A 71,613-nucleotide genomic window follows, 5' to 3' on the forward strand; every position below is an offset into this window, starting at 1 on the left:
TACTTTAAATTTTACAGAACCATTTTCAGGAAATGTAGTCAAAGTGACATAAGTTAAACCAGTAATTAGGAGATCAATAAGTATTTTTTTAATGATTTTTAAACAACGGTAAAATGATTATCAAGCAAAAACCATAAATTTAAAGTGAAACATTTTCATTTTTAAAAATATTTTGTTTCTGCAGTGAAACAGTTTTTATTTGCAGATTTGGACGAAACTATTACAATCAAGCACCTTCAACAGAGTGTCAAAATATGCTCAAGATTATTAAATAACACTCTTATTTTGAAAGACAAAGTACACACCTATGTTGATTCTAAAACACTTTGAATGTTGAATTTATTCAGATCAAAATTTACAATATCAAGAAATTATTCATGAATAATTATGCAAAGCCCTTCAGGAGGAAAAATCCTCGTATCCTTGTATCCTGATTCCAGTGACAATAAAGGCTTTCTATTCAATTCTAGTCTAAAAATTAAAAATGTAAAAAACAAAATGGCCATGAAAGCATCGTGACCTCCAGCAGCGGGGCAGCATACCTGAAAGATTCAACCTCCAGAGCAACACATCTTTGCAGTTTTAAAAAAATATGTTGTTTTAAAGTCTTTGCACCAAGTTGGATGGTAAGAAAAAGGGGTTTAATGTCATGTTTTATAAATTTTGTGATTAAATTAACTTATAAATTCATATTAAGAAAGCAGGAAAATATTGAATACTGTAAAATATCTACAAATTTACAGACTTTTATACAATTTAAGACAACAGAAAGCTAATTGTTGGGGGTTGCTCTGTTCTTTTTGGTAGTTCAGTTTACAAAAATCCATGATTTTTCATATATTGGAGATTTTTTTTTTTTAATCCTGACCTGAAACATTTCTCTTCCCCTCATATGTAAATAAAAGCCATCACCACCATCACTGTCTGCCAGATGCTCCTCATACCTTTCATTTTGAGTAAACAAATCATTTGCATCTCATTTGCTGCTGTGGTCAAATTATCATTTGTACGATCTGAAAAGTAAGCTGTGGCAGTGAAATAAACATGCCATGGTAAAAACTCTGGATGGAGAGAAGCAGATGTTTAAAGTAGTATAAAAAAAGAAGTCCTCAGGCAAGTTCCTCACGGCTCAACTCAAGTACAGTACTTTAGTAAGTGTAGTTGAGCTGCTAGTTTATAGGAGATGCTTAAGAAATTCACAGGATTTATGTTCATTCATATGTCCAGGTCAGTTTGCATCACAGTGTTTGTCAGGCAGATTTATCACATTGTTTTTATGCTATTTCAGCCTTCCACTCAAGTGTTGTTGTCCTATGAATGCAGCTTCTTGTGATGTTCAAGGACGTGCGTAAGCATGTTGACACGTCTTCAACATAACATGCATATTTACATTTCAGTTATATTCAAGGGCTTTCTGCTTTGATTTAATGTAATTCCTCTGTTAAAGCACAGCTCAGACATGAAATGAGCCCATGCTTGCGAATGCTGTATCCTGTTTTTATAGATGTAGCGACCTTCATTCCACCAAGGAAGTGCCATTGAATGTAAATTCGACTAATCCATTTACCAAGAACAATTTAATGATAGAGGAATGAGCAAAGCAGATCTCCCTTACAGTTGAATCCTTCATTATACAGTATTGTGTCTGCGTGAGGAATGGTTTGTGATTTATTCTCCTCCTCATTGTTTATCTGAGTTAATTTTATCTTAAGCTGGATGGAGGTCATTTGGTGCTGTCAACAAGTTACGTAATCAAATTTCTTTTTTTTTTTTGCTATTCTTTTACGTATGACTAATTAGCTGCGGACATCCTCGGATATGTAACGTCTGGAAAATCATCTTCCTCCACAGCACTTTCGTCTCGATAGGCACAATTAAAGCACAGTGGCAAACACTGTGACTTATGTCAGCCCGAAGGCAACTGAAATGATTTGCTGAAGCTGCAGTCGGAGGAAAAGGTTAAGAGCTTTGATTTCAAGTGAACGGAGGAGGGAGTAAAATCAGTTACCCTTCCAACCAGAGGTTAGTTGCTACTGGAGTTTACTCTGAACTCCTGCCCTGCTAAAATTTGTTCCAAAACCGATTTACACTCACATTTAAGGCTTTAATATTTGATGAATGCTGGTTCAACCATCGCAGCAGGCGACATGAGCTACTGATGCTCTCTGCAGGCTGAAATATCCGTAGATGTTGAATTCAGTCGGCGAACACACGGAAAATATGATGCAGCATTTTCTACAAGGAATTTAGAAGCAGTTGTGTTTTCAAACAATTTATTGTTCAGCAGTTGCAATATGAAGTTTAATCTTACCTTTATATTGGCAATAATACACATATCCCCTGATGTCAGCATCCCTGCATTCCCAGATATTTGTTTTACATTTTAGTAACATCAGTTCGTGATGAAACAACATCCGTCGTCCAAAACTGATCTGTGATTGCATTTGCTGTCCCATGCACGACGGGCCGATGCAAACACTGCACCGAGAGGTAAAAAGAGTTAAAATCTGACAGTAGTAAACATACAACTCAGATGAGCATTCAAATAAACAAATATTCAGTACAAATGATAAATAAATATAGTGTATCAACCTGAATAGGATTTTGTAATTTTACTTTTTTTTTTGTTTTGTTTTTACAATTCAGGTTGATTGACCGTGCACTAAACCCCACCCCCCTGAGTTACTGTTGCTAGTCCTGTCAAGCTTCCATTTTGGTACGTTCTACGTGCAGTTGATAGTGACAGTGGTGGCAGCTTTACAGCCCAAAATTCTGGCTAATTTTCAAATAATGGGTCCTTGATTTCACAGACAGAGGTAGACTAAAGCTGGTTTCTCATTTCTAGGTGCATCGTTAGCCATATAATTAGGCTAATGTTAGTGAGTTAGCTTAAAACTGATTCTGTGGCAGACTTTTTAATACTTCCAGCTTTTTCTAATGATCTCAAAAGAGGTTTTAAATATGTGCATGGCGGCTACATATAGGATACTACATGTATGGGATGGAAATGCTTTTCGTATCTGAGTGTCCACAAGAGTCTGGTGTAAATTTCAATAATCTGCCTAAGACTGCACACATGTTCGACTGTACACGTGCCAAGAAAACGAATGATGCTCAAAACAAATGCTTATTTCAAGGAGAGACTGTACGTGGGCGTCATCCACACCTTTATATCTCATCGTTAAAGGAGTTGTAATCAAAGCAGTCGTGCTGGAATTGGGATGTGCTTTGATTTGTAGCCACATGCTTTCCATTGACAGTGCCCAAACACAGTGGGAAGTTCCAGATCCTCCATAAACCCAGCGCTATGTCCGCCCACTGGGTTTGGCACACCTCAGGAATAATCACCGATACAATCCTGCAGCTCAGTCCGTACGTAGCTGCTGTATCCTGTAGAAAGTGTGAAGTAATGGGCTTCATCACATTGGGTTTATCTGCTGGTATACAGTGTACTATAATCACAATGCTTGCTGCCATTTCTTTCCATTACGGTCCAAGTTTTTCTAAGTAAAATTACTTAGAATTTTCCTCTTTTTCCAGCTCATGGTAGATAATCTAGTAAATACAGTTTTCTCAAGTATTATTATTTTGTTCTTCCTTTTTTTTCCCACACTTTTTTGACTTTTTAGTTATGCTTTTGCTTATGATTCATACAGAAACATCCACAGGCACCCTGTTTGTTTTTCTGTTCTGCAGGACAATGTGACATGTACCCATTGTAGTAGAACTAGAACCACATGCGCCTCCACTGCTTGATTATAAAGTCAGCACAGAGATGTGGAGACCATGAACTGTGTTTTTCTTGTATGGCAGAGCAGAGCTAGAGAGTGTGCGAAAGAAAAACATTAGATGATTCTATTACTTTGTTCTATACCCTGTCTGTATTTTTTTTTATCTAGTATGTTAGTCCTGGAGAAAGACTGTAGATAATTATAGCATTTGTTAGATTTTATATACTCAAGCATAAACGTGCACATAATGCCAGAATAGTGTTGTATGGATCCATAGAGGCCACTCTATTTGTTTCCCATTTACTGAGCCAGTGCTTTCAATGCATTTGATTATTTTCAGTGCACACAGAAGGGACAGGCAGCATATTGTGAAGAATGTTTTGCTGAATTTGTCCAGACCTGTGGTGGATTAGAACCTCATACTCCATCTTTACCGTTATAAGAAGAATTACTTTTTGGATGCCTACTGGCCTTTTTTCTGCTAACACTATCTCAGGTAACAGTGGCGGATGAGTAGATAGAACTGTGGATTGTACAGAAACAGTACGTGTTAGTCCTGAATGGGGCTGTAAAACTAGTTCGTGATGTTGTCCTTTGTATCAGCCTATGGAACATGAAGCTCTTGCTGTTGGTATTTAGTTTGTTAGCTGCACTTGCTACCAATTGTGACTTACATTCAAGCAGCTGAACAAACTTCTCCATCTTTTTCTTACACTTTTCATAATGTTTTTTCCTTTTGGAAAGCTAAAGAAAGTCACCACCCTGAACACTCTTTACTGCACTTTAGTGTGTGGACAAGTCCAAAGCTAGACAGGCTTTCCATGCATGGTTATCTTTGCTAAAGCAGGGACTGGACAATAACTGTTCTCGGAGAGAGAGAGAGAGAGAGAGAGAGAGAGAGAGGTGAGGTTTAGCAGACGGTCAGTGCAGGTCAGTCTTGTTTATAACTGCCACTTTGGTGCTTGATCAACTGAGAAACTTGTACAATAGTTTGAGACAATTAGAAAGTCTTTGATGTGACTCTGAACAGAAATGAAAGAAACAAGCACAAGGACAGAAGTGTTAGAAGTCAGTGGGGGGGCACAGATGGTGATCTATCAAAACTGACTCACAGTATGAGCGGATGGATGGCTTATTGGTAGTTGTCCTTCTATTTGTGGCAATGGACAACAAAGTAGAGAGCCCATAAGTAAAAGTAAAATACTGGACAAAACCTGCAGGGAAAAAAAAGCTTATATCACAGTTGTCTTTATTTATATGCAATGCCCATCAAGCCTGATTCAGTTTTCAAAGTGTTTTCTGTCTTAAATGTGGCTTCGACTGCAGAAATCAGCGGTCAGCATTCATTCTGCGCAGCTTGGGAGGCAGGTTGTCCTCTGGCCGACTCCCCACCGAGGGGATCTGAAATGTTGGAGCAGCAATGGTGCTAATGGCTGCTGGCTGTCTATGTTTTTCCAGCTCGCTCTCCTCTGCTTCTCCATCCAGGGACAACAGCTGGACCTGCTCCTCTGGCTGTCCATGCCTCACAGCTGGGATGGAGCTGGACCTCAGCCTCTGAATACTAAGGGGCAGGTCCCCCGTGCTGGAGGCTTTCCCTCCAGGCAACGCTGGCCCTGTCTTCAGCCCCTTCCAGAGCAGCTCCTCCTTGGTGGAGCTCATGCGCTGGAGTTTGCTGGGCAGCCTGGAGGCTTGGTCCTCCACGTGGTCTGCATAGTCAGCTGACAGGAGTCTTTCCCTGCGGCCTCCTCGGCCACCGTTGCCAAGCAAAGGCGAGGAAGGAGTGGGTGCAACAGGTAGAGGGTTGGGCGATGTCAATGAGGACTTCTCCTCTTGCTCTTTGACGCTATGGGGAGGAGTAGGGACCTCAAAGGTGTTGTGGAACTGGGAGTAGTCGACTCTGAAGAAGCCCTCTTCCAGTGACATGACGGGGAGGAAGCGATGACCCCACAAGACTTCATCCTCAGTGTAAGATGTCCTTGCCTGGCATGTCATACCTACGATGGCCAGAAGAGATAGAGTATCGTTATATTTCAAATGCAATCAAGAAAAAGATTAAAAAAACTAAAATCACTGTAATGTTCCAAAGAAAAGTGTGGAAAGTGGATTATAAAATAAAGATGGGCATAGAGTCAGACAGGAGGAAGGAATGAAAATTGCTTCAGGGAAAAGGAAGACAGCGACATGAAAAAATACAACAGAGATGGATACAGGCGTACGCTATTGAATAATTAAAGACCATGAAATTAAACATTCTGTTAAATATTTTATTTCATATTACCGAGAAACGCTCTACGCCACAGGCTATATGATGATGAAACAAATGATTTGGGACAGGAACCCTTATCCAAATTATTCATAAAATCAATAAATAAATTCAGAAACAAGAGTTTGCTCAAACCTGTGGTCTCCACGATGCCCTCCAGAATAACAACAATCTCAAACTGCTCGTTCATGAGCGAGCGCTGCGACAGATCGAAGAACGGGCTGTTGGTGTTGATCTCGTGGCAGATGGTTAGAGGCGACACCAAGAAGAGCTGGTCCGCCCCCGTCCCAAAGCCTACGTCCAGCTCACACTGGTCCAGGGGCAGGAACTCTCCCTCTGGAGTCTGCCGGGACTGGAAGCAAAAATAATCAGAACATATTTACACATTTATCTATTTACATAGAAAAAGCAATTACTCTAGATAATCTTTTAACTGTTTCTTCCACAACAGGGTCAGTGCACAGGGTTGTGGAAGAAAGCAAGAATTATTTGAGTTTACTTCATCATGAAATGTACCCAGTATTTGACTTTGTAAACCTTTTTGATAAACGTATGCAAAAGCTTATGTCAAAATTCTTAACTTGTATTTAAAGCCCTGCAATTGGGGGAAAAAAAGTTGTTTTTAGGGTTCACAAATTCAGATTGAAAATCAAAGTGATCAGAATTTAACTGCCCCTAAGAATTTTTTTTTAATTAAATTTTTACGTCAAACTGTCAGTTTATTATAGTTCTTACAGCAAACATACACACACAGATATAGAGAAAAAAATATAAAAAACTGCACCACTTAATAGGCAAATGAGATGAAAATGTAACCCTGCAATTTGAGATATCTGGGTAGACATGTATTTATATTTACCCAACTAACTGGCCACCAGCCAGGTGGCTTATAGCAACAAGACTGGAAACTTTCTTTGTTCAAAGGCAACAGAATCTCTAAAGCCCAGTAATTACATGCTAATTCTTCTTGGTTTAAACCAAACAAAAACCAAAGTGTAAAAAAAATGCTGCCAATTCACAGTTTTAAGACGATTTGTGATTGGACTATTTCTTGGATGGGACCAGTTGCCAGGCAACCAACAGAGACTCTAGGAAGTTTCTGGTCTCAGCTATGGCAACCGTCTCCTGGCTCCGGCTTCGTATTTACCAGGATGAGAGCAATACCCGTCTTCTAATCTAACTGGCTAAGAAAGCAAATAAAGGCATTTCCCACAAATGTCGAACTTTTCCTTTAAGAGCACAGTCAGTGTAGCTGGACAAGCAGGGTCAACAAAACAGATGTTTGAGATGGACAAGAGAGTGGAAGTAACCCCTCCAGAATTCAAGGCACTCCCTCACTCTTGTTCAAAAAATGTAAATGCCTTTATCCACATAGTTATGGGGTTTGAAGACCCTTTGGGTGGCTGGTGATTAGTAAAAGAGGTTCTTTGCCAGGCAGCCAGACTTTATGTTGTCCCTGCTGGACAGTACGTATCTCTTTGGTGGACGATTTTTATCCAATATATCTTATAACTACTGTATGCGTGCATGGTATTCTATGAAATGGGATGACTGGGAGGAAGTTGAGGTGTTGAGGGAGTTGTTTAAGTGTTAAAAAGCAGGTAGGCCAAAGCCTATAAGGTAACAGTGATTGTAGCTTGGAGGTAATGCTTCCATCATCCCTATTTTTAGAGGAAGGGGATGATGATAAAGAAAATTATCTCTGATCTCAGGCTCAATCATACTGATGCTGCTGTGAAATGATGGCACTTGAATATGCACCTCTGACAGCTGCTAATGCTAGTTTGCGTGACAGACTTACATATTTTGTAAGGTGGGAAGGAGTAGCTGAATCCTCCTGATTGTCTACGTTGACAGTTTGTTGGCTGGAATATTTGTTTCAGAGTTGGAAGAGAAATGCATTGTTTTTTTGACATGTAAATAGACAAAAAAGAATAGTCTGACATTGATACACCCACAAGAGGCAATACCACTACAAAATGTTGATGGTTGAGTTGAATATAAAGGTGTTCTACCACTTTTCCCACATCTGTCAGACAGCATTGGTAATATTTGTTTAAGACACCTTGCACACATGTCCTCATTGCCAGCACATTAGAGTGCAACTCTCTGCAGCGCCCTGGCCTTGAAGACAAGTGAAATTAGATTACGCAGAAGAAACTAGTGCTGCTTACTCTTAATAAAGCAAAGTACTCTTTTAGGTGTTAAATTTAAAAAAAAAGAGGAAGCTGAAGGAACTGGAGGAAAAGAAACTGATGCACAAAAGAAAACTTAATCCAGAAAGCCAAAGATGAAAACTGATAAAAACACAGCATGAATAAAAACAAAAACCCCTCTAAATAAACCCTTTATGACCTAAACTAAATTATATTCCAGTTCAAGAAGTTCTCCTTGTTGTCTAATGCTAACTTGCATGCAGAATCGTCTCCCTGGGCCTTTGAGTGAGGAGCCGCTTGGTCCACAGATGGCAAACAGACTGTCATTTGTATTCACAGTGATGTTGAGGACAGAGGGGTGTGACATTTCACAGGAAGATGTCTGTGCCCACAGATCCCTGGCTCGCCTTCGTGAGGGGAAAGTGTCACCCATCATGCTGCATCAGTGATGGGTGCTCCCGCAATACGCAGACAGGCAGCCTATGTTCCATGTCCACTGAATTTAAATCAAAAAAGCAAGGAAGACGGATGTTTTACATAACACTGTTTTGGACGCCCAAACAGAAAAAAAAATGAAAAAAAGAAAAGCTGTTAAAAAGCTGTCGGTTCCTTTTATCTGTCAGTCCACAGGGTATGTTCTTGGAATCAGTAAAATGCTATAGCTTCTCTTTGGTGTTTCAAAAAGGACAAGATGTAAAACTGCAACAGTCACAGTCTGGGTTACCAACCAACAAAGGTGACTCCGGTAAAACATCTCGGGCTAAAGTTAGCTGCAACACAAAGTCGTTTACCACGATGCTGAGCTGTTCAATCAAATACAAGCACATATTCCGAGAAGTGTCCTGTTTTCCTTTCGTGATGCTTTCCAGAGTCAGTATCTGTGTGTCAAACCAATGTGAATTGTTTTGGCTACTGATAAGCTTTAAATGCATTAATCTGTTTACTCTACTGGACTTCCTGGATCATATTTCTTTGACCACAAACAACAAACCGCCATTCTGTCTGAATCCCAGCTTATAGGATTGCATTGTTTGACACTTTGGAAAACAGTATTCACTTTCTTGATGAGATTTAAATGTAATATCGCTTTAAGTATAAAGTTACATTCATGTCGTCAGCCATTGGTTTGTGGACTACTAGTTTTTAAATAGAAATGTATGACACATAAGTGTTTAATGCATTACTGATGTAACAGAGAACCCAGAGTGAAAACATATGAGTAATAATAAAATTAAATAAAGGACGTCATGAAAAAGCAAACAAAATAATGTAAAATACTAGCTTTACACATATGATAGACTTCATTCTGTGGCCACTTGCATCAGATAATATCAGACATATTACACATTTCAGCTATACTCAAGTTCAGACACAGTCATCTCAAAATGTCACATCCAGTTTGCAGTTCTTGATGTGTGAGATGAGTAGCTGCCAGAATTTATCGGTATAGATCCCATCAGAGGGGATCTGACTTGCTCTAGTTGTAAAAACTGCATTGGATCTCTAATCCGATGAGTATAGGTGGGTGGTGTTTCATCTCTCTACTTTGCAATCAGAGATGTATAAGCAACATATTTAATGTATACTCTGAAATGTTAGCTTTCCCAGAAACCTCCCCAAATACAGCCATCAGTGGCGACTGAATGATTGAAAGGGATGTCAAATACCTTTTAGAGAGTTTAGAGTACATTTCGACAGTACTTATAAAGTCAGTCCTAAAGTGTGGGGAGGAGTTCCACATGGAGTTCACATCAGCTTCAATCAAATTTTTCTTCAGTATAGTGTAGGGTAGGGACAGACTGTAGGAATCTGTGTCATGCACATGTAAATGAGGAATGGACCCTGTTCAGAACTGAATCGAATGTTTTCTTATCCAGCTGCAAATTTATATCCTTTTCCTGCAAGTCCTTCATTATTGATAAAGAGGGGCAATTCAGATGAAAAATGTCCTCGTGTAACTGAGTACCTACACCCTTTCCAAGTGGATTTTTAGCCTGAATGTTATCTGACATGGTTTTATTTGGTGGAACATCTTGGTTTTTGCAAATCAGACATGACAAATGAGGGGTGGATTTGACACTAGGGCTGGAGGACCCAATGCACTGTCACACGGTAGCAACCTGTCAATTACAAGGCAGCCTTAAAACCTACACAGCATTATTGTCTATTTTTATCATCAACTTCATGCTGTATTCAAAAAGTCTTTAAAATAGCAATTGAGACTTTAAACTCACTAAATGTTTAGTTAAGTGACAAATTAAGACATCCAAAAACATTTCTCTATCTTCAGACAGAGCCAGGATAGCTGCTTCCAGACTTTTTGCTAGGCTAAGTTAACAGGCGGCTAGTTTTAGTCTTATATTAACGAACAGTTAATTAATCTTCTGATCTAATGTTAAACAAATAAGAATATTTCCTGAACTCTTTCCAAACTCTTCCTTTAAATGTGTAATAAAGTCACTATTTTATTGTGTCTCATGTGCATACGGGATTAGCATAGATTAGCATATTGATGTTCCTTCAGGCACTTTAAATTTGTATTTGATATTTACCAGTGCATTGTCTCTACTTAAATCGTAATTTTGAGCTTCTTGTCCCCATCCTTCAGCAGCTTCTCTTAGACCTGAAGGTGTCAAAAAACAGGCAACGCTTGTGATTTTAATACATTTAAATACAGGTGTGTAATACAATGATGGTGGTAATGCAATTAATTTTCCCATTGAAAATAAGAAATCTGATCTCTTCTCTCCTGGAAATGCTTCCTCCGGTAAAGAGAAGGAGCATATCAAATCACTTTAGAAAAGCCTGTCATATTTACAAGATGTATTCATTTATTTTTGTTCCCTCCAATCATTGAAAAATAAATTGTAGGCTAAGTAAATTGTCTCTGACATAGTGCAGCCAGGTGTGCCAATTGTCAGCAAAGCTCACACAAGTCAATAAGATTGGAAACCAATTTCCTGAGAAGTCACACATCAGAGACGTTCTAGTTATGAAAGTGAAGCTGCTGATTTTAAGATACTGTTCACTGCTCCATTGACTAGCACCGAAGTGTAGCAAGAAAATTATACCTCCAGCAAGGAAACGGGAAACCTGCCTGACACTGAAAGGTTTTAACAAGGTGAAAGCCTTGTGTGTTCCCTGAGTTCAGCTAAACAGTCAGTGCCACAAGGGAAAAATTAATGGCCCTTAGAAGAGGACCTAATATAGCAAGAGTGCTTAATTTACCACCTGAGATCCAGGTTGAGTGAAAGCAGACCCTTTCCCCGGTGACTCACTTCCTTCCTTCTCAGAGAGAGAGTGTGTGTGTGTGTGTGTATGAGAAACCCAAACAGTGATAATAAAGAAGAATGTGTGCATGCATTTCTCTTTGTGTGTTTATGTCAGTGTGCGCATATGTCCAACTTGAACCTTTGAGCTTTGGCATCAAACGTAACGCACACATGTCACATCGGAGCTGCCATTTCCAATCTCCCAACAGTAGCATTATAGCCAATTCAGCTGTCTCTCTTTCAGTCTCTTCTTTCCCCTGCTTTTTCTCCCCTTCCGCCAGAGTCGAGCAGTGGGAGATATGGCGAGTCATGTTGACATCTGTGCCCGTCTATCTGCTGCGAGCTCTTATCGTTTATCTCCTGCTATAGACCGACCTACTGAGACGAGCTTCTGTTGACACTGACGAGCACCGCCCAGCTGTCACTCTCTTCCCTCTGTGTATTTTTTGTTTGCCACGCTGCTTCTGTGTCTGAGCAATTTATTTTTTTCATGCATGGATGAGCACGTTGCCTCCATGCATAGTTGGCTAACCAGATGCAAACATATTTCTCTTTTTTTTTTTTTTTTTAAACCATATTTCACTGATGCTGCAGGGGTCAGTGCACCTCTGCATTTTATAGATTTATTAACGGATGCTGCATTAATATTTATGGAAATTCAAGGACTTTTATGTTTTTAAGTTAATATGCATTATGGATATAGTGTGTCATCCTGCCGGGGAACAGTTTTTCTGCTGATGATAAAATTTGCTGTGTGTGGGCGCAAGATGAGGATCTCATTACACGAAAAATAGCATCTAATGGAAAAAAAAAACAACTGTCAAATGACACAATCGTCCTTGTTCATTGGACTGCGGCTATATCGAAATCAATTTTTTGCCAAGTGCCTTTAAATATTTCTCAATTCTTCCCAGCAGTTACTTGAGACATTTTCCAATCCGGTGACTTATAGCGCTGCAAAGTGGGAGCCGCTATTTTGGGCGTCCCCGATTCTGGAGGTTCATTTTCCCATAAATAATCTGTAGTACAACTCCCAGCATGTGTTTTGTGAAACACTGAGTAACAAATGTTAACGATAAAGGTCAAAGCTTTGCAATGTGTGACATCGAACATGATGGAAATCCAAAAATAAAGCTGCTGAATTCAGCTGAGTTTTGCATTATTAAAGTTTTTTTTTTTGTCTTCAGATTTGCCACCAAAAATCTGAAATGACTAAAACTAGTGGCCATACCATAAAGTTAAATGGCTGGTACATCATTGAGACAAGCAGAAATCTGAAAAAGGATGAAAAATTCAACAAAATAACACTAGAAATTGAAAATGCCACCTTTTATAATCTTCTCTCACCACATGAATGCTGTTGCTGTTGTTGCCCAGTGCTCAGATAAGTTTTATTGCCGTTGAATCAGGCTTTCCTCCATTTAAAGGGACATACTTGTGCGTCTGCATTTTAAAAAAAAACAAAACCTGATTGACATCTGAAGTCATGCACTAGAGTTTCTAAAGCCTAGAAACAGCACTAGTTTCCTCTCAGAACACTTGAATTGCAATATCCTGAAAGATCATAATGAAGTTTTTTCCTAATGATGCCCCCCAAAAATATTGCTTACCCCAGCTTTAAGCCACACTGAGAATATATCATGAAAGGACACATTTAAAGATTTGCAAACACTTTGTGCTTCCTGTCACTTCACAGCTCTTCTGTGTTATTTCAGTCCTCAAACCTTTAACTGATAAAAATAATGTGGGCAAACATTTTTGTCTATGCATACACACATATATATCACAGGAAAATCCCACTAATTGGAGGCCAGCAGCAGCACCTAAACAGATGCTAGAAGGTGATAAATGGATTACAAAGAGTCAGCCGGTGTGCTGAGCGCATAGTTTCATACTAAACATTTCAGAAAACGTTATTCTGGGGAACTCGAGCAGATCAAGGCCGACTCTAGCATTAATAGCCAGAAGACACATGCAGGCAGTAAAAATGTCCTATCCCTGTTTCCTGCATTGTTATGTAAAATTTTGAGCAAAATAAAGTTGAAGAGTTTAAATCCTGCACCAAAATATGCGTCACCCTAACGTGCTTATGCGAGGTTCTTACTACACAGATACCAACTTCACTTTTTACTGCAATCCCGAGTATCCAGGTCCCATCAGAATTTACAGCCCAGACCAATCCTCGACTCTCCCAGTAATTGACTGCTGCTGCCGTGTCACAGTGCGTTTACACAGCTCCATCATTTACTGCAGCATGCCTCATTTCTCCAGTTAGCGTTGTGAGCAACCCGTCTGACAGTGACCTTGAGCTGAATGTTACCTGAACACAAGCCAGGACATTGTTTCCACAGTGCAGGTGTAGTACTACGGGGTGATGTAAAACCAATTTACTCCAAAGTACGCCTCTGTGCAGTCTGACACCACACTGACATAGCTTTATGGGCTCTAAACAACAGTGCAGCAGCCCTGAACACGGTTTTAACAGCAGAGTTAATCCGGAATCCAAAGAAAACAGAAGCTTGATCTTAAAATGTTACAACTTCCTGCATCTGTTTTGAGATATTGTCCTCGAAGCTGCATAAAAGATAAAAGCAAACTCAGAAAACACACTGTGGTTGTTAGCTGCCTGTCCTCTGGGCATAACTAACGCTTTTTAGCTGATGATTAAGATGTCCTGGATGTCTGACCTTCCACCGACATATGAATAGTTGTGTCTTGAACTGACAATTTAGTGATCATTTAAAAAAATCATTATACACTGGCAGAATTCCCAGATCAGAATCATCACATAAATGTTAACTGATTTCTGGCAGAAAGCCTAAAACTACAGGAAAACAGATGAGTCAGAGCACCTCACACGACAAATGTTCGTAGTTTGTTTCGCAATCATCATGTTGCACAACTTCATTCCTTAAACCTGAGAGGTAAAGGCAGCGCTGGGTTAGCTTTCTGTGCTGTGAAAACACCGGATCTCAACCTGCAACGGCTGTTCTTGCAGCGTTTTCTGCTTTGAATGCTACAAATCAGAGCTGATTATGTGAGACATTTCAGCTCAAACTGCTCCTACTCTGCATTATAGTATCCTAAACACACCATATTTTAAATCATTACAACAATTCCTCCTTAATAATAATAATCCTATAGAGGCTCCGTGTGCCATTAAAGGAGGCACTTCTAACACTGCGTTGTGTATAATATCGGCATCCTGCTTGTGGAGAAAAATCTGACAGAGGTCAAACCATTACAGTCCAGGGGGGTTATTACTGCTTTCATTCTGTTCTTTCAAACAGAGCCGAATGCATTAGAGACAACTACTACAGAGCTGTCTGAGTTTAACTGTTGTCCTCTGTGGAAGGAGAAAAGTTGATGATAGTGCCTTTTTTTTACGACTATTCCTCTGTGATGCTTTGTTGATGAAGTGCAATCAAGACGCCATATTTCTCTTTGCCTCACTCGGCTGTTAATTAAGGGACAAAAGATAACGTAATGAAATATAAAATCATCCTGAAGAGAGCAGCCGTAATAAGTCATTTAATCGTGGCTTTTAATGTGTTGAGTGACTTTTATTTCTCTAATGGACAACATTTCAGTTTTTTCTTTCAACTGCGGTTTGAACATAAAACATTACTTTAAATGATATCATTTGCAAATTAAGGCATTAAGTGTAGCCACGTTGACGCGCTAAGGGTGATGGCAACATACTGGCGGCTCTGCCTCGAGGTCCAGAAAGTAAACTGTTACTTGAGAGCATCACGCTACTCCACACAGATGACAAAACCACGGCTGACTCTGCCTGTCACAACAAAGCAGCACTGCCCTTTAGACATCTAGGGTTTGACCTGACTGGTGAACAGTCCTATATTGAACTAATGCAGGGCTCAAACAAACAATGTCATGAATCGTGGAAATAAGAAACTCATAAATCCTGCAGAGAACAAAGAAAATAATATTCAGGGGACTTGCATGACAAACATATTCTCCTGACAAGGTGCAACTTGGAAAACGCTGTTTGACACTGCAGTTTTAGTTCATTTGCAAAGTTGCACGACACGGTTTCTCGTTTATCATAGCCGCCAGCAGCTGCCTCGGCTCTGCTTTCATCCTCGGGATGTTTTCAGCTCTGAAACCAGCATGTGCCCCATAAAAAGCAGCATCACTGTCAGCTCTTGGTGCTTCAGATTAGTAGCATCTTTATCTTTAGGAAAGAGTGGCCTTGGGAATTCAACACATTGTGGCTCACTAACTGTAGGAATTGACTCAATTGATCTTTTAATCAATAGGCATAGTTTCCCACTTAAACTGTCCCCCTGGGGACATTTATTTCATCCGTGGACGGTTGAAGCAGAGGAAGAACTTGGATATACAGCCCATTGACAGCCATTCTGCTGACTGAGGGAGCGCAGTTTGTGATGACCCTGAGTGTATCAGGACTCAGCAGCTGAGAAGTAAAGAAGGGAGGGCAGCACAAACACACACAAGGTGAATCCAGCACTAAAAGTAGATGCTGCAGGGGGTAAAGTCATTAAAATACACATTATGATGGAGTTGCTGAAAACCTCAGGGAATGCAGTCAATTCTGGAGATGAATGGAAACTGAATGCATGACTTGAAACGCACTCAGAACACATAATGAGCAATTTCAGAGCAAATTAAGTGGCTCACAATTAGCCCTGATAATGACATTCCAAGAGTTGAAATGGCGCAGCGGTTCTTTTGGATAGCTTTTTTTTTTTTGCGCTCAGCAGCTGGATCTGGTCCAACCTGTAGCCTACCTTGATGAGTTTGCACCTGATCTGCGCGGACACCATGTGGCTGTTGCGCAGGTTCCCCACTCGGAACATGAGGCACAACTTTCCGTCCCGCTGCGAGATGACCGCGTCCTGGCTGAACATGAGCGTCTCGGCGCGCTTCTTGGGCTGCGACATCTTGATGAACATGCAGCCGATGAGGAAGGCGTCCACGATGGAGCCCAGCAGCGACTGGAAGAGGAACAGGATGATGCCCTCGGGACACTTCTCCGTGATGTAGCGGGTTCCGTAGCCGATGGTCGCCTCTGTCTCGATGAAAAACAGGAACGCGGAGGGAAAGTTGTACACGTTGGCGACGCACGGGGTGTAGGACGAGTCGTGGCCGCCGTGGCTCAGGTCGCCGCGGATGTAGGCGATCACCCACCACATGGAAGCCATGACCAGCCACGCGACTGTGTAAGTGAGGATGAAGATGAGCAGGTTCCATCGCCACTTGAGGTCCACCAGCGTGGTGAACAGATCGGAGATGTACCTGCTCGTCTCCCCGCCAAGGTTACCGTGCTGGACGTTGCAGCGGCCGTTCTTCTCCACAAACCGCTGCCTCTTCCTCTTCACCGGCGCAGAAAAAGTCATGCTCCGGTTGGTGTTCACCACCTGGTAGTCCTCGCCAAATTTCCTCCGTAGTGCTGCCATGGTGTCAAATCACTGACTCTCCACAGACGATCAATACTTGTGCAGAATCAGGCTCTTTGCGCAAGTTCGGTGCCCTAAAACCACGCGACAACATTCAGCGCCCCACTCGCATCCTGTGAGATGGAGATGCTCCTCTCTCCTGTAAATTAAGTGAGCAGAGATTCTGCGCAATGCATGATTCAGACCCGGTCCCTTTACGCACGGAGTCTCCGGCAAGTGCCAACTTTTTTTGCAGGTCTCAATCATGCAGGGGGAAAATATCCACAAAAAATAGCATTTCGAGCTGAATCTGTATTTGAAAAGCTGTATTCAAAGCCTGTGTCGATCCGCTGCTGTGTTCGATAAAGCTGAGAGTGAAGAGCAGGACGCAGGGCGCACTGCTACCTGAGGGAACACGCTGCTGTAGGAGTGACCATGACTTCAGAGGAAAGACTGTAGAGAACTGCAGCACAGGGGGGCAAATTTCACTTCCAGGGGAGGGGTGGAGGAGCTGATGTGTGGGGAGGAGGGGTGGGAAGGAATATTTCAGGGCTTTTACCCAATCAGGTGAATGCATCTGCCAAAGAGCACAGCAAAATGCCTTTAAGTTTCTCTTTTTTTCCCCTACAAATTTCTCTTTATTTTCTCATTACCAAATAATCAATCAGCCTATCTAGAGGGAAACATTTCACAATGAAACTAGGTTATTATTTGTACTTTGGCTGGATGTTGAAGGCTATTTAGTTCCCCCTAGTGTCACAGCAGTGGAAGTAAACCTGAGGTAGTGCAAATAACTGCGTGTTAGGAGTTTTAACCCTGGTGTTGTCCTGTGGGTCAAAATTGACCCGTTTTAAAGTTTGAAAATGTTGAAGAAAAATATATATATATATATATATATATTCACAGTGAAAACTTCTGATGTCCACATTTTCAACATTTTTTGGAAATCTTAGCACATTTTTGGTGGGGAAAAAAAGAAATGTTAAAAATGTTTCTTCAGAACATTCACAAATAATAAAAAAAGAAATATTTTTTACTGATGTATATGTAATCACTTTAGATATTTTTAGTATTTTTTTATTTTTTACTCATTTTTTGAAAATATTTACAAAAATTTTCTTGCCAAATTTGTTATTTGGCCATCTCTCAATTGTACAGAGTCCTTCAAAAAAAATCCTGGATCCAGACAGTGATCCGGATCACCTCCAAAATCTAATCGATTGTTACTTTTGCTCTTCCGGACATTCTGTAAAAATTTGGTGAAAGTTCGTCCATGACTTTTTGAGTTATGCTGTTAACAGACAGACAGACAGACAAACAGATGGCCTGGCGGAGGTCTGCGCTCTCTGAGTGCTTTTCTTGTTACATTATGAAATCAGTGCTGTGGAGAGGATATGTGTTGAGATTTTTCAGTAGATCAGATGTTAGATTGCACGTCTGTAAAAGCTGATAATAGCACTTTAGTTTCATGAGGAATATCAAGTGGGAATTCTTCATTCTTGTTCATTTATCATCTTTCACTCCTCAAACAGCTAGCTTACCTCGCTGTTCTAATTAGCACACAATAAAGCAGTGTGAGGCTGAGAGAGAAATAAAGCCATCAGGAGATGAAGCACTTCATCTTAAAACTGGCATCTTAAACAGTTTACCTGGTTAATTTGGACATATTAAAAAAGATTATTGCATGAAGACACTATCACCTTATTACAAAAATTGCCCCTCTTCATTCTTGCTCTGTAATTCACACATCTCTGCGAATCCACTTTCAGACATCACTGTCAGTCTTGACCCCAGTTCTTCCATGTCCACAAAGAGCAAGAAAAGCCAGTGTCCACACAAAAAAGATGAAATTAATTCCAAGGCCAATTTTATTTTATTGCATTAGACACAAGTATGGACTCAGTGTATATTCAATAAAGAGTAAAACAGCAAATGACTCTTCAGGTGCTGACTTCTTTAACCTTTGCACAGTTAAGGGTGAATAAATTGGCTCTTCATTTCCATGAGAAAACCCTGTGATTTGTTTAATTCAGGGTCGCTCGGACATCTCACGCTCCCCCGGTCTCACACACACACACACACACACACACACGCTGCTCTCTCTCCCTCTCTCATACTGGAGCCACACACTCTCATAACACTTATCTCCTGTATAAGAGCATTGCATTTTTTTCATGACGGTATTGGAACTGATACCGCTGCTATTTTTAAACACCGGCGGTATACGGTATTACCGTAATACCGCCCAAGCCTAATCTACAGTGTTCTTCCCAGTCAAAAGAGCCTGAACCAGTGGCTAAGAGATGACCCCTTCACCAAACACCACCCTCGCCTAAGGGCGCCACACCTGGAAGCACAACCAGTTCCTCAAGCGTCTGGCAGTTGTGCTGGAACAAAGAAGGACTAGCGATCAAAGGTGCTTCTCTTTCAGCTCCTAGTTTCACAAAAACCATGGTCTTTGTTCCAGCCCAAAAGCTACCAAAGAGGCCAAATGTAACAAAAGCATCAAGCTTCCTGGACGCAGCCCTGGACTGGAAAATTAAGGTTGAGCGAGGCCCAAAGCTCACCTTTGCACAGGAGATCATTCCACCTATTCTCTGGTCCAGATCTGATCCTGTGCTCAGCCCCTCACAAGGCTCCCCATCACAGAGCTGGTGGTGCTGTGGAACAATTTAGCTTGTGAAGTCTGTGAACACAAAAATTTGATCCAGCAGCTAAAACAGAACAAATTGGCTGGAGAACAGACGTTTTCTTTGTGCATGTTGGTTGCAGTAGTTCTATGGCTTGTCAACCACCAGGCTGCTGAAAGGGATAGAAGTTCTGAACTGACCGTTGCTGAAACGAAAAGATATGAACTGGACAACAGGATGATCATCAGCTAGCAATAGCGGAAAAAGTAGCAGGGGGTTCACCTTTGGACACCGCTGAGACCTCTGGAGAACTTGTGGGCCAATCGGCAAATAAAAGAAAGGTAATGCTCACCAATGCGCTAAAAACCAACTGTAGTCAGGTAGCATTTGTCGTTGCTTGTTTTTTTATTGCTTAATTTTTTTCTCTCCACAATCCCCTCACTCTGACTGGTCTGCCCTCCCTTAGCCTAGTTCTGCTGGAGGTTTCTTCCTGTTAAAAGGAAGCTTTTCTTTGGGCAAAAGGAATCATTTTTCAGTCTCTCTATAATATTGTGAGGTCATAATTTTAACATTCAAAGGGAGTAACAGAAGTAAAAATGACTTTTTCTTTTATTCGTGTAAATGTATAATGTTAATCTCTTATCTCAAACAGAGAACTCTTTGTTCCAACTTGTGCTGCTTTAAATGTGCTATATAAACAAAAGATAAGGTTAAGATGATGTCTTCACCTCCAACTCCACAAATGATTGCTGATTACAATACGGGATTATAAAAGCAAGTCCTACGAGCTCAACAATACTGTCAGATATTAAATGTCAAATGAAAAATACATCAGTGATAAAAGAAAAGCTCTCAAGACTCATTGTGCAAGAAATCAAAATATCCAGTTCTAACCAACCACAAATGTAGTGCTTCATAGAGGACTCTCATCACAGTGAATCCATCAGGCATCAGCGCATTTTTTTGGTTTAGTATCAGGAACATGATTTCAACATTCTACCAAGAGATGCTCACAGCCGCCTTCTGCTGCAATAAAAACTGAACAGGTTATAAAAGAGTAAGGGTCACAGTCTGTACTTCATGACTGGATTGCCTCTGGCTTAAGCACCATCTTTTACTTGGGAATGTGCACAATGAGGTGACAAGATACCTAAAATATTGAAGTGCAGCCTTAAGTTCATATTACTGTCTTACTTCTTCTAGCAAATACAACAATCAAACCAATCACACAATTTCCATTCAAACACAACAAGAAGGACATTTAAAACTACACGTCATCCATAAATATTCCACCATTCCATCAGTTATGTCCAAGAAACATCAGTCACGGACATTCATTAATAAATTCAAACTCGAGAACAAAAAAAATCTAACCTTATGCTATTTGACAGATATTTAGGTGGCCTGATGTTGCCTAATTTGGTAACATTTTATTTGAAGAGCTTCTGGTCTGTGGAAGAGCCCCATAAAATGACACACAGTGTGACTCGCACACTACAAACAATATAATATCCAACCTTACAGTGTACAACAGAAGTGAGTGTCCTCACTTCTGTTCACAATATCATTTACATGTGAAGTGATTCAGCATTGTAAGACCTTACAGTAACTGCATTACTTCTGAGCTGCTCATCTGAGCTGTCACAGAAACTCTAGTTTTTATTGATAACCACTGTGCCGATTCTGAGACACTTGCTCATGTGTTTTTTTTGGGGCTGGACTGCTGGAACTGTGCACAGATTGTTGCATCATTTTGCAACCAAAGCTACTGTAGCGCAGATTAGTAGTACTACCGTTCTCCTGATCAGTGTTACAACTGTGTCTCAGCTAATTTTAGTGTGCCATTAAACTGTCTCTGCAGTTCTTTTCCGTGTGGAGCCATGATGCAGACATGCAGATAGCACAAATCTGTAAAACTTGGTCACAGGTTTTCTAATTTGTGTGTGGAAAAAAAACAGACAATTGCATTGTCTTATGACTTGGGGCATCCATTTTCAAAGTAGTTTTTCTAAAGTATTTGCTATTGATAGTTCATGAGAGAGAAACATGATCCCATAATACCAGTATTAGTCTCTCCAGTGGCTTGTTGTTCGTTTCAATATTGATTTCAACATTTTTTGTTTGTTTTTAAGGTTTTAAATGGATTAGTTTGATCTTGTTTAGCATAACTCTTGCATCACCATAGCCCACTTTTCTCTTGTTTTTTTATTCGATTATATGTTTTAGTCATTGGGTTTTACTATGTGTTGTGGGCTACTATTTTAATTTATAGCATGCACTTTAAATGTGGCTTATTCCATCTCAAATCAAATTTATAATGCAGTTTCTGCATAGCCACCTCTGGTTTGTCTGACAGTTTTTAAGCATAAACGATGGATATTTAAAACAGTATGTGTAAAAAAAAAATTTAGATCAATATATCGTGCGTTTCAAGAATTTAAAAAATTGCCCGTCTACCCACTTTCAGCATATTTTGCACATTGAAATTTGAGGCTATGTTTGAAAGACAACAACTTGGGATGTTTTAAAGAAAAAAACTCATAATGACATTGATTCAGAATCTACAATATTTGACAAGCAGATCAAATGGATCAAATAGTCTCTGATTATGAGTGAATTGAAATATGAAAGTTATCATAGAAAGTCCCATCTTTGAGCACACATTAACAAAAACTGATACTGCAGAGGTCAACTAGGGACATTTTCTGAATCTTGTGTAGTTACATGCCACAATAATGAAAACCAAAACAAACAAAATACTTTTTACATGAAATATTTGGTGGCAAAATGAAAAAAGTTCTATTCTTTTAACTTTCATAACTGATATGGTATGATAAGCTGAATCACAAATACAAAAATATTGTTAGACAAACAGAGTAGAATTAAATGGAAGTCAACTAGTGACATTTTCTTCACCATTTTGAAACAACATACATTTATTCTATGTGAATCAGGCTGTCTGTCAATGTTTTTGAGATTTTGATACAACTTGTCATACCTGCTGTTAAATAAAAATAACTTTCTTTTTACTTCATAATCAAGTATTTAATATTAAAATCCATTTTGCATGTTTTGGTTTGTATTGTTGCGACATGTGGTTCTGAAAATACCACAAATTGACTTCTGCATTATCAGTTATTTAATAACGTGTGCTCAACGATGTGACTTTAAATGACAGAATTTTTGTTCCTTGTTCAACTCCCAAATATTCAGAGGCTATTTGACCTACTTGTCCATTTTTGCAGATTTTAAATTAATGGCATAATGAGAAATTAAAAGTTTTTATCTGTAATAGTTCCTGAGATATGCCATCAAAACATAGCCTTAACATTCAATGTGCAAAAAAATGACTAACTTGAAAAAAATTTTACAAATCAATTTCATCACTCTAAAATTTCATAGATACCACTGTAAATATCCATAGGCTATAAGCATATAAGCTTTGCTTCATCCATCCCCTTTTCAAATCACTTATGTAAATAGTCTGATTTTGGTGATGTCAGAAGCTGGTTTGAAATAAATGATCAATCAATCAATCAATCAATCAATAGTGTTTGGTATCAAAGAAGTTAGTGATGGTCAAGCAAAGGCCCCTATAATTTGAGATGGAATTATAAATAAATGTAACCTGAGTTTAGAAACTTTTTACATTTAAGTGAAATTGTTGTTGTTTTGTAGAAAATGCAGCCAATTAAACAGCAGTGTTAAGAATTTTTAAATACCAGTCTTAAAAGAAATAGTAAAGATGAAAACTTTGTGGTCAGCCCCTGTAGTGCTGACATAGGCATGTTCATCTGACTGTCTCCTTAAAGTGTATTTACATTTCTGTGATTGTGCAGTCCACTGAGGACCTCTCACACCTCTGCAGCCTTCGTCTGTCTCCTCTCACGACCCGTCCGCTACACCCACAATTCCCCGCGCCAGGACAAGATGGAAGAAAGCAGCGACCGCCGGAGAACAATGTTTTGGCAATAAAACCCCAAAGCGGCGAATACAGAGAGAATATAGGCACATTTGAAACCAACTGCGGTCATGTGTAGGTGAGTGGAAAACTAAACTGACTTTTATTCGTGTCGAGTGCTCGGCCTTTGTCGAGATTTACGCGAACGATTGTGTGGCTTCGGCGCAGACGGGAGATGCATTGAGAGGCAGCATCATTGTTTCTGTTGCACGGGCCGTAATGCGGGTTTTCAGTCGGGGCAGCTAGCAGCTAACTAGCTAGCTCGTGGCAGCCCGATTGTTATAAACACAGCTGCTTCAAAGCGTGTAGTTTTATTTAGCTCGGTCATTAGATAGGAAGTGTGTGTGTGCTGCACTCGCCGAGGAATGTTTTGCTAGCTACATGTCCCGGTAAGCGTTATACGGTTGTAATTACAGCTAAAGTTAGCTATCAATAAATAGAGCGCCAGCGTCGCTCGCAGCCAGACAGATTTGATTTCACGAGCGTCATCAAAGCTTGGGAACTGGAGAATGAGCAGTTCGTGCTGCTGACCTCCCTTCAAAGCAAATGTGCTGTTTAATTTCACCATTTCGATTGCACTTGTATTTTTCCTCTGGCTAATTCTTGCTATTTGACTATAAAATGCCTCCATAGAGAGTTGTGCTGTAAACGGTAAATATATGCTATGTAGTCATGGGTCCTGTTTTAGCGTTAGCTAGCTTGATAGCATCTCAAGGTAACATGCGATTGCTTATTAAGAATAATTGGCAATAATTTGCTACAAATATGGTCATTTCAGATTTCTTAGCGTAAGGTGTTGCTGTGACTGTGTCTGTGTGCCTAATTGCGGTTTGTATGGGCTCGTAGACGATTGTTTTGATTGAGGACGCAAAGATGCGTTGATTGTGTCTCATTGTGGCTAGCCTGTTAGCTAACAATGCTAACTAGCTGGCTAACTATTATGCATCACAAAAGCTCATCCGCTTTCTGTTGAACGCAGTGTCGCGTAGCCAAATGGTCAGCTGGTCTAGACTAAACAATAAATTCTCACTCCGGTCGTCCTTGTATGGTGTTTAAACACACGTCCCATTTAGTCACCCGACTGCGCCTGCTTAAAATCATTCAAATGTCTGGCTGGATTTGACCTAAATATCGTTTGTTTAGACTAGTGAACTCAACCGACTAATTTGCCAATAGTGCAACCAATGCTCCCAGCCTTTGCTTTCACGCTGGGTTATTAGTCAAAGATGGCAAGTGGTGTGATCCAGCATGTATCAAAGTGAGAAAACAATGGGGATGTGTGTCTAAAAAGCTATCCAGCGACTACACAGATTTTTATTTTGGCTACAGTCCAAGTCACATGTGGTGCTAAATGTAGAACAATGCGTGAGATGGATTAAATATTTCAGATGAAATGTTAGATGTTTTGTTTCTTCTTATGTTGAACAAAATTCATTGAGACCTTTCATTGCTAAAACTTGTACTTTGTTAGAGTGCACAGATTCACAATTTTTACTTTAAAGCCATTTCATTAAACCCCCATACAGCATTGGTCCTTGACATTGTTCACCTTTGATTTATGTTTTCTGGTGACTTTAACCAGATTTACAATAGGTACACACAAAATAACTGCATTAAGTTATGTTCTGCAGAGCATAATTTTTATATTTGATGCATGTTGGATACGTTTGTATGGAAGCTCAGATGCATGTCTTAGTTTTGTTTATTTTAGTTTTGATGTGGGCTTCACTCATAATTATGAGGCCTTTTATTAGTATTTAAATCAAAAGTCACTGGTTATATAGCTATAATAACGACCTAAAATGACCTGCACCCAATTTTGTATTTTGTTCTTCTGTACTGTTAAAGTTAATATGCCAAAATACAATATATTATTAGCTAGGCTAATTAACTACGTAATCCATTGTGCTGATGTTAAGTTCACCCAAAAAGATGATTTCTTAGTGTGAATAAAATGTATTTCGTGCAAAGTACTCATTAATTCATATATATATATATATATATAAAAAGTTGGTATGGCTAATTCAGAGATCATCATAGTGCACAGAGTGAGGGCTACGTAGTCGAAATCTGGGTGTGTGTTTTTTTTTATCCTTTGTGATGCTATACTAAAATTGATTTGGATTGTGGGTTACAGTGTTTTTCTACACCTTTTTCTAATTTTATAGACCAAATATCTTGTCAGTTAATGTATAATAAAAATGAGTGTTAGGAGCCCGAATTGAGAGCTGTCGGAATTTACTTAACTGGGAACACTGATCATTGATGAGACGTTGCAATGAAGACTCACAACAAAATATGGAAGTTTGATTTGTATGCTTTTCTGTCAGTAATCATCAATGCATAACAAAGCTTTTTATCTGTCCTCTCTTTTAGGATATTCTCCTCCTGCATTCCTCTGTAGATTACTGACCCTCCTTCTCCCCTGCACAAAGCAAAGCAACCACCATGAGTATTATCCAAGACAAGTTAGGCAATGAATTTTTGCGTAACGGAGGCATGGACCCTAATTTTGCACCAGGTATGCTTATGTTCAGCCACCTGCCCCCAGTCACCAGCTTTACACGACTGGCCTCCCAGTCTGTTATGGGCGAGCTTCCCCAGGAGATGATCCTAAAGAAAGAACGCGACTCGCCCCCAGAACACCAGGGCACTGCTGCTGCAAACACAGGGGGCTTCCTTCACAGCATGGGCATTAAGCAAGAGCGACTAAGTGAGCTGGATTACCGTATGCCCCTCTATGGCGGGAGTGGAGGAGTCGGGGTGAACTGTGCTGGAGGGGGCGCGGGGAAGAGTGGTACTGACATGCAAGATATGTCTTTCGGCAACCACCACCAAAATCACCAGAACATGCTCCTGCATGACCTCAGCCTAAGCAATGTCCGTACCCTTGGAGAACCGGTGAGAAGGGACAGTGGTCCAAAATCTTCCTTAAATGGTTGCTTACTTTAGCTTGACATTCATTTGCCAGTATACGTTTTCCTGATTAATTTATTCATAGGTTCATACCTGTAGACCCTTTTTTACACTTGAATTTGCTGTTGTTGTCCCATATATTCATCGTGGTATACTTATTTTTGCGATTAGATGCCTGGAAGACCAGGTAAAGAGCCAAAAGAGTCCTCGGGTAGAAGAGGGCGGAGGAGCAACGGGGACGGACAGGGAGGCAAAGCTCGAAGGAAACGCAATGATGCTTCAAAGGTAAATCAGTTACTTCATCTCCTTTACTACACCAGGAATCAGTGTGTTGTTCACGTCCAGAATGGTTAAATCTTGTACTCATGGTTGTTCCTTTGTAGGCCATGATGTTGGATGCAGATGGGGCTTGCCTGTCCCCCAACTCGAAACCACATATCTGTGAGCACTGTAATGCTGCCTTTCGCAGTTCCTACCACCTGCGTAGACATGTGCTCATACACACAGGTGAGAGGCTTTCACTGCTGTTTTTCACTCATAACAATTTTCTCATATATTACATTTATTGTATGCCTCACAGTGCCTCCCCACCCTGATGAGATCTTAAATGCTAGGTGATAAAAATCGGGCCACATGAGATGAGGACTTGTTTAATCAGCACAGGGAAATCTAAATCAGGCAGTGTCTGCTTCTCTTTGCTTTGTAACATAATGTTGTGCTGACAAGTTTGGATGAAGTATGTCGACCCAGATCTATTTCCAGAGAATCTAATATGCAGATGGGGATAAAACTATGTTATCAAAGTTTGACAAAGCAATAGTAAAATTAGGTTTTTGTTGAAGAACATGGCATTCTTCCCTTCATCGAGTTCCTGGGATCTTATTTAAAACCAGACAATCACTGAAGCCAGGAGTGACTCAATGGTTACTCATGTATTTCTGGATGTCTTAGTCATTCCCTTTGCTGGGAATTCCTCATTGGGCACTTTGAACCTAAACTCATAAATGACTTAAAGGAAAATTCAGCTTTTTATATAACCTCCTTTGTTTTAAAATCATTTCCCTTGTTTTGCTCTCATTTTGTTGTCTTTATTAGGGCAATTTATTAACACAGAACAGTTTCTCCAATATACCTTTGAATACATTGTTACTGTTTAACTGGTTAGCATGCCAGTTTATTGGGTATTATTGTGATGCACATTCAGATTCATTGTCACCATATTATAACCATATGTGGCCATCGTTAAGCGATAGGCTGGGCTTTTATTAATGTGGTGAGCGGATGGTTGTACTCTTGATTGCACAGGTGAGAGGCCTTTCCGGTGCAGTCAGTGTAACATGAGCTTCATTCAGAAGTACCTGCTACAGCGGCATGAAAAGATCCACAGCGGTGAGTTTCTGCACTTGGATGTATAACATGGAGAAATAATTTTCTGTCAACACTTGTGAGGAAAGCCCTAACGCAATCTCTGCTGTGTTTTGCAGGAGAGAAGCCTTTCAGCTGTGACCAGTGTAACATGCGCTTTATCCAGAAGTACCATATGGAGCGGCACAAAAGGACACACAGTGGCGAGAAGCCATATCGCTGTGACACCTGCCAACAAGTAAGCACTTTGTAGTCTGTTTACCAAGTTGTTTGCATCTGTTTCTTTTCATGTAATTTGGTCTTTGCTTTGTGTATATTTTAGTTAATCCCTTATTGAATGGTCTGCATAAATAACATGCGTTTTTATCATTAGCACATGGGCATTTCTAAATTTTGTCTGTACTTTCTGCGCTTAAGCCCCTTAAACTGCTCTGTCTAAATGGGATTAGTTGTGTCAGAAGAGGACAGGGAATATAACATTGTCTTGTGAAATTCAGTAGCTGTATAGAGTGAGTACTTAAATTTGCAGTGTGTCTTGTATTTAAAAATTGAAGTGTCATTTTAAAACTGCTTCTGTCCATCCAGTGGAAACTGAGCCCATTTTGTTCTCTTTTAGTTTTTCTCAAGAACAGACCGGTTACTGAAGCACAAACGGACTTGTGGAGAAGCCATAAAGAAGGGCCTAGACCCAAGCATGCTGGAGCTCAGCGACGCAGAGCTAGGCCAGGGCAGCTATTCACTCACTCAGGGAAACTCTACCACCTCTGGACGCAAGAGGGCAAAGTCCAAAAACAGCGAGGGCAGTGAGCGCAAGAGGAAGAAGAATGCCTCCGGGGCAGCATCCTCGTCTTCTGGGACGATGGCCTTGCAGGACTATGGCATGGAGCACCCCTCAGGCTGTGATCCTGCCATGCAGGGACGTACTCCCAAATTGGTCTTTAAAAAAGCTGGCCGCAAGGGACTTGACAAGGGTCTCCTCTCTCTGGAAGATGGTTCGGATGGACAGAAGCTGTTGGGCCAGAAGCCTGTTTCCATGGATCACGTGGAGGCTTCTGGCCTTGACAACATGGCTCTACTCCAGGTACCTGTTGGCAATAAGCCAGGGCCCACCACCAGCAGCAACTATGACGATGCAATGCAGTTTGTCAAAAAGCGGCGCTACCTCCATGCGGTTAACAATGACTATGGAGCCGGCTCACTGCACATGGCACCCCAGGCCAGCAGCGTAATCCAGGGCTCCCTGGGGCCCGAACCCACGCTGGCCATGCTGGACTCCTCACCGCTGGAACTCAAGCATGATAAGTCCGGCATTCCAGATGAGGTACTGCAAAGCCTGCTCGATCATTACAGCCCTAAGCAAGAGGGAACACACCACCATGATGTGACTTTCGACCTGTCAGACCACCCACACCACGTCGACCTCCAGCCAGCCGCCCCTGTTACGCCAGAGTTGGAGGACGACTCGCCCAATGGTGGTGACAAAACGGCAGTGATGAACGAATACTCAAAGTTCCTCCTGCAGGCTCTGGAACGCACCAGCCATAGTGGACCCTTCCCAAGCCTTGGCCCAACGGGGCCTTTCCCACTTCTGTCCAGCAGCTCCAGCCCCACAGGGCCCTTGTTCGCTGACAAACATGTGTACACCACCTCCCCCCTGGATTGTGGCTACCCTCCTGCAGTCTCTTCCCCGCTGCCCATCGCTGCCCCTTCCTCCACCTCCTCTTCATCTTCCTCCAAGTCCCACTATGGCATGCTTGTTGGCTCCCCCTCCCAGACAGGCTACCACCTCAGCTTGGAATCTACTAGCCACCAGCAGCTGACTCCATCTCAGGAGCTGACTGAACAGTTGGAGAAGCAGCATTCCCCTGGCACCTTCAACCTACCTCCCCAGGAACTTACTGCGTCGGCAGAGGGTTCCAAGGGGCAGCAGCCCAAGGCTGGAGGGAGCGCTGCACCTACCAATGGCTCCACCTACCCCAACCTGTCCCCACTGAATCCCCCTAAAGAAACCACATACCAGATTGAGAACTTCGCCCAAGCCTTTGGCTCCCAGTTCAAGTCAGGACGGCGGACCCCTCTGAGCTATGGCAATGATCCTGGGACAGAGGTCGACCACCGAATACGGACTCCAGTGTCAGAATTCTCAGGGTATACCAGTTTGTTAGCTGACGTCAGTGAGCCAGTGAGTACAGGATCAAAAACCCCGACAAGCCAAAGTTTCAGATAAGGGTCAAACGAGGTGAATCCAGTAGGGGGCTGTTCTGTTACTGTCCATACAGTCCCTATACCCATCCTAATTTTGTTCTTGTAGCAAAGTTTGTTTTTTAAACACTGCCATTAAATGTTAATACAAAAATGACCAGGGAGGGTCTTCCATGACCTCAAATGCAATTTTTTAAAATATTCTCATTTTTTTATGTAGTCGGTTAATTTTTGTTTGAGTAGTGATTTTGATATGAACGTACCGTAGATTTAAATGTAATTTAAAACATTTAGAGGGTAGCTATAAACTTGCTTGTTTTTTTCCATCTTTTTCTGTACCCTTGTGTTTTACCAATCATCATACCATTGTAAAGTAATAATGAATAATGTTGATGATTTCAATAATAACATTTGTGGCAGGGAAAGGCCCAGAATTCAAATGGCAAAAAAGTATATATTGTCTGTTACAAGAAACGTATTAACTCAGGAAAATAGGCAAAATTGTGTAATAAGACTTTGTATTATGAGATGCAATTAGCACAGTTTTTACAGGTGTACTTTGAGACTACAAAGCTTTGAGTTTGTTTTTGTGTTGTTTTTTTAAACTTGTCAGAACAACAAATTACAATACATGATGTTTGGTTTCTACTGCGTGTAGCTTTGTCGAGATTATGGTACTCTTGTGTCAATGTGAAGACATCCACACTTCTTTTGAGAGCCACATGTACACGCATTAGTGTGATTGTAGCAGAGTTCAGCCCACGGTGCTCTCACTGTACGTTCTTAAGTGAAGAGGATGTTTATGCGTTGCTGACTGTCGTTTTGTCAGCTGAGAGAATCTCCATAACCGTGACCTCTGTTAGTGTGCACCAGTTTGGCCGTAGAAAAGACGCAGCTTAGAAAAAATTCTACCCAGAAGTAACTGCACATCGCTGTTACGGCTGTCTGTTTCAGAATGCAATGAACACCAGTCGGTGATCTTTTCATCACGCTGTTGCTGAAGTGATTTTCTTTTTTTTCTTTTTTTTTTAGAAGAAAAAACAAGTCACCACTCTTCTACTCCACTCCTTGCTGTTCCTTTTTGTGTCAATGGAATCAAACAAGCACTTTTTTAAACAAATCATCATTGGAAACAACAATAACCCATTCAATTTGCATATGTGATACGTGATTATTATGCTAATGATTATTAATATTATTTTAAGAGGAGAAAACTGTGAACGGGGGGGTTGGTTGGGTGGAGGGAGGGAGGGAGGGCGAGTGGGTGGGTTGAATGGGTGAGTGGGAGGAGGGAGAGGGCTGGGTTATTTGATGGGCTTTGATAGGGATTGACGAGGCATGACCATGGGCATTTAAATGTATTTTGTTGCGTTTTCTCGAGGGTAGAAGATGGGGTGGGCTGGGGGGGATTTTTTTTCTTACGGTTTTTCGGGTGATGTATAAAGATGATTTGCCATAATTTTGTTATACAATATTTTGAGAGTACCTCTTTGTATTTAAGTGTTTTGAGAGATGGGCTGACATGCTGGAACCCTTTTATCTTTAAACCCACAGTTACGTTGGATGCATACCCTTTTATTTATTCTCCACTAGCCACAACAGAACTCAGTAACAGATATTTTTAGGCAAGTAATCACCGGACCTACACCCTGTCCCTTCTAATTTAAAAAAAAAAAAAAAAGATTTTCCTAAACCTCGACGTTTTCACAATTGCAAGAAACCGCTCCGGTAATACAGTTAACAAACAGAAAAGTTATGTTATGTCCACCTCCCCTCCTCAAAATGCAGCCCTGCACTCACAAGAATAAACAATGGCCTTCTTTGTCTTCCGTGGCTAAAGCCATTCTTTCCCGGCAGCCAGGGTTGATATTTAATTTAGTTGATTTCCTGTGAGCCGTACCCCCCTTTTCCTTTCCTTTTCCTGTCTGTGAGCTCCACAGCCAAGAGACTTTGAAGCTGCTCAGATCACAGGGAACAAAGACTGACTGACCAGCCACTTCACTCCAAACACACTATGCTTTTAATGGAGAGAAAAAGAGAGTGGGTGAGATGGAGAGAAAAAAAAAGACAAAAAGATTGACCTAAATATACCTCATATCACTAAAGCGTAAGAAAGCAGGGACGCGCGTTTCATGTATGTAGTGGAAATATTTGTAGTATAGGTTCGACATATTGTATAATCATTTAACACTGCCTGTGTTTACAATTATAGAGCAAGTGACTCATCAAAATGCAAATGTATTATTTCTTTTTTTTTCTGTAAAAAAGCATCCACACCAAGCAGTGTTGCATTATAGATGCCTCATAGAACATTCATTTTTCTCGTTATATCCCTTATTTTTGTTACTTGCCATAATGTGTTTTGATATGATCTCTAGAAGGATATTGTTTACAAAAATGTACAAAAACACTAAAAATGTGTGTTCTCGAATTTTTTTCTTTTTTTTTGAATTTTTCTCCTGTATGCATGATAAAGACATTTTTGTATGGCTTTTTTTCAGTCACCTCAATACCAAAATTTGTAGCAGAAGCCTCCCCTTTCCTTTGTCATATTTGTTCTAGACCCCTTGTGATATGATTTCCCAGGCTGTACCTGTTATTGAGATGAACGGATTAGAGAAGCCAATAAAAACTTTTTGTTACAAAAAAAGCACTTGTAATTTTCTTGCTCAGATACACCTGAAAATCCCCCAGATTTCCCAATGCTGTGATGAATGTTACATGACCCTAGCCTAGCCACGCTAGACCCATGTTCTGAAGGCACAAGGGTCTAGGACCACTGGACAGGGAGGGAGGCGGGCTAAAAGGTTGTCTTTCAAATCACTCTGCAGCAATTGGGTAGGTATACAACCAATCAGTGCAACGAATAGGCTGACGTAGTTCCTAGACCGCCGGCAGATTGTGGCTAAGTCCCGTTAGCTTCCCAACCAGCGGAGCCAACTGGTATATTAAAGATTTGCCGTCGGCATAAGTCCAAATACGTCTTTCTTCTCAATGAAACATTTAAGTGCCGTCCTTTGTTTATCTTTCAAGTTGAATTTTAGCTTCAAATCTTTAAGGGCTGTGGCCAAAGCCGAGTCGAAAGATAACTGTTTATTGTGCACCGGTTGTTTCTGTCAGAATCGTCGCGCCTCTGTCGTCACTTCGTTACGCCCGCCTTCTGACTCTACACTTCATGGTGATTGGTCTGGCCAGTTTTAGGAGAATCCAGCCTCGGGCCTTATGGAGGGTAACTAGACCCACCCTGGCAGAGAATTAAATTCGTTGCCGTGGGTTGTCTAGCGCGGCTAGGCTAACATGACCCAGTACTAGGTGACTTTATTGGGTTTATTTAGGGGAGTTTTTTTTTTTTTAACTGGTGGTGATGATAGCTGAGATATTTTTAAAATCAAATGTTGGTACTTTTAATAGATTTGTTCCAACACAGTTGCAGTAAACACTGTATTGATGGCAGATGTTAGGCCTTGTTGACTGAGAATTTGAGTTTTTCTAGTTACTTCTTCATTTGGCATTAAAGGGGAACTTCGGTTTTTTCAACCTGGGGTCTGTTTTCTTATGTCATTTCATACATGTGACCAAATCTCATGTATCTCGTTCCGAAATAGCGCGATAGCTTGCGCCAAAACTGGTGTTTTAGCGCAAGCTATCGTGCGATTTCAGAACGAGATTTGCTTTCTAGCGTCCTGAGATTTGGATACAGACCACAACAAAGAGCGATCGCCAAGTAATGTGGAGGTTTTCGTTCACTTCTCATCTCTAGTATGTTGTGGGACACTTGTTGAGACTATCCGAGCCGGTCAGTGTGGGGGAAAAAAAGCACGTTAGGGCGGACTTTGACGTGGGGGGGTCAAGTTGCCCCATACTTTCCACTAGCTGAGCTGCTAAGCTGCCTGCCTGGCTAAATACTGGAGCTATGGCGAAAATTCATTTCTCCATCACTCACATGTATGAAATGACATTTGAAAACAGACCCCAGGTTGAAAAAAACTGAAGCTCCCCTTTAAGTGTAGTTGTTCTTTTTGCGCACTTTTGTACAATTATGGTTCCAGATTCTCTCTTTACCTCCCAACATTCTTATTTCGAGTCTAAGTTATTTGCTAGAAAAACAGAACACATAATAAACAAGAAAAGCAGTCAGAGTGGCAGTACTCTGCAAAGGCTGCTCAGTCGTTCTGTAATTTCTGATGAGCAAGTCTCAATAAGTGGATATGAAGTAGGATCGTGATCGTCAGCAGGCGGTTGACGTAGTGTTTACTTGGGTTCATAGTTACAGTGACGGCTTGCTGCTATTGCGCAATGATACAGAAATCTTTAACAAATCTGTGGATCCAGACTATAAGCCACATCACTGCCAAAATCTAATCAGTTGGTCCTTGTGTCACTTCTGACCTTCCCTGAAAGTTTCATCCAAATCCATTTGTCCATTATTGAGTAATGTTGTGCACAGACTGACAAATTTACACCGATTGTCACGTAGCTCTGCCACATTCCTTGACAGAGTAACAAACATCAATTTGACCAAATGCAGAAGTAAAGAAAATCCTGTGTAGATATTATGATTGTCTTTTTTTTTTTTAAAAAAAGGGATGCAGCCTTGCTTAAATTATTTGAGAAGAAATAAGCATTGTTCTAAACATCTGTATCGTGTCCTGGCCAAGACAACAGCTGTACCAGAATAATGCATGCAAGGCAGAGTAGGGCTTATCAAACAGTAAATCAAATCTCGATATCATATGATAGATAGATGGATAGATAGGAGGCCATTAGTGGTGATGTGTGACAGCTCAGACAGTGGAATGCAATTTTAAAATGATTGAATTGGAAATCAGTTTAAAAAATTCATATCGATAATGAGAGAAATGCTACACACTGATCTGCCTCGGAGTGTGAGCATAAATTTGCACTGATAAAATTACAAATTACAGTAAAAGTATCATAAGTTTATAAACAACAAGTAACATTAATGAAAACTACATTCCCCACTGAAATCTAGTGTAGTAATGCAGTGTAGAATACTACGACATATTGCCAAGGGTGCGCGGATTGATATCGCTAACAACCCTGTTGTCTTTATTTTTTCAGTTCTATTCACAAGTGCTGTGACCCAGCCTCAAAAACCCAGACGGACGAGACAAACAGAAGAGGGGGCCTCTCCTCCGAATTTCATTCAGGTAGGAGCAGCACAATAGAAATTCTGAACAAAATTTCAAGTTTTTAACACCTGAGCACACTGTAAGTTTGGATAAGTGGGACCTCAGTGGCTGCACTTTGCTCCAACTGAATAATCCAATTTATGGTCCTGTCATATGATTCTGGTGCTTTTATTACTCTCTGATTGGTGCAAAAGGCTGTGCTGCCACATGATGGCGCTGTTCTCCACCAAGTAACCCAGGATCTGCTGACACCGTAAGCTCAGACAGAATACTATTGATTACACTGGCATCAGGGGCGACTCTAGGATCAGAGGCTTAGGGGTGCTGAGCACCCAGAGGTGCCCGGCCAGGCAAGATAAATTTCACTGTTTTGTACATTTTAACGCAATTTAATTCCCACATTTGTGAAAGAAAAGCATAACACTTTTTGAAAAAGTCTGTGACTAAACCATCCAATCTGATAAAGATTCACAGCAAAGGAGGAATGCACTGGAAAAACTGTATGGTTTTTACACTTTTCTGGTTTGTTAAAAAAAGGTTTTAAAATACAATTTAAAATACAATTTAAAAAAAGAACAAATTTTGGGGCTGCTGGCATTCAATTAGGGGTGCTTGAGCACCCCCAAAAATTGGCTAGAAACGCCTATGACTGGCATTATGATACAGTTGATGTTTTTATTAATGGCATACATTTGGCCGTGTAACAGGTGTTAGTGTCAAAAAGATTTTATTGTTTTCATATCGATCTTGTTCAATGAACTTTGAAAAACCTGATAACTGACAACGTGCTTCAGTGTTACCGTATATGGCTCACACTGACTTCCTGTTTTTTCTGGAGCAAATCAGCAGCTTCAACCTCTTTGTGAAATTCAAGGAAGCAGAATGTTTTTCTCTGCCTCCACGCCTAAAAATACCTTATTGATCTTATAGCTTTCAGGCCATATTTCACTATGCAAATAAATTAGCAGCCATAATCCTCTACTGACATTTATTAACATGATATCATGTTAATATCAAACACATGATTAAGTTGTAAATAATCTAATCTCGGGAACTTCCTGGTTGACATAAAATGGAACAACAAACAGTACACTTACAGCCATCTCCAAACTTATTTTAAGTGCAATTTATTACCCCAAAAAGACACACAACACACCAAAAAAGTGTTAAAGATGAATTTGACCTAATATTCTTAAGGTAAAAAATACATTTTGTCACAATGGTGGCATGATTGATCATCAGGGCCCAGTATTTCAAATATAATCCACCAGGATTAATCCTGGTGGATTGGATTAAACCCAGATCTGATCCAAAATTGGGTACTTCAAACAGCATTTAATCTTGATAATTTAAATCCAGATTTGGAAATCCAATCCTGCCTTTAATCCAGATTTGAGCCAGTGTTGGGTATTTCAAAAGTTCAGTCCCAAATCTGGATCAGTTTTATCCTGAAAAACAGCATTAAATGAATCCCACCTCAGGGTAGGATCAGAGTGTGATCCCATGTATTAGTTCCACATATACTCACCTATAGATAGCTTTTACTTGCATTTCTCGCAATCATTAGTATGAAAAGATATTTTTAATAAATTAAACCTCTTCATGTACATTTTTTTTATTGAACAGAAAAAATCCAAATTTCACAATTGTCAGAAAAGTAATAATTCAAACAACAATAAAAAATTTCCTCAACCCAAAATTGTAACACCTAAACTTAAAGTTTTCACACTACTTTTCTATTTGCTTTTCCAGTAATTGTATTGTGAACTTGATGTGTTCTTGCTGAAGCATGGTAAGTTTTATTTGTTCCTTAGCAAGTAGAATTTGCTGGTGTGCTCGCTCAGTTTCCATCTTGAGGAGTTTTTGGTAGGCATGATCCTCATTATGATGCCTTTTCCGGTGATGTAGATCTTCCACCACCTTTACCACATCTGCCTGATGAAGCAGCAGGAAGAGCGGTCAGAAGTGCTTTGGTTGATTTGTATTTTTCCTAAACGTTCTAGGAAAACTTTTGTTTTCCCTTTGTTTATGTTCAGTAAAGCTACTGGATATCTCACATTTGTCTTATGTTTTTATTTTATTACACTAGTCTGTGATGTCCTTTTATAAAATGCATCTCTAAATATGAAAGGTCAGTGACAAGGCAATTGTTTAAACAGAGAATTGAAGTAAGCATTGACTCCATGCAACAGAAAATATTTTGAATGACTATATAATGCTTTTGCTTTTGGTATATTAATTTATCAAAGATCTCTGTAGCCTTAAGATCAATAGATCACACAACACACATTCTGTCTCCTGTCTGTGACCCTGAGGGCGGGTTGATCCTAGGGGCGGGATGGATTTGAAAATCTCAATCCGAGAGGATCAGGATTATTCTGATCCAATCCAGCAAAGTTTTGAAATACCGGGATAGAAGATCCTGATCCATGGATCAGGAAAATGGAATTTGGAAATCTAGATCAATTTAATCTGGATTTAATTTTTTGAAATACTGGGCCCTGATCTTCACCTAATCACAGTCAAATTTTAGAGCTGCATGTCATCCATTACTATTACTAAAGAGGTGTTAGGTGGGGAAAAACATCGTCAATAAACTAAATAAATGAATCTGTTGAAAATAACACAACTGTGTAACTTAAAGGTCACACATTAGAAAACAACTAAATATTGTTTGTAAAAAAATCAAGATATTATGTAGAGTTTTCATCTTTTTTAAAAAAAATAAAATGTAAATTCATCATCTTTTTTTTTTTTTACTGTGATTTTACTTGACCTTATCTGAAATCTACCAAAACTTTCAAAATCCGGAAAACAACAGTTAAAGTGATTGTTTACCATTTACCAGAAATACATTTTCTTTCAAGTAATAGCACATATCTGTAAAATAACAATATTTTTTGCTAAATTTAAGCGCAGCAACATAACTTTTCAAACTAAAATCAGATTTTTTTTAAAAAATACAAGAAACGTCTGTAGTTTTAGTCTTTGTCAGTTTTGTCAACTCAAGCAGAGGACGCACATGTTTATTGGGACATCCGTATGACTGTGCTTCAGTTGTCCTCACAAAGTGTTGCGTTTGTATTATGATACCTATTCTGAACTTCTTAGATCTAGCCTCAGAGGAATACCTCCATCTTATAATAAAGATCACTAAAATGTAAATTGCAACAAACAAAAAGTAAACCAAATCTGTTTTTGTACATTTTTAAACTACAAAAACTAAACTGTAATGAGCAAGCTCATTCTGAAATCAAACTATGCTGAAGGCCAATCTAAAATACAAATTGAAACAAAAATTAAATCCGATTAAAAAAAGGAAGAAAAAAAAGAAGAAAGGTTACCCGTAACTTTGCTGTGATATTTTTTGATGACACTGTATAAATGACTTTAAAAAAAATGTTCCTTTGCTTTATCCCCACCCTATTTCCTTTGTGTGTTCAAGATTAAGGGTCTGCATTTAAAGCACTTTCACCCTTTGCTGTGATCATATTAGTCGCCCTTCCCCTTGTGAATATCATGTTCTAACACTAATCATTTACCTCGTTGCCAGGAAAAGCAAGTTGGGCGTGGATAAGGATGGGGATGACAGTAAGTGACTTTGGACTTCCAGCTGGAAAGAGGGACAGTTATTGCTTTGTGATCACACCTTTATTGACACACTTCATGACAACATGTTCATAAAATCTGCTCTTGCCAAATGGAGCCGGTCATTTCTCTATCTCCAAGGAGTCGCCCATATACCTGCCTTAGGACAATGAAAAAGCCCCACCTTGGATTGACAGTTGCAAATTAACTTCAGCACTGTTATAGTTTGGTTGCTGAGACACTGACCTGTTAAACCACAGTGGATATTTTGTTGTGTCACTGTAGAAAGGTATAAGTGTTCAAAGTGTCTCCATTCCGCTCAAGTGTGAAGCAGCTAAATAGTATTTCAGGTATGAAATATCATGTGGCTGATTATTTACACTGATCAGCCACAATATTAAAATCACCTCATTTATATTGTGTTGCTCACCCTTTGGCCGCTAAAAAACAGCTCTGAACCGGACTTCTTCTGGAGGTGTCCTGAGCTGTCTGGCACCAGGATGTTGGCAGTGGATCCTCTGGGTTGAGAACTGGGGTATCATCAGGATCAGGCCTGTTAAGCTCTATCCCAGGAATGGTCAGTGAGATCTGGATCTGATTTCGGGAGTTTGAGGGACAACCTGGGCTCTTTGCTGTGCTTCTTTGTACCATTCCTATACATATATATACACATATAGTATCTATATCTGTATCTATCTATATATCTCTCTCTCTATACACACACACACACACACACACACACACACACACACACACACTGTGTTTTCCAATCCTTGTGGGGACATACCATTGACTCCCATTCATATCTAACCCCTAACCCTTACCCTTACCCTAACCCTAACCTTAACCCAGACCAAAACAATTCCTAACCCTAAAGAAACGTTTTTGCACTTTTACTTTCTTTCAGTAACAACAACATGGCCAAGAAAACACTGTTTAAACTTGTGGGGACCCAAATGAGGTCCCCACAAGTGACATTGTTTTCGGTTTTCCTACAGTTGTGGGGACATTTGGGCCCCACAAGTATAGCCAGCACCTGACCCCACACACACACACACACACAATGTCAAAGTTTGGCCATGCCTTCTCATTGAATCATTGAATGTTTTTTATTTAATTCAGCAATTTTCTACGTTGGATGGATCACTGTCATACATCTAAGTTGCATGCATAGGCTATACAGACCATACATCCTCTGCCCCCGGTGCGTGACGGTCCCCATAGAAAGTATTCACTAATTTGTAAGTCTCCTGTCCCCTCCTTTTACGTCCATTTAATATTTTTCTTTAAAAGCTTAAATGGTATTTAAATCACATTACTTTGTTAAAATCAGTTTTCACTTTGACATAAAGGAATCTTTTTTTGTTAATTCTTTTTAAAAAAAGACAAAATTACTTAACCATAATTCAGTGTTAAAAAGTAATCAAAGGATAAAATCTTTCAAGCACACCATACTTCTCACATCTACAATTATGCAAGTATGTGAGGGTCTGGTAGGGTCAATGTGATGTAAATTTCCTCATTTCCCTAAATCTGAAAGAGTCCAAGTAGCCAATGCAATGCTGTTAGACAGAGACTTGTGAGTCCACTTTATCTGTATAGTACTTTGATTATCGAAAAGCAAAATGCTTTAAAATAAAGTCCATTAGAGAAGCAAATATCAATATAATAATATAAATACGTATAAATATGATTAGACAGATGTGTTTTTCTGTATCTATTTACACCTCTTTTTTCCCATGTTTACCAATATGAATTACTGTGTTTAAACTACTTCACCCTTAAGTAGGACATACCTGTTTTTATCTCGAGGTCATTTCAGTAAGTTTTCCACTGACACCCAGGATGACGCTGTAGTGTCATACCAGTGGAGTCATGTCTTATTATAGATCTATAACTGGAATCAAGGTGCACTTGGAGATAAAATAATTTTATGGGTGGTGATAGGTTGATCATTTAGTTGTCAGTAAAACAGAAACATTCCTTTACACTTGTAGTTAAAACACAGTGATAATTGCAGAAGTTTCCATATGATGCTAAAGTCTATTTTTTTATTAGCTGTTTACGCTAGCAACGCGTTATCTCAAATCTTGTGACGTTTTCAAATCAAAGGTCACATTTTCTTCCTCTTACTCTGTTTTACGGCCGTCTAGTCCAATAACACTGTTGTAAAAAAAAAAGCCACATTTTTGACTTTTTGTTGTTAATTACATTGAACTGATTGGACACAGCTCCATTTGTGGTTCTGTGTGGATGTTTTAAGTGGACCGGTGAATCCAATCCTGTTTTAATAAGATGCTTTAGGGTTAAACGGTAAATTGTGGAACTGCCATAAATTCATAAAAAAGACTGAGAAAGAATGTAATCTTTGCTCGCCCTGTTCCTTATTGCTTTTATCTGTAACTTATAAAGTCTGAGGTTGAGAGACGTGTAAGAAAAGGAACAGTACGTTCAAATGTTTTGCACGAATTTAAAAGCAAGCAAGTTTCTCATATATCTTCGCTCATTGCTTTGGTTGTACAAATTCTCCAACATTTTCCAAGCTATGGAGATAAGTCCAGTGAAGACAAATGCTTCCATGATGTCCCTCAGCTGTTTACTAGAGCACCAGTGATAATCTGTGTCAGGTGTCAGCTGTAGAATGTTTTTTGTACCTTGATAACCTGGAACAATAAAACATATCCTTGATTTGATGCATCATCTCACGTGGCACTGCAAATTGACACTGACTCCTTCCTTGTTCCCATTTCCCCGCAACTCGGTTTCAGCCCCACCGTTTCACGAACCATTCTACGAATCCTCCTGTTGACATGCTGTATAAAGTGGTGCCTCTAGATTTTAGGAAAAAACAAGTAAGCCAATTGAGGACTCCAGTGCAGTCTTTAATCCTACAGTGTGCAGAGGAAACATGTTCATTTTTGTTTTTTCTTTATATAGTAAGAGGTTTATGTTGAATAGTGATTTTGAGTATCATTTCTGAATAAGAACAGAGGGATGTATACAGCATTACTGGACAGCTTGTAAACACAATGCATTTGGTCTGACCATAGTTTTTCAAATAAGCCACAACTCTGACCATCATTTCTTTAGAACAATGTTAGCTCTGTGACATGGAATTTGACTAAGAGGAAAAGCTCATCTACTTAATTATATATTTGTAAACTAACTTTCAATTTAATTTGTTCAAATTCATTTATACAGCGCCAATTCACAAGATACGTCCTCCCAGGGTATTTCACATAGTATGGTTACATTAACTAGCTATTGTTGGTATCTGTTCACTTTTAAGCAAAAACACAATGACACAAAACACCAGAAAACTTCTGGATCTGTTTGTTAAACTAATTTATCATTCACAGTGCCTAGTCTTATGTCATATTAACCCTCATGTTGTCCTGCAGGTCAAAATTGACCCGTTTTAAAGTTTGAAAATGTGGAAAAAAAATATTTTCACCGTAAAAATTTTGATGTCCACATTTTCAGCATTTTTGGGAAATCTTTGAACATTTTTTGGTGGAAAAAAAAGAAATGTTAAAAATGTTTCTTATGAACAGTAACAGAAAAATCAACCAAAATCCAGCAAATTTTGTTGGATTATGGCTGATTTTTTTGTGAATGTTCTTAAAGAAAATATTAGAAGTTTCACTGATATATATGTAATAACTTTAGATATTTTTAGAATTTTTTGGGAAGATTTTTATTAATTTTTTGAAAATATTTACAAGAATTTTCTTGCCAAATTTGGGTGATTTTTAAAAATAAAACTTTTAAGGGAAACTTTTAAAGAATTATTGGAATTTTCTTCCTGAAAGTTTTTCAAAGTTTCAGAAATTTGGGGATTTTTTTTTTCTGAATTTTTGGAGTTTTTTTAGACAAGAAAACAAATTTTTTTGTTGCCCATAAGTGAGGACAACAGGAGGGTTAAAGTAATTATTTTGGATTTGTTATAGAACTTTAAAGGGACAAAACACTTCTTCTCTTTAAATTTTCTTTCTACTTATGGAGCCTGTAATTGTCACAGCTTTGGCCTGTGCTGGCCTTTGTTATATCTACTGGATCTATGACATACTTTATGGCAGTTCAGAAAAAACAGAGAGCGATACGTGTCATGGAAGATTGTGAAACAGATTGATGGTTTTAAAAGTCAACCTACTATCTTCTTTTCTGGGAAGGAGACCTAATTTAGCACACTGTCCCGCCCTAGAAGGAGTGGCTCTTGATTAAAACCAGTGGACGACAGCTGAACTCTCATCAGGTCTGAGGGCACTAAAGCCTCATCACTCGTAGCCACAACTGGCTTTCTCTCTTGTTCTGTAGGTTTGTTCTTCCGTTTGTTTTCAATGGCTCAGAAATACATACTCCTGTCTGTCCTTTGGATAGCTGTAGCAATTGCTGGTAAGTAGCCTGATTTTATTACATTGTGGGACAAAGAACGCTATCAATGAGGAATGACTGCTTACGTGAATGTCTTCTGCTGCCGTCATCTTTTTTCTTCCACAGTCACAATAACTAGAATTAATCCCATTGTATTGTCTTCACTCGTTTAAACAGCATTTTCCTTTAATTGCCAGAGTGCCTCATCTCAACAATTGGCTGTTTTAATATTTCTTCATTTTAGTTTAGTTTTCTTTTCAAACAAATCCCACAAATCCTAAAATTATTTAGGATATAAAAGCTAACAATAAAAACACAATTTGAACTAGAAAAGCACTTGGAGAGCGCATACCTCCGCCATGCCGTTTGTTTGTCTGTCCGTCTGTGTGTGTGTGTGTGTGTGTGTGTGTGTGTGTGTGTGTGTGTGTGTGTGTGTGTGTGTGTGTGTGTGTGTGTGTGTGTGTGTGTGTGTGTGTGTGTGTGTGTGTGTGTGTCTGTTTGTCTGTTAACAGCATAACTCAAAAAGTCATGGACGGATTTTCACCAAATTTTTTACAGGATGTCCGGAAGAGCAAGCGTAACAATTGATTAGATTTCGGAGGTGATCCGGATCACCGTCTGGATCCAGGATTTTTTTGAAGGTCGAAGGACAATTGAGAGATGGCCGCCAGGTGATCGATTGTTACTCTTGCTCTTCCGGACATCCTGTAAAAAATTTGGTGAAAATCTGTCCATGACTTTTTGAGTTATGCTGTTAACAGACAAACAGACACACACACACACACACACACACAGACGGACAGACAGACAAACAAACAAACTCCGGTGATTACATAACCTCCTGGCGGAGGTAATAATTGCTTTGAGGTTTGCCGTTTTTCTGTATTTGACCTTATGGTGATGATAGCTGATTTTATCGTATGACCCTGTGGTTACCCTACCTGCCTCTGAAAGGTCACCTTCTAATAAAGGACATCGTTTTATTCTCCATAGACCCTGTGGTCTGGTTAATGCTTTACATGTCTGCTACCTAAATGAGATTTACATCGACTTTATGGAGTAGATGCAGGACATATTGCTTTTAGTTAGTAGTGCTGCTTAGTACTTTCTTTGTTTGACTTGTTGTAATTATAGGTATTTTAAATCTAGTTTTAAAAAAATCTGAAATGTTTAGTTATTCAGTTCCAGGTTTTTAATGGTATTTTACATCAGGCTTCACAGTTTTCATAGTTTTAGTCATATGTTTTTTTAATTTGAGTACAGGAAAATTCTCCATATTATAACTAGAATGATAAGCCTTTCATACAGTGAACATCTGGGTTTGTGACAGGTTATTGGTATTAGATATGGTGGGGCTCTCTAGTTTACCACCCCCTGCTAAGCTGTAATTCTTGCTGCGATGATTGGTCATTTTTATCTTTAGATGAAACACAAACACAGCCCATGAATGCACAAATCATGCTGCTGTATTGGCAAACTGTATATCTTAGCATGTGATTTGATTGTGCTACATGCTTTGGTTCTTGTTATTCATTTGATGAGATTTTCTAATTTCTGACAAGTGATAAATCATTTCATTTCATGCCTCATGTATGATTATGTCAGCTCTGGGGAAGCTTGCGAAAGAAAACTTTGTGTTTGTAGACTTAAATGATTTGCTGGTAACCAAGTCATCTCACAGTCTACAAATCTAACTGCAGCTCCAGCCGCACCTGAAGATACAACTACACCTAAACCTACAACCACAACTGCGGCTCCAGAAACTACTGGAACTACACCTAAACCTACAACCACAACTGCGGCTCCAGGAACTACTGGAACTACACCTAAACCTACAACCACAACTGCGGCTCCAGGAACTACTGGAACTACACCTAAACCTACAACCACAACTGCGGCTCCAGGAACTACTGGAACTACACCTAAACCTACAACCACAACTGCGGCTCCAGGAACTACTGGAACTACACCTAAACCTACAACCACAACTGCAGCTCCAGGAACTACTGGAACTACACCTAAACCTACAACCACAACTGCAGCTCCAACCACACCTAAAGAAACAACGGAACCTCCACCACCTGGTAATTCATCAGTGCTCCCAAACCAGTGTCATTTGTTTGTGTCAAAATGAACAGGGGAGTAAGTGCTACCATAATGCTTTAAATACTTATATTGCTGTCTCTTTGTGTTTGTTCTCCTTTTTCCTTTAACTTTAAAGCTCCCTGTGATTCAAGCCCATGTGGTGATGGAGCCACCTGTAATAATTTTGGCCCGACCAGCTTTACATGCTCATGCCTGGCTGGTGATACCTACAATGACACGAGCCAAACCTGTATAGAAGGTAAGTATTTGATTGTGCATCATCCTGATGAGGCAGATTATTCATGACAAAGTGACACAGTGAACAATATGAAATACCAAAGTGCAGAGCAGTATGTATCTGTGGGATGGAGGTAAAAATAAGTGGTACAGTGTTACTGAAGGCAGTTATTTACAGTTAGCTTAGCTTAGCTTAGCACAAAGACTGAAAATGAAATTTACTCATAAACATGTTATAATAAAAAATCAAGCTGGATCTAACTGCCTTCTGGTTCGCATTTAACAGACAAATATGAGAATGAGATCGATCTGCTCATGATTCCCAAATAGATATAATATTCTTTTACAACTTTCTGAAGATGATATTTTCCTGTTTTAGCAAAAGTTTTCCCCGGACAGCTAACTGTGCCTGGAATACTCTATAATGACAGGATGTCAGACCAGACATCAGAGGAATTTAGAGAAGCAGCTCAGGATATTATTAGTGAGGTAAGCAATCACTTATCTCTCTTTATCTTTTTTAAATGTGGCTTTGTGAACATTTATGCCTGTTCTACACTGTAAATGCTAAAAGTAACAATTCTAACTAACCCACCCATGCTACAGTTATTACACATATTCAATGCTATGCTTGTGTTGTCAGATGATGCAACAAACAAATGGTGCTTTCTTTTCAAAACACAGTTGGAGGGATTATTCAGTGACACACAGGGCTACACTGGATCGAGAGTGCTGGAAATCACGTAAGTCATGGAGCCACAACAGTGTTCACGATCATTTTTACGAGAGCCAGCTTCTTACATCGTATTGCACTTAATAATTTCAGAATAATATTATCATTAAGTGTGATTTTTGTCCACATTGGTCAAACAGTCCAGCTACAGCAAGAAACACAGCAGTCGTTGCATCAGTAGAGAACAGCTTTCAAGCAAATTCTGAAGTCACCTCAAACAGTGTTACAAGTGTGATGGATGATGCCAGCAGTTGTTCTGATTGTCTACTGGCAGGTTCAAGTTTTACAGGTAAGTGTGCTACCTCGATCTAATACATTGTGCATGTCAATATTTATCTAGTTTCTGTGGTTATGTTTAAAATACTGGAGCTGCAGTTCTGTCTGAAAACAATCATTTACTTATCTGTTAGGTGTTAGTGAATTAGTTGTAAGAAATACCCTTTTAAATGGTTTGGTTTTAGTTTGTTCTATCAAACTTTTTTTTTCCTGTAGATGTCACTGTTTGTGCTGTGTAACACAAAGTGTTGTCACAGCACTTTCTTCTAGGCTCTCTGTCACTGCTCACAAACTGAGCTGCAGCATCCAGAGTATCACTGAGGCAGTCAGTAGAGGCATCTTGTTCATAACGTTCTTTCTAAACTGCTATCATTTCGCTCCACAGTTCATATCATGTTGGGGTATTTTGTGCAGATTTTGTACTTTGTCTTTGAATTATGCGTGCTGAAGTTGTCTTTTGTTTTGTCATTCAATTAAAGAGAGAAACCTGTGTGAGGATCAACCTTGTGATAACAAAACTACAATCTGCACCTCATCAAATGGAACTTTCACGTGCGAATGTCGGGACGGCTATATCAGCACTCCCGTCAGTGACAGAATGTGCATCGGTAAGGGAATTTAGCTCACAACAGGAGGGTTAAAGTAATTATTTTGGATTTTTTTTTAATAGAGCTTTAAAGGGACAGAGCTCTCCTTCTCTTTAAATTTTCTTTCTACTTATGGAGCCTGTAATTGTCACAGCTTTGGCCTGTGCTGGCCTTTGTTATATCTACTGGATCTATGACATACTGTATGGCAGTTCAGAAAAAACAGAGCGCGATACGTGTCATGGAAGATTGTGACGCAGATTAATGGTTTTAAAAGTTGACATACTGTCTTCTTTTCTGGGAAGGAAACCTGATTTATTACACTGTCCCGCCCTAGAAGGAGTGGCTCTTGATTAAAACCAGTGGACGACAGCTGAACTCTCATCAGGTCTGAGGGCACTAGACCCTCATCATTCGTAGCCAAAACTGGCTTTCTCTCTTGGTCTGTAGGTTTGTTCTTCCGTTTGTTTTCAATGGCTCAGAAATACATACTCCTGTCTGTCCTTTGGATAGCTGTAGCAATTGTTGGTAAGTAGCCTGATTTTATTACATTGTGGGACAAAGAACGCTATCAATGAGGAATGACTGCTTACATAAATGTCTTCTGCTGCTGTCATCATTTTTCTTCCACAGTCACAATAACTAGAATTAGTCCCACTGTATTGTCCTCACTCGTTTAAACAGCATTTTCCTTTAATTGCCAGAGTGCCTCATCTCAACAATTGGCTGTTTTAAGTTTAATTTTTCTTTTTAAACAAATCCCAGTGTACAATTATTTAGGTCAAAAAAGCTAACAATAACACAATTTGGATAATTTCTTTGAGGTTTGCTTTGTGACAGTTTTTCTGTATTTGACCTTATGGTGATGATAGCTGACTTTACTGTATGATCCTGTGGTTACCCTACCTGCCTCTGAAAGGACATCTTTTTATTCTCCATGGATCCTCTGATCTGGTTAATGTTTTACATGTCTGCAACCTCATCGAGATTTACGTCAACTTCATGGAGTAGATGTAGGACTTGTTGTTTTTAGTTGGTAGTGCTGGTTAGTACTTTCTTTGTTTGACCTCTGAAATTTTTAGTTTTTCATTTACAGGTTTTAAATTCTCCATATTATAACCACAATGATAGGCCTTTTATACAGTGAACATCTGAGCTTGTGGGGGGTAATCGGTATTAGATGCGGCAAGGCTTTCTAGTTTACCACCCTCTGATAAAACACAAACACAGCTCATGAACCCATAAATCATGCTGCTGTATTGGAAAATTATATAACTTAGCATATGATTTGATTGTGCTACATGCTTTCTTTTATTCTTGTCTTTCTCATTTCTCATTTCTGACAAGTGATAGATCATTTCATTTCAAGCCCACTCATACATGACAATGTCAGATCTGGGGAAGCTTGCAAAAGAAAACTTTGTGTTTGTAGACTGAACTGATTTGACTGACCAAGTTGCTTTTGAGCAACTTTGACAGCAGATTATTGGTTTTTAAACTTCATCCTTTCGCAGTGGCAGTAGGATAATCTATGAGATTCATCCGAGGTGCGATTTTGCTAGTTGAAAACTTTTGAGGTTCTCCTCCAACACTGAAAGGAATCCTGAGGATGTACCAACTCAGGAAACTGTACTCCTTTTCTGTCAGTATTAACATCTTGCTGAGCACTGTGTATGAGCAGCAGGCATGCGGCCTGTCTTGTTGCATTCTCAGTGACTAAACACACACTCTGTTCCCTGTATTTGAGCAACTGCCATCTGGTCACAGGTTCCACTGTCTGGCCTGTAAGACCCAGAGAAGAAGAGCAACCTTTGCCACCAATGCTGTTCTCCTGAACTCTAAGGGGTTACAATAACCTGAGGCTTTGTGCAATATTGTCTTAGGTGTCCACATGTGCAAATACTATACTGTCATTGTCAGACGTAATCTTACTTTTACTTCAACACTGTGCAATATCACCATTCTGTACATGCTGCTGTTCAATCTGCTGATTTTGATATACTTGCTGTTTTTTCATGTATTTATTTTGACATTTTAAATTTAAATGTATTTTTAATTTATTGCTGCACATGATCTGCTGTTTTACATCTCTGACTCACTTAAATAGTCACTACTGCCTTTACTACCTCTGCAGCAGCCACTCATACTGTTACCATCAGCAGGTCTGCCACTCCACATAATCTGCTGCTTTCGTCCACCCAAATATGTGTTTTTTTCTTTCTCTTGCTTGTTTGTAATGTGCCGCTCTTTCCCCGCTTAATTGCCCCGCTGGGATAAATAAAGTTTTCTGATTCCCGTTCTGATAACTGTGATGCTTTTACAGCAAACGTCTCAGAGTCAAATTCAACTGCAACTCCAACCACAACTGAAGCTCCAACCACACCTAAAGATTCGAACACAACGGAACCTCCACCACCTGGTAATTCATCAGTGCTCCCAAACCAGTGTCATTTGTTTGTGTCAAAATGAACAGGAGTGTAAGTGCTACCATAATGCTTTAAATACTTATATTGTTGTCTCTTTGTGTTTGTTCTCCTTTTTCCTTTAACTTTAAAGCTCCCTGTGATTCAAGCCCATGTGGTGATGGAGCCACCTGCAATAATTTTGGCCCGACCAGCTTTACATGCTCATGCCTGGCTGGTGATACCTACGATGACGCGAGCCAAACCTGTAGGAAAGGTAAGTATTTGATTGTGCATCATCCTGATGAGGCAGATTATTCATGACAAAGTGACACAGTGAACAATATGAAACACCAAAGTGCAAAGCAGTATGTATCTGTGGGATGGAGGTAAAATAAGTGGTACAGTGTTACTGAAGGCAGTTATTTACAGTTAGCTTAGCACAAACACTGAAAATTTTATTTGCTAATAAACACGTTATAATAGAAAAACAAGCTGGATCTAACTGCCTTCTGGTTCGCATTTAACAGACAAATATGAGAATGAGATCGATCTGCTCATGATTTCCAAATAGATATAATATTCTTTTACAACTTTCTTAAGATGATATTTTCCTGTTTTAGCAAAAGTTTTCCCCGGACAGCTAACTGTGCCTGAAATACCCTATAATGACAGGATGTCAGACCAGACATCAGAGGAATTTAGAGAAGCAGCTCAGAAAATTACTAATGAGGTAAGCAATCACTTATCTCTCTTTATCTTTTTTAAATATGGCTTTGTGAACATTTATGTCTGTGCTACACTGTAAATGCTAAAAGTAACAATTCTAACTAACCCACCCATGCTACAGTTATTACACATATTCAATGTTATGCTTGTGATATCAGATGATGGAACAAACAAATGGTGCTTTCTTTTCAAAACACAGTTGGAGAGATTATTCAGTGACACACAGGGCTACATTGGATCTAGAGTACTGGAAATCACGTAAGTCATGGAGCCACAACAGTCTTCACTATCATTTTTACGAGAGCCAGCTTCTTACATCGTATTGCACTTAATAATTTCAGAATAATATTATCATTAAGTGTGATTTTTGTCCACATTGGTCAAACAGACAAGGTCCAACAAGGAACACAGCAGTCGTTGCATCAGTAGAGAACAGCTTTCAACCAAATTCTGAAGTCACCTCAAACAATGTTACAAGTGTGATGACAGCTGCCAGCAACTGTGATGGATGTCTCCTGAAAGGTTCAAGTTTTACAGGTAAGTGTGCTACCTCGATCTAATACATTGTGCATGTCCAATATGTATCTAGTTTCTGTGGTTATGTTTAAAATACTGGAGCTGCAGTTCTGTCTGAAAACAATCATTTACTTATCTGTTAGGTGTTAGTGAATTAGTTGTAAGAAATACCCTTTTAAATGGTTTGGTTTTAGTTTGTTCTGTGAAACTTTTTTTTTTTCCTGTAGATGTCACTGTTTGTGCTGTGTAACACAAAGTGTTGTTGTCACAGCACTTTCTTCTAGGCTCTCTGTCACTGCTCACAAACTGAGCTGCAGCATCCAGAGTATCACTGAGGCAGTCAGTAGAGGCATCTTGTTCATAAAGTTCTTTCTAAACTGCTATCATTTCGCTCCACAGTTCATATCATGTTGGGGTATTTTGTGCAGATTTTGGACTGAGTTTTTGAATTGTACATACTGAAGTTGTCTTTTGTTTTTCCATTCCATTAAAGTGAGAAACCTGTGTGATGTCAGTGCTTGTGATGATAAAACTGCAAACTGCACCCCATCAGATGGATCTTTCACGTGCAAATGTCGAGACGGCTACATCAGCGTAACCTTCAGTGACAGAATCTGCATCGGTAAGGGAATTTAGCTCACAGGAGAGAGAGAGACAGTGTGTTTGTGTTTGCTAATGTTTCCTGAACTACACAACCAATACCATGTATTGTTGTATTTTTAATCGAAGCTTGTCCAAGTGGAAGCAAAGCGACAGAGTCTGGGTGTGAGGAGTAAGTACATCCATCCATCCATCCATCCATCCATCATCTTATCTTATGTTATCTAAGATATAAATGAGACTTCTTTTCTGTCTTTCAGGTGTTCATTTGGTTATTCTGGTTTTAACTGTGAAGAAAGTAAGTACACAGTGAAAGCAACAAGACATTTACATCATCACAGTGCTGTATTAAATATATATCTTTCAAAAATCACAAAATCTTATTCAAACACACATTCAGAATCAGTTGTGCTACTTGAGAAGGGATGGTAAGTTGTCTGAAAATCGTGTTCATAAGCAACCCCTCTGCCCAACATCATTTTATTTGTTGTTTTAATCTCCAACTGATGTTGACTCCAGTGAGAAGTTATTAGAGTTCATGTGTCTCCCTCCAGAGCAACACAAACCAACTTTGTTAACATATTCAGAAGTACTTCCTAAGACATTGATGTGTAAAAACAGTAGAGTTACCCTCTGCTGTTATTGGAAAGTGATTGCTTAGTGGCTAACCTCTTCTTCCTTGTTTCATTAGATTGGCAGCTCTTGCTGGTAATCATCGGCTCTGTACTTGGTGGATTGCTCCTCATTTGTCTCATCCTTCTTCCAGTAGTGGCTCTCAAGTGAGTTTCACATCTTTTCACTCACCCACTTCTAAATATCCATAACTGCCTCTGTTTATTTTATTTGCTTTTTTTTAAAAAAATCTCAAAAATGAAATCTTGTCAGATGCTCAAAGAAAAGCTCCAAGAACAGGAGCGATGCAGACATTGGAGAAGCTTACATCACCCACTCTTCTGCCAAGTCGCCTTTGGTTAACCGCAACGTAGCCAACAGCCAGGCTTCACTGAACGGGTCAGACAATGGTGGAGTGCCTCGGATCCCACGGGCCACAACCAACAGCGCCTGGGACAGCAGGACCAACCTGGAGATGAGTCCAAGCCACAGCCGGCAAAATCTGATCTCTGAGGGGAAAAACCCGGTGAGTATGATTCTGTGTGTGACAGCCAGGGAGAGATGCTTCATTTTACAGCTGTGTTGTCATTAAGCTGAGTGTTTTCATGGCCTTTGTTCAGATTTTGCTCACAAAGAAACTTTCTTTCCATCCACTGTAGCGGCCGTTCGACGACCAGGATGAGATAACTCCATACGGTGTGTCTCGACAGAACAGCCAGCACGCTCAGCGACCTCAGAATCGAGCTCAGTTCAACCCGTACGCTCAGGGCAAAGGCCACAGCAACCCTTACTACCAGCGAGACGGTGGAAGATAGCTGCATTAATGCAGAATCACAAAGATTGACCCTGCAGTGACACCGAGATCAAAAATGTACTTTGTTGTAGTTTAGAGTTTTTATTCTAAATACTGCACAACATTCATATCTCTTTAGAGTAAACATTGTATAAATAGAAGCACAACAGTTGCCTCATTTCTGTGCAAAACCTGAAGAAATATCTAATATGCTGTAATGAATATTATTGTGCCATATGTACTTTCATCTCTTTGACTTCTATCGTGTTTCCTCTTGTTTACTAAATTATATGAAATTTGGGAAATGATTTTTAAGTTTTGTTGCACTTCATTCACTCAGTTACTCGTGACAAGCTGAATCCTCAAAATAAGGAGCTGCTCAAGATCATCCTCCTGCTCATTTACTGTCTTGTCTTGATATTTAATTACTAAATTAAAAGTTATTATTTTACTTGTGAAATGTTTCCAGTTTGTGACGAGTCAACTCAGTTTCTGTGAATGAGTGTCGTCTAATAAAGTTTTAAATGTCTCAGTCCTCCAAATGGTGCCATGTTTGGCTCATCTGTACTCTATATTTCACCGTAATTTGTGTAAAATATTTACTGCCTTAAAATAGCTTTATGTCCTGTTTTGTATAACTGAGAGTATATTTTGTTTATTTCTCACCTCTTCCATGATCGATTGATTCTTAGCTGTTATTCAGTGAGTTAAACAGCAGTTTTACCAATTATGTATTATACAAATCATGTGGTATTAAAGTCATTTTAATGTTATATAAAACTGTAAATAAATCTATGAAATAAAAGACTCTCTGTGACTTAAGGGATGATTTTCTTCCTCATGAGGAAATTAATAATTGGGAGGATATTTCCGGTGACTGGTCCTTGTGTTTTAATTGTTTTGCAGGTTTAACTGATTGGTATGTTACAGGGATGATCAAATCCTTTTCATTCTGATGCTGTATATTTTTATTTTGTTGCGTTTTTCTTTTTGCACGGGATGCATAAAAGCAAACACAATGATTCTATGCACTGTTCCTATTGATAAGCAACTCATCTATATTACCATATTACTAAAATGATACACTATATTGCCAAAAGTATTTGCTTACCTGCTTTGACTCGCATATGAAGGTAAGTGACATCCCATTCCTAATCCATAGGGTTCAATATGACGTCGGTCCACCCTTTGCAGCTATAACAGCTTCAATTCTTCTGGGAAGGCTGTCCACAAGGTTTAGGAGTGTGTTTATGGGAATTTTTGACCATTCTTCCAGAAGTGCATTTGTGAGGTCACACACTGATGTTGGACCAGAAGGCCTGGCTCTCAGTCTCCGCTCTAATTCATCCCAAAGGTGTTCTGTGAGGTTGAGGTCAGGACTCTGTGCAGGCCAGTCAAGTTCATCCACACCAGACTGCATGTCTTTATGGACCTTGGTTTATGCACTGGTGCACAGTCATGTTGGAAGAGGAAGGGGCCAACTCCAACCTGTTCCCACAAAGTTGGGAGCATGGAATTGTCCAAAATGTCTTGGTATGCTGAAGCATTCAGCGTCCCTTTCACTGGAACTAAGGGGCCAAGCCCAGCTCCTGAAAAACAATCCCACACCATAATCCCCCCTCCACCAAACTTTACACTTGGCACAACACAGTCCAACAAGTACGGTTCTCCTGGCAACCGCCAAACCCAGACTTGTCCATCAGATTTCCAGATGGAGAAGTGCGATTGGTCACTCCAGAGAAGGTGTCTCCACTGCTCTAGAGTCCAGTGGCAGCTGCTTTACACCACTGCATCCCACACTTTGCATTGCACTTGGTCATGTCTGGCTTGGATGCAGCTGCTCGGCCATGGAAACCCATTCCATGAAGCTCTCGGCTGAAGCACTGTTCTTGAGCTAATCTGAAGGCCACTGGAAGTTTGAAGGTCTGTAGCCATTGACTCTGCAGAAAGTTGGCCACCTCTTGGCACTATGCGCCTCAGCATCCGGTGACCCCGCTCTGTCAGTTTACATGGCCTACCACTTGGTGGCTGAGTTGCTGTCGTTCCCACACACTTCTACTTTCTTATATTACAGCTAAAAGTTTACTGTGGAATATTTAGGAGTGAGTAAATGTCACGAATGGATTTGTTGCACAGGTGGCATCCTATCACAGTTCCACACTGGAATTCACTGAGCTCCTGAGAGCGAGCCATTCTTTCACAAATGTTTGTAAAAGCAGTCTGCATACCTTGGTGCTTGATTTTATACACCTGTGGCCGTGGAAGTGATTGGAACACCTGATTCTGATTATTTGGATGGGTGAGCGACAGTGTTGGGCAGTAACGTCACTACAAATAGCGTCGTTAGTAGTTTAACTACATTTTTCTGTAACGACGTGGTAGCGTCGTTGTTTACAAAATCAAAAAACGTTTCAACAGCTTAGCTAATCTTTTGGTCATGTAGCACGGTAGCGAACGCAAAAAGCTACATTAAAAATGATTAATGTTGAACTGCTTGAAGCGGAGCTTTCTGCTCTGCTGCAATCTCATCTCACACTTTTAAGGATCAGACAGTGACATCCTCTCCAAACGCCGACATGTCTGTGTCGACCAATAGAAGCGGAGGAACTGTTGATGTCGTCATTCAACAATCCCTTCCACTGGATCCACACACACACACACACAGACGCTCGCTTCAGTTTTTGAGTTTTTGTGAAAAAACGGAGAAAAGTTGTTTTCAGATACCTACTGTGCCAACCCAATGCGAAGTTTCTGTCAACTTCAAAGACGTCAAATACAAATCTGAGAACCCATATACAGGTGACTACCGAATATGCACAACCAGCAGCAGTTAGCTAACCACCACATGTCAACCGCAGTATAAGATGCACACACAAACGAGCTACTTTTCAACATCTAAAATTCGCGTGGCAGTAAATTAATTAAATTAAGCGTAAGGTTGTGGTGGCAGTGTGTGAATGTGTATAAATTGGGGGATTAAATAATTAAACTGATACATATCAGTTTAATTATGGGAGGTATGGGAGAAAACGAGGTAACAGTAAAACCAAAATCTGTCTTCTTCAGTATTACTGTTAACACTAATGAGCAAATGGCTGAAAAAAAATAACAGAAAGGGTAACAAAAGTGATGGCATAAATGATTAAATATCTTAATCTTACACTCAAGACCAAAATTGAGTTAAGTAGTAGTGGATACAGCACTTTGGGAAAGCATTGAATGATTTTACATAGATATTAGACTTAAGAAATAAAACTTTATTTAATACCCAACGTGAATACCCAAATTATGTATAAAATTGTCTTACTATAATATTGCTTACTTTATATGGAAATGATATCAAATGTAACCTATTATACCCTCCAATGTAAGTGGTGTGTTAATATAAGCTACTGCAACTTAATTATCAGATACATTATGTCTGCAATACAAACTAAAAAGAAAATCAGAACAATGATTTCTAATGTAAAAAGGTTGATTCATTTTAAATATAGCTCCACATATTCCTCAGTGTATCAACTTACTAACTTTGGAGCACTGAGAACAAAAATGATGGTTTAATAATAAATAAGTCAGCATTTTCTTGTCTCCGTTTGACTGACTTCATTAGTCCCTGAAATTTTTTGGTAAGAAAAAAAAGTAACTTGAATGTATTAAGCTACTTTGGCCGTATTGCTGTAGCTTAGCTTGCTACATTTCTGTGGGTCATAGCTTCAGTGTAGTGAAGCTTGGTTTAACACTGAGTAGCTGGTAGCTTAGCTCATTACAGTTTCCAAGTAGCTTGCCCAACACTGGTGAGCGAATACTTTTGGCAATATAGTGTATATGTTGTCGTCATTTTGAACTGCTTCTTTTCAGTCTTTCTTCGATACAATCTGTGCAGATGTTGTTTTTGGGGCTACCACTAGAGGGCACTAAGACATAGACGACAAATATTTTGCTTTGTGTGTCAGAATCTACAACATTTATGTGCCAAAGCTTTTCGTTTCCAGATATATACTGATCAGATATAATATTATGATGACCTACCTAATATTCTGTTGGTCCCCCTTTTGCTGCCAAAACAGGCCTGACCCATCGAGGCATGGACTCCACTAGACCTCTGAAGGTGTGCTGTGGTATCTGGCACCAAAATATTAGCAGCAGATCCTTTAAGTCCTGGAAGTTGTGAGGGGGGGCCTAAATGGATCTGACTTGTTTTTCCAGCACACCCCACAGATGCTGGATTGGATTGAGATCCGGGAATTTGAAGCCCAAGTCAACACCTCAAACTCTTTGAATTTAATTTGTTCAGTTTCATTTATACAGCATCGATTCACAAGATACGTCGTCTCAGAGTATTTCACATGGTAAGCGATGTTAAACTAACTATTGTTGATATCTGATCATTTTTAAGCAAAAACACAATGACACAAAACACCAGAGAACATCTGGATCTATTTGTTAATTTATCATTCACAGTGCCTAGTTCATTTAGACGTGTTATATAGACTGAAGTCAACTGAAAGATTCTTTGGTCTGAAGGCCATCAGTCTATCATCACAGACACACCATCTCCACCATGAAGCATGGAGGTGGCAGCATCATGATGTGGGGATACTTTGTGGCAGCTTGTCCAGGAAAGATTGTGAAAGTAGAGGGTAAAGTAATGTAGGAAAGTATGGTGAAATCCTTGTGGACAACCTGAAGCGGTCTGCAAGAGAAACTGCAACTCGGGAGAACAATAGTTTTCCTACAGCTAAAACTACACCAAAACTGTTTCAACGTAACAAGGTGAATGTTCTGAGGTGGCCAAGTCAGAGCCCAGATTTCAATCCAAGTGAAATTTTGAGTGATTTAATTTTGAAATTTTTTATGCATGTAGGTTATCAGATTATCAGCCTGTAGAAGTGAAGCAATTATTTGATACGTTGATTAACAGAAATTACATTACGACTATCCATCCATCATCTATGCACCACTTAATCCTCATTTGGGTCACGGGGGCCTGGAGTCTATCCCAGCTGACTTAGGGTGAAGTTAGGGGACACTCTGGACAGGTCACCGGTCTGTCACAGGGCTACACATAGAGACAAACAATCGCACTCACATTCACACCTACGGACAATTTAGAATCACCGTTTAACCTCAGCATGTTTTTCGACTGTGGGAGGAAACTGGAGAACCCAGTGTAAACCCACACATGCCCAGCTAGAACATGCAAACTCCACACGGAAAGATCTTCTAGCTGTGAGGCGACAGTGCAGACCACCAAGACACTGTGCAGCCCTCGTCTCATGTCATATTAAATTAAATATTTTGGATTTTCTTAGAGCCAAGAGAGCATTCTGTCTACTTATGGAGCCTGTGATTGTCACAGCTTTGGCCTTTGTACCGGCCTATCTATCGGATCTATAACATACTTTATGGCAGTTCAGAAAAAACAGAGAGCAGTATATGCCATGGAAGATTGTGAAGCAGATGAATGGTTTTAAAAGTCAGCAAAAGTCTTCTTTTCTGGGAAGGAGCCCTAATTGAGCACACTGTCCCGCCTGAGAAGGAATGGCTCTTGATTAAAACCAGTGGACGACAGCTGAACTCTCATCAGGTCTGAGGGCACTAAAGCCTCATCACTCGTAGCCACAACTGGCTTTCTTTCTTGTTCTGTAGGTTTGTTCTTCCGTTTGTTTTCAATGGCTCAGAAATACATACTCCTGTCTGTCCTTTGGATAGCTGTAGCAATTGTTGGTAAGTAGCCTGATTTTATTACATTGTGGGACAAGGAAAGCTATCAATAAATAATGACTGCTCACATAAATGTCTTCTGCTGCTGTCATCTTTTTTCTTCCACAGTCACAATAACTAGAATTAGTCCCACTGCATTGTCTTACTTGTTTTAACAGCATTTTCCTTTAATTGCCAGAGTGCCTCATCTCAACAATTGGCTGTTTTAAGTTTAATTTTCCCTTTTAAACAAATCCCAGTGTACAATTATTTAGGTCATAAAAGCTAACAATAACACAATTTGGATAATTTCTTTGAGGTTTGCTTTGTGACAGTTTTTCTGTATTTGACCTTATGGTGATGATAGCTGACTTTACTGTATGACCTTGTGGTTGTCCTACCTGCCTCTGAAAGGTCACCTGCCAATAAAGGACATCGTTTTTATTCTCCACGGATCCTCTGATCTTGTTAATGCTTTACATGTTTACAACCTAAATGAGATTTACGTCAACTTTATGGTTGACGTAATGTTGTTTTTATGTTGTTTAGTTAGTAGTGCTGGTTAGTACTTGCTTTGTTTGACTTGTAATTAAAGGTATTTTAGATCTAGTTGTCATTCAGTTCCAGGTTTTTAATGGTGTTTTACATTAGGCGAGTGGATTCACAGTCTTTTTTCATAGTTTTAGTCAGATTTTTTTTTTGATTTTAAGTACAGGAAAATTCTCCATGTTATAACCACTATGATAAACCATCCGCCCGGCCAGCAGGCAGATGGGTCCCCCCACATAAAGAGCTGGGTTCTGCTCAAGGTTTATTTCCCCTTTAAAAGGGTTTTTTCCTTGCCACTGTCGACTTGGGGCTTGCTCTGGGGGTCAGGCATATGGGTTCTGTAAAGAGTCTTGAGACAATTTGATTGTAATTGGCGCTATATAAATAAAATTGAATTGAATTTAATAAGTGTTTCATACAGTGAACATCTGAGCTTGCGGGGGGGGGGGGGGGGGGGGGGTAATCAGTATTAGATATGGCAGGTCTTTCTAGTTTACCACCCTCTGTTAAGCTGTAATTCTTACTGCTATGATTGGCCATTTTTATCTTTAGATAAAACACAAACACATCCCATGAGCCCATAAATCATGCTGCTGTATCGGAAAATTATATAGCTTAGCATATGATTTGATTGTGCTACATGCTTTGGTTTTTGTTCTTAATTAGTTTCTCATTTCTCATTTCTGACAAGTGATAGATCATTTCATTTCATGCCCACTCATACATGACAATGTCAGATCTGGGGAAGCTTGCAAAAGAAAACTTTGTGCTTGTAGACTGAACTGATTTGACTGATCAAGTGATTTTAACCAAGTTGCTTCTGAGCAACTTTGACACCAGATTATTGTTTTTCAAACTTTATCCTTTTGCAGTGACAGCATCATAACTTAACACTGGGTTAATCCAAAGTGTGATTTTTGCTAGTTGAAAACTTTTGAGGTTCTCCTCCAACACTGAAAGGAATCCTGAGGAAGTGCCACCAGAGGATGTACCAACTCAGGAAACTGTACTCCTTTTCTGTCAGCATGAACATCTCACATGAACATTCTACTACACATTCACTGAAAGTGTTTCATCTTTCTCCATATGCTGCTGTTATCACTCCTTCAAATTACAGGACAGGAACCGCCTGCACAATACCTTCACTGATTCGATTGGTTAACTTTAGGGATGAGCCAATCAGAGGCAGAGTAGGGCGGGTCATACAGAGGAAAATTTTGCTAACACCTCTGTGGCACTCCAGTTGATTGACAGGTCTGCTTGAAAGATGCGCGGAAATGCGAGAAAGTCAGAATAAACACCTTTCAAGTGAGTGACACGTATCGAGCGGAACCTACTTTCATGGACGATATAATTCTCAGGTAAGTTTTAAGGTGGTTTCCAAATGAATCATTGTTTTAAACTACTGGCAACATGACTGCACATTTCAAGGAGAGGATATTTTGTCGCCAGTGGTTAAAGCTGCAGTCAATTCCAGCCATTTTCAGTACAAAAAAATCGCTAATATTCTATTTGTAAATAAAAATATGACGAGAAATACAGGGAATATTGGACGCGCATCGCGAGGTGCATTTCCTCGAAAACGACCTATTCGTGGAGTATATACCGGGTCATTCCATGAAATCGGTGCCTTTTGCGTCCCCAAGAAATAATCAGTCATACAATTATGATAACAACAAATTAATATTTCATTTAAAAATATAGCATTACCCTGTCTTCTCTCCTTAATATAACATCAAATTAAAGTCAGTGAAATGTTATTTTAATTAATTTAAATTACTTTCATGCTGAAGAGGGTGAGGCTTTTGGCCTGTCCCTCACTGTTATTGTTGTATGTGTACAGGACTTTTCATTTGTAAAATGTAGGCAAAATGTTAAAATTTTTACATTTACATGTAGTTTAAAGTATGATCTTATTGTAAAACAGTGTTTTTGGTAATAATATATATTAACCATTATAAATTACCAATTTATCGGCGTCCCCTGATTTCGTGTCAACCCTGTTACCCTAACTAAAAAACCCTATAAAAATAATGGTACATTCCAGATTTGACAGGATTTAAAGGAGGTTGCATCATCTCGGAACCAGGATGCTAACAGCTCATTGACAAGTAAGTTTCTCTCATCTCTGATTTGGTATTTTGAAGTTTTTTCAAGGTTTAACCAGGGGGGACAAGCATACAACGTCAATCCTGTTACCAGTTTTTAACATATAAACATAATCAATTTTCTATTTTTCAAAATATAATCAATGTCTACAAGTAATTATCTTTCAAAGTACATAGCTTGCACTTTAACTAGCATTTATTTTAGCTAGCTACAAGCAAATTAGTTTAAAATGGTCAACCTTGTTACCTTTCCACAGCAACAGGATTTGACATAATTAAATATTAAATAACACAGCCTGAGATGGCACAATATAGTTTCCTGTCATTTTAGACCTTCTGTGATTCCTGGCTACTTAAAAAATAAAAATTAAATATAGTTTAAATTTTACATTTTCAAAGTTGAAAAGGCACCGGTTTCATGGAATGACTCTACCGTCTTCAAGACATGTTTTGGACAAAATAGTTTACTGACTTGTTTCGTCTGGTTGTCCAAGGTTGGATTATGGCCGTTTTTTGCGGAATATTTTCATCTGTGCGTAATAATGAACCCGGAAATGTGAGTCGCGCTGTGTACGTTGAAGCCGTGTGTAGAGAACGGATGGATGGATATTCGTTGTTTGTCGGACAAACGTGTTTTTCTCACCCGTTGTGGTAATCACATCTGAAAGTGGTTTATACCGGCGGATTCCTGAGAATCTAAGCTTTCCTTCGGCGTATATGTCACCCGCCGAGTGGGTTACTTTTTTGGATTTGGAAGGGAAAATGACCAGATTATTAATATTGTTAAGGTTTTGCACTAGGTTCTTAACGATCGGGTGGAGCACCTTGTCAGCAACCGTAATATACAGAGGGCGAGAAAACCAGATGCCGGTGGCAAACAATCATTTAATTACAAGATAAATTTCTTCACATACAGTACAGGTTAAGCTCCTACGTTACACTCCTCGGGCCTGCAGCCAGCAGGGACAACAGTCTAACACGACCTCAGGGTCTCGTTAAAAACCGCTAAAAGCTAAAAGCTAAAATCCTGGTTAAAATCCACCCTTTACGGTCGTTCCAGGGGTGGTAGGGTACGGAGCACACGGTTCAGCAGTCCCGGGGTTCAGCCCTCTTCTTCCTCTGCCTGGCCCGTGTCTGGGGGAAACCACCTACAAGACACAGATCCACTGCCAGTACGGAAGTCTTTCTCTCAAAGCCACAATCACGATAACGTGCACACACCAAAACGCTACTACAGAGTCCCCAAGGGATACTCACCCGCCAGGCAGAGCTCTTAATTGCCCTGCCGCTGCGAGTATGTCACGTTGTAGCGCTATGGTTTCCTCTCCGGCTTTCTCTCTGGCGTCACCCACTGCCTCCGTCTTCAAACTCGTGCTCCGGCCACTTGTCCACCCCTTCCAGCTGTCCTTCCAAACTCACATTAACTCACTCGTTCCGGGTCTCCATCAGGACACCTCTCATTCCAGTCGCCCTCTCGTTCCAGGCGCCCTCTCGTTCCAGGCGCCCTCTCGTTCCAGGCGCCCTCTCCTCCCAGACGCTCTCCGCCGGACGCTCCTGTTGTCCTCCGCAGGCTCCTATATAGTTCTCTCCATCAGCCTTGAAGCCGCTATCCTTGCCGCCCATTGGCTCCTGTAGGGAGGAAGGGAGAACCTGGCAGGTGCAGTCTATTGCCTTGTCAGAGGCGTTCACGGGCAGTGGGACACTCAAAAATCATAGAAAAACTCAAAACACAAATAATCAAAACATGCAATACAACCAAAACACCAACAATTCAAACTACAAAAACATGCAACACATGCAAAAATAAATATCTAAACAACCAATGAAACCCGTCCCCACTGCCGTGTAACATATAGTGTTTGTATAATCGCGTTTGCAGTTTCAGACATTTAGCAAATTGCTTATGCAGATCTCAAAGTGTACCGCGGGCGGGACACTGAAGCGCAACGGGTTAAACTGAGTGTCGGGCCGAGTCTGACTAACGTTTTGAAAGGCTAACGTTATTCTAACGTAAGTCTGAAGCTAGCTAGATTGGGATAATGTGGGAAAACCTCTAGGCTGGTAGTTGATTTTAAAGTAAGTAAAAACACAAGAATGGGGACAGGTAGTTTAAGATTCGACCTAAAACAATATTGAGGTTTTATTCATGATGAAATATGAACAAGGATGCACTGTCAACTTCATATTTGAAGTATTTTATTTAAATAAATGTTCAAAAGTAACTGAAACACCATGTTTGCCTCATGATAAATACATGTTACATTAATCCAGTTTGCCTGTGTGACCAGTAATAACTACAAACTGCTCCTAATCAAGTCATGATAATTTTGTAATAGTGGGCAAGTAGAAATGACTGAATAAATTAAAGAGAGTAGTCTTCTATGTCACTGTTTCTAAAACAGGGCGTTTTTCTGGACTAATTTTAAAAAAAAAAAAAGGTGAAAATTAAGAGTATACCCACTTCTCCAGGGACCACTACACCACTGCTCCATACAGTCTGTCTCAACAGAACAGCTAGTATGCTCAGCAACCTCAGAGCAACCCCTATGACCAGAATCAATCTCAGTTCAACCCGTATGCTCAGAGCCAAGGCCACAGCAACCCTTACTACATGTGAGACGGTGGAAGATAGCTGCATTAATGCAGAATCACAAAGATTGACCCTGCAGTGACACCGAGATCAAAATTTTTTTGTAGTTTAGAGTTTTTATTCTAAATACTGCACAGCATTCATATCCCTTTTGAGTAAACATTGTATAAATAGAAGCACAACAGTTGCCTAGTTTCTGTGCAAAAACCTGAAGAAATATCTAATAAGCAGCAATGAATATTATTGTGCCATATGTACTTTCATCTCTTTGACTTCTATAGTATTTCCTCTTGTTTACTAAATTATATGAAATTTGGGAAATGATTTTTAAGTTTTGTTGCACTTCATTCACTCAGTTACTCGTGACAAGCTGAATCCACAAAATAAGGAGCTGCTCAAGATCATCCTCCTGCTCATTTACTGTCCCGCTCGTTATTTAATTACTTAATTAAAAGTTGTTATTTTACATGTGAAATGTTTCCAGTTTGTAACAAGTCAACTCAGTTTCTGTGAATGAGTGTCGTCTAATAAAGTTTTAAATGTCTCAGTCCTCCAAATGGTAATTTGTGTAAAATATTTACTGCCTTAAAATAGCTTTATGTTCAGTTTTGTAAAACAGAGAGTATATTTTGTTTATTTCTCACCTCTTCCATGATCGATTGATTCTTAGCTGTTATTCAATGAGTTAAACAACAATATTTTAACAGTTATGTATTATATTACTTTTCCTTTCTCACACAAATCATATGGTATTAAAGTCATTTTAATGTTATACAAAACTGTAAATAAATCTATGAAATAAAAGACTCTCTGTGATTTAAGGGATGATTTTCTTCCACACAAGGAAATTAATAATTGAGAGGGCATTTCCAGTGGCAGATCCTTGTGCTTTAAATGTTTTGAAGGTTTCACTGATTGGTATGTTACAGTGATGATCAAGTTTATATTTTGTTGCATTTTCCTTTTTGCACGGGATGCATAAAAGCAAACACAATGATTCTATTGATAAACAACTCATCTATGTTAACATATTGCTAAAATGATATGTGCTGTTGTCTTTGTGAACCGCTTCTTTTCAGTCTTTCTCCTATACAATCTGTGCAGATGTTGTTTTTGAGGCTACCACTAGAGGGCACTAAACCTTTGCTGATCACAAAAGCAGTTGTGCAAGTGATCAAGACATAGAAGACAAATGTTTTGTGTGTCAGAATCTACAATATTTATGTGACAAAGCTTTCCCTTTCCAGATCTGCACCGATCAGCTAAAACATTATAACCTGCTTAATATTGTGTTGGTCCCCCTTTTGCTGCCAAAATAGGCCGGACCCATCAAGGCATGGAATCTACTAGACCCCTGAAGGTGTGCTGTGGTATCTGCTGCACCAATAAGTTTGCAGCAAATCCTTTAAGTCCTGGAAGTTGTGAGGTGGGGCCAGCATATCCCACAGATGCTGGATTGAATTGAGATGTGAGGATTTTGGAGGCCAAGTCAACACCTCAAACTCGTTGTCGTGCTCCTCAAACTATTCCTGAACCATTTTTGATTTGTGGCACGGCGCATTATCCTGCTGAAAAAAATCCACAGCCATCAGGGAATACCGTTTCCATGAAAGGGTGTGCATGGTCTGCAGCAATGCTGAGGTAGGTGGTACATGTCAAAATAACATCCACATGCATTGCAGGACCCAAGGTTTCCCAGAAGAGCATTGCCCAAAGCATCACACTGCCTCTGCCGGCTTGCCTTCTTCCCATAATGCATCCTGGTGTCATGTGTTCCCCAGCTAAGCGACACACACAGTGCATCCATGTGATGTAAAAGAAAATGTGATTCATCAAAATTCACCACCTTCGTCCATTGCTTTCAATGGTGCACAAAGGTCAGCATGGGTACCCTGTTTGGTCTATGCAGCCCCATATACAACAAACTGTGATGCACTGTGTATTCTGACACCTTTCTATCAGAACCAGCATTAATGTCTTCAGCAGTTTTGATCGATACTGACCACTGCAGACCAGGAAAACCCCACAAGAGCTAGCCTAGCCACGCTACACCCATGCTTTTGACGGCACGAGGGTCTAGGGAAGCTCGACAGGGAGGGAGGCGGGCTAAAAGGTTGTCTATCAAATCCCTCTGCAGCAATTGGGTAGGTGTACAACCAATCAGCGCAACGAATAGGCTGACGTAGTTCCGAGAGCACCGGCGGATTGTGACTAAGTCCCGTTAGCTTCCCAAACAGCGGAGCTGCGGAGCCAACTGGTATATTAAGGATTTGCTATATCCCGTCGGCATAAGTCCCAATACGTCTTTCTTCTCAATGAAACACTTCAGTGCTGTTCTTTGTTTATCTTTCAAGTTGAATTGGCCACAGCCCTTAAAGATTAGCTTCAAATCTTTAAGGGCTGTGGCCTTTTTTTTTTTTTTTTTTTTATTGTAAATGTCATATATGAACATACAAACTCTCGTAGAGGACAGTGCAAACACGCTAGGGGGCGTCAAAGTCATTATGTCCAGGCAAATGACAACAACATAAAGTGGAGCATGTTTTAAAGTCACAACATTAGAAAAGCAACAGCTTAGAAATACTTTGGCTGGTGATTCTAGCAGTTTTCCAATTTTTTAAAGTTATTAAAGAGCAATAATACATTTTAAATTCATTCAAAAAACAGGGAAATGAGGGAGTATTACCCCTCCACTTACAACAGTGAATATGATATTTAGCTAACAATAATACAATATTTAGGACCATAGAAGATGAAGATGCCAAATTGTCCATGTACAAAAGTATATGTGATACTTCCAAAGGGGGAATACTCAATTTAAGGTTAATCCAGTTTCTGACATCTTTCCAAAAGTCTTGAGAATAACGACATTCATAAAACAAGTGACAAACAGTTTCTTCCTCTTGTTTACAGAAAGTACATGGGTCTACCTCAAATTTAAACCTTCTTTTAAGCAAATGGCCCACAGGATATATATTGTTAATAATTTTGAAGTGAGTCTCTTTCACTTTTGGAGATACTGGCCACTTCAGAAATGAAGAATGAGCCTTAATTTGGATAGATTGATTATCGGAAATATCCAACGACTTAAAAGAAGGTCTATCATAGTCGTGGTAAATCAAATGTCTTAAAGCTTCGTTGAAGTGCCTATTATTGGATTTGTAATCAATTAAATTACAGTTATTTATTTTTAAATTGGGTAGTGAAATAGTAACTTGGGAATACAATATGGTATTTTTAATAAGTTGAATTAAGGGCTGTGGGATTGCTTTACACACCTTCTGAAAAACTCTGTGGTCACAACTGAAGTTGTATTTTGTCAGAAAGGCTGGGAAATTTAATAAATCACCATTGACATCTAGTAAATCATTCACAAAAATAATGTTTTTGTTATACCAATCTTGCAAAAATAAAGATTTTCTACATGTTACAATGGTTCGGTTATTCCATAAAGTTGAATTATGAGGAGAAAAATTGTGGTTAAAGATCAGTTTCCAAAATTGAATTATTTGTTTATGGAACTTTGATAGACTGATTGGAATTTTGGTTATTTCAAAGTCGCATTTCAAGAAAAATTCAATTCCACCTATTTTTTTGAACAATGAATTTGGGATGTGGAACCACATAGAGTCTTTATGCATCATGAAGGATTTTAACCATTTCATTTTTATAGTGCCAACCATGGCTTCGAAGTCTAACGCTTTAATTCCTCCTTCATCAAAGCTCTTTACGAGTTGTGACTTTTTCAAATAATGTGTTTTGTTTTTCCACAGAAACTGAAAGATTATAGAGTTAGCTTTCTTAATACTTTGTGGTGAAATAAACATTGAGTGACAAGGATAAATAACCTTCGAAACACCTTCGGCTTTAGTTAATAGGTTTCTGCCGAATATAGTCAAATCTCTTGTTAACCAATGACTAAGCCCTTTCCTCATGTCCGCTAACCGACCAGTAATATTAATATCTTCTCTTCTTATAGCATTTTTGGAAATCACAATACCCAAATATTTGACTTCATCAACGACCTTTATTGATGAAATATTGTTATGTTGACAAGTATGTATAGGAAGAATTTCACATTTTTTTATATTAAGCATTAAACCTGAAGCTTTAGAGAATGAAGAAATCAAGTGGAGAGCATTTCCAATCATAACGCTGTCTTTAAGAAATAATACTGTATCGTCAGCGAATTGACTTATTTTATATTCCCTATCAAAAACATGAATTCCTTTTATTGTTGGGTTGTTCATAATTGAGATAGATAGAAAATGTGTTGCTAAAATGAAGAGTTTAGGGGATATTGGGCAGCCTTGGCGGATACCACGTTGCACTTTAAACCTATTGGTGAGTCCTCCGGGGTTAAGAGAAACTGCGCTATATATGTCATTGTAGAACATTTTAATAATGCCGCAGAAATGATCACCGAATCCCATAATTTGCAAAACTTTATTCAAAAAGGGATGCTCCAGTGTATCAAACGCCTTGTAGAAATCTAAAAATAGTATTAAAGTGTCATGGTCCACAAATTCACTATAATCTAATAAGTCGAAAATAAGTCTAATGTGATTGTGGATGCTTCTCCCTTTAATGAATGCAGACTGACATTCGTTCATAATTTTATCAAGACCTTTGTTTAAACGCTCAGCAAATACAAGAGCTAAGATTTTATAGTCATTGCATAATAGAGTTATAGGACGCCAATTATCTAAATGTTGAATCTCCTTGTTTGGTTTTGGAATTAGTGTAATTATTCCTTGTTTCATACTGTTGGAGAGGCTACCGTTAGAAATACATTCTATAAAGACTTTGTGTAATAATATTTTTAGATCTTGCCAAAAAAACCTATAAAATTCTGTAGTAAGGCCATCAATGCCCGGTGATTTACCCAAAGACATTTTTGAAATGGCTTTGTCCATCTCCTCAATACTCAAAGGCTCATCTAAGGATTGTTTGAAAGTTGTATCAATTTTCTGAATATAATTTTGTAAACCATCTATATATGTTTGGCTTTCAGGATCCAAATAATTAGATTTATATAAATTAGAGTAAAAACTATAAATTTCATTATTTATTAGATCAAGATCTTCAGTAACAAGTCCATTAATATTAAGTTTGCTAATTTTCTTTTTTAATTGTCTATGTTTTTCCAAATTAAAGAAATAAGATGTATTTTTTCCCCCTCCTCTAACCAGTGAGCACGTGATCGAACAAATGCACCTTTAGCTTTTTCTATGTATAAAGTGTCTAGTTCAGATTGCAATTTGTTCAGTTCATTTCTCTCATCATTCGAAAGCTGAGGATTCCCTGAAGTATTGTTTATTTTGTTTATAATGTCAAGCTGCCTTTGTTTTTTAAGTTTTGTTAAGTATTTGCCAGTTTGAATGGCAAGTTCTTTTACCTTGAATTTTAACCATTCCCATTTACTTACTGTCAACATATCTAAAGCATGGATTTCCCCTATCAATTGTTTGACTTTTATACAAAAATAGGAGTTATTTAAAAGGGTATTGTTAAATTTCCAAACTCGAGTTAATCCATATTTATGGTTAGAGAAAAGCAATGATAGTGAAATAGTACAATGGTCGGTCAACGGCGATGTCGAAATAGTGCATTCATTAATGAGATTGATTAGAGGCATTGACGTTAGCCAGAAGTCAATCCTCGAGCCTTGACCATTTCCAGATGCATTAAACCAAGAAAATTGTGAAGTTCCAGGATTTTTTACCCTCCAGTAGTCAACCAAATTTCCCTCATTCATTAGAGTAGTAAATAAATCGTCAAATTTGTGGCACTGAGCTCTAGGTGGGTTCCTGTCCAACCACAAATCAGGTGCTAGATTAAAGTCGCCCCCAACAATAATTCTATCAGTAGAGTAAGATTTTCTGAGATCGCTGATTTGTTTGCATAAATCTGTGATTAACTCTTTGTTTCTGGTTCTTTCATTGTACCCATAAACACACATCAAGACGTATATGTTATTGTCAATTTCAACTATTACCGTCACCCAATGACCATTTATATCACTAACATGTTTGATAACTTTTCCAGGGAATCTATTGAACAGTATCATTACACCAGCAGAATGTGAAGTACCATGACTAACATAAATAGAGTCACCCCATTGTAACTTCCAAAAATTCACATCTTCCTCATTGGAGTGGGTCTCCTGCAGAAATATACAGTTTGCTTTTTGCTCCTTACTAAATAAAAAGATAGCCTTGCGTTTGACAATATTTTTAAGCCCCCTAGCGTTTAATGAAAGAAAAGATAACATACCTGATAACAAAGATAAAGCGCAAGAACCATCAGATGCGCAGGAATGAAACAGTCAGTGTCCCTTCTGTCCATATTTAGGTGCATTTCACTTTCCGGGATTTAAATGTCAACTAGAGATGAATATCGTCAACTCACTCTGGCGGCGGGTCCACACGTCTACCGTCAATCATTGCATATCCTTCCAGTAGATAAGCTTTTAGATTCCTCTTCTTGGCCTCTTGAACCAGCGGGTACAGTTTGGCGCGAGCTTCTCTATCTTCCTTGATGTAATCCTTCTTGAAGTAAATGTGCAGGTCCTGGCAGACACGAGCTTCACGGGACTTGCTCCAAACTTCTTCTTTAACCGTTCTGAGCCCAAACTGGATGATAATAGATCGTGGACGTCCATTGAAGGTTGCAGGTGTGCTCTTCTTGCCCAGACGGTGTACCGTGTCCACAGAATCTCGAAGTTTCTCCGCCGACATGGGCACCACTCTGGTCAGAATCCCAATAACAAGCTCTCTGGTATCTTCGCCGCCTTTCTCGGCTAAACCATTTAACCTCAAGTTCCAACGTCGTTTGTATCTGGCTTGTTCAAGGACAGCTTCTCTCAGGGATTTATTTTCAGCTTGAAGTGACTCCATTTTCTTTGTAGCTCGCCGATACCTCGCTCGTTTACCTTGATGGCTTCGGTGTTAGCTTCAATCTTTGTTTCAAACTTTCTCAGGAGTTCAGTTTGAGCATCTAGCTTGTCGATTTGTCTGTCCATTTTTCCAGTGAGCTCAAAAACCGCTTTTAAAATGGAATCCATTGTCTCATCCGGGGACTTTTTCTTCATTTTTTTAGGATTTGGTGCTTTGATAGGCGTGTGATTCAGGTTGATTGTCTTTTCTTTCTGTTCTTCAACTTCAATCTCCTCCAAAAAGACATCATCCCCAGCTACCGCGCCAGAGGAAGAGTCGTAAGTGTGGTCTTCCATAGCTAACTGCTAGTTAGCTTCCAATTCACCTCTGTAACACGACAGTCAGAGTATTCTTTTGTATAAAATGCAAAATGTGGTCAATAACAAGGACGATGATCTTGCTAATGGTTATGAAATGCACAAAAAGTCAGTTCAAAGGACAGAATAAAAGTTTGTGCGCCGCTGCCTGCAAAAGCGTAGTGTTCACTCCGCCATCTTGGATCCTCTTTTTCTTCCTCGTCGTTCCTGATCACAGGCATATGAAGAGTAGATACGACACGCCCCTCTGAGCGGCGTCCCGACGGAGACGCTAAGCGAGTGGGGGCAAAGTTTCAGTGTTTTCCATTGATGTGTACGGCACGAAAATTAAAACAAAGAAGAATGCCGGCTCAGTGTGCGGCATACAGTTCCACACTCCATCGGACGATCAAGACAAGGAAACTTGGAATAACTTTCCACAGGTAAGAATAGTTTTAGGCTCGTTTTTTATTATTAAATCTTTTGAGGGTCTATGAGCGCTAACTAGTTAGCCATTAGCAAAACATTAACACGCGCTAACAGCTGGACAACCAAATACCAGACGATTAATAGTAGCTGTAGTATAGCTGTACAAGCAGTAATACGAAAAGTACAAGCAGCAGTAGTAGTATAAGTAGCTGTTAGAGTCGTAGACGTAGTATCTGCATGTGTAATAGTATTACAAGTTGTAGTAGCAGTGACAGTATCAGCAGCAGTAGTTGGTGTATTACCACGAGTAGTAGCATTACTATTAATACCACCAATACTACCACTAGTATTCTCTTGTGAGATCTGATAAGGTAAAGTGAAATATTGCATTAACAACAA

At 39.5% G+C, this 71,613-nt stretch overlaps 4 protein-coding genes and 1 long non-coding RNA gene across 6 annotated transcripts in view; 4 read left to right on the forward strand and 1 right to left on the reverse strand.

Annotated features, from left to right (window-relative positions):
- Nucleotides 1-2,256: 2,256 nt before the first annotated feature.
- Nucleotides 2,257-17,350, reverse strand: LOC110965004 (G protein-activated inward rectifier potassium channel 1-like). Its single transcript, XM_022213884.2, has 3 exons — nucleotides 16,195-17,350; nucleotides 6,130-6,346; nucleotides 2,257-5,725 (listed from the first exon to the last, which is right to left on the reverse strand). The coding sequence occupies exons 1-3, from the start codon at nucleotides 16,861-16,863 to the stop codon at nucleotides 5,061-5,063; spliced, it is 1,551 nt and encodes a 516-aa protein (XP_022069576.1). The 5' UTR covers nucleotides 16,864-17,350; the 3' UTR covers nucleotides 2,257-5,060.
- A 570-nt stretch (nucleotides 17,351-17,920) lies between these two features.
- Nucleotides 17,921-41,350, forward strand: LOC127531058 (uncharacterized). Its single transcript, XR_007937924.1, has 3 exons — nucleotides 17,921-19,813; nucleotides 34,999-35,087; nucleotides 38,623-41,350. It is a non-coding gene; the product is annotated as an uncharacterized LOC127531058 (long non-coding RNA).
- On the forward strand, nucleotides 23,363-30,564 carry znf281b (zinc finger protein 281b). 2 transcript variants are annotated; one of them, XM_022213883.2, is made up of 7 exons: nucleotides 23,363-23,512; nucleotides 25,810-26,334; nucleotides 26,521-26,634; nucleotides 26,733-26,856; nucleotides 27,655-27,738; nucleotides 27,834-27,952; nucleotides 28,331-30,564. In XM_022213883.2, exons 2-7 carry the CDS (start codon nucleotides 25,882-25,884, stop codon nucleotides 29,939-29,941), a joined length of 2,505 nt encoding a protein of 834 aa, XP_022069575.2. In that variant the 5' UTR covers nucleotides 23,363-23,512; nucleotides 25,810-25,881; the 3' UTR covers nucleotides 29,942-30,564. The 2 variants fall into 2 exon arrangements, with proteins under 2 accessions (XP_022069575.2, XP_051795258.1); XM_051939298.1 differs by having other exon boundaries at nucleotides 26,733-26,855; nucleotides 27,645-27,738.
- Nucleotides 41,351-42,502: 1,152 nt separating the features above from the next.
- On the forward strand, nucleotides 42,503-53,401 carry muc13b (mucin 13b, cell surface associated). Its single transcript, XM_051939975.1, has 18 exons — nucleotides 42,503-43,052; nucleotides 44,732-45,115; nucleotides 45,253-45,375; nucleotides 45,733-45,842; nucleotides 46,038-46,096; nucleotides 46,227-46,375; nucleotides 46,842-46,970; nucleotides 49,273-49,368; nucleotides 49,506-49,628; nucleotides 49,975-50,084; nucleotides 50,280-50,338; nucleotides 50,469-50,617; nucleotides 51,090-51,218; nucleotides 51,326-51,368; nucleotides 51,457-51,494; nucleotides 51,888-51,975; nucleotides 52,082-52,334; nucleotides 52,468-53,401. The coding sequence occupies exons 1-18, from the start codon at nucleotides 42,998-43,000 to the stop codon at nucleotides 52,621-52,623; spliced, it is 2,253 nt and encodes a 750-aa protein (XP_051795935.1). The 5' UTR covers nucleotides 42,503-42,997; the 3' UTR covers nucleotides 52,624-53,401.
- A 17,726-nt stretch (nucleotides 53,402-71,127) lies between these two features.
- Nucleotides 71,128-71,613, forward strand: part of LOC127531192 (uncharacterized) — a 1,957-nt gene continuing 1,471 nt past the window's right edge. The window contains exon 1 of the mRNA XM_051939976.1: nucleotides 71,128-71,228. The gene's annotated coding sequence lies outside the window, so the exon portion shown is untranslated. The remainder of the gene's footprint in view (nucleotides 71,229-71,613) is intronic.

The sequence above is a fragment of the Acanthochromis polyacanthus genome, chromosome 19, assembly GCF_021347895.1.
Source record: "Acanthochromis polyacanthus isolate Apoly-LR-REF ecotype Palm Island chromosome 19, KAUST_Apoly_ChrSc, whole genome shotgun sequence".
Classification (NCBI taxonomy): Eukaryota; Metazoa; Chordata; class Actinopteri; family Pomacentridae; genus Acanthochromis; species Acanthochromis polyacanthus.

Excerpts from the sequence above, each read along its gene's own strand:
- LOC110965004 (XM_022213884.2), bottom strand. The coding sequence starts at position 16,863 with ATGGCAGCACTACGGAGGAAATTTGGCGAGGACTACCAGGTGGTGAAC. Across the intron at positions 6,347-16,194 it reads TCAGGTGCAAACTCATCAAG|TCCCGGCAGACTCCAGAGGG; the intron begins GTAGGCTACAGG and ends TTTTGCTTCCAG. Across the intron at positions 5,726-6,129 it reads GGGCATCGTGGAGACCACAG|GTATGACATGCCAGGCAAGG; the intron begins GTTTGAGCAAAC and ends TGGCCATCGTAG.
- znf281b (XM_051939298.1), top strand. The coding sequence starts at position 25,882 with ATGAGTATTATCCAAGACAAGTTAGGCAATGAATTTTTGCGTAACGGA. Across the intron at positions 26,635-26,732 it reads AACGCAATGATGCTTCAAAG|GCCATGATGTTGGATGCAGA; the intron begins GTAAATCAGTTA and ends GTTCCTTTGTAG. Across the intron at positions 27,953-28,330 it reads GCTGTGACACCTGCCAACAA|TTTTTCTCAAGAACAGACCG; the intron begins GTAAGCACTTTG and ends GTTCTCTTTTAG.
- muc13b (XM_051939975.1), top strand. The coding sequence starts at position 42,998 with ATGGCTCAGAAATACATACTCCTGTCTGTCCTTTGGATAGCTGTAGCA. Across the intron at positions 49,369-49,505 it reads AACGGAACCTCCACCACCTG|CTCCCTGTGATTCAAGCCCA; the intron begins GTAATTCATCAG and ends TTAACTTTAAAG. Across the intron at positions 51,219-51,325 it reads CAGTGACAGAATCTGCATCG|CTTGTCCAAGTGGAAGCAAA; the intron begins GTAAGGGAATTT and ends TTTTAATCGAAG.